This window comes from Primulina eburnea, chromosome 1 (genome assembly GCF_022965805.1).
Source record: "Primulina eburnea isolate SZY01 chromosome 1, ASM2296580v1, whole genome shotgun sequence".
Lineage (NCBI taxonomy): Eukaryota > Viridiplantae > Streptophyta > Magnoliopsida > Lamiales > Gesneriaceae > Primulina > Primulina eburnea.
The window spans coordinates 5,753,765-5,824,501 of record NC_133101.1 but is presented as its reverse complement, the minus strand read 5'-3'; the positions used below and the strand labels follow the sequence as shown (position 1 = coordinate 5,824,501).

Here is a 70,737-nt window from a genome sequence, read left to right as displayed (position 1 = left end):
TTCAAGTCCATACATGATTGCTCTAAAAGCTTTTATATTTAGTATTTTTCATTATATTTTATGTCGTTCCGCATGACATAGAATGTTCAAACCATTTATCCAACACATTCTAGGTAATTTCCTATATGGTCTTAGAATATTCCAATATTTCCCACGAGATGTCTGTTTCTCAACTACTCAAAAATGTTCCAAACGTGAGTGACTTCTTCCTTAGCCAGAATATATACTTTTAATATTTCATTTAATATTATGCATGCACTTAACTTGGAACCAAATCACAAAATTTTGGTGTGCGTGTGTTCAAGCGATAACTTGGTAGCATCACTCTTGGAGTCGGTACAGTCTTGGTCTTGGTCTTGGACTCGAGCATTGCATGGTGAAAATATAAGGGTATAAGAAGAGAAAATTAGGATTTTGGTATTTTAGGTTAGGTTGTCATGTTTTGGATTTTAATCTTGCAACTTGTTGAATTTTGGTTTTCATCCAGTAACTTGGATTTTTTCTTACTCTTATTTTTCTTTCCCAAAATCACTAAATCCAATAAATTATTTATTTGATACCGATTCTACGTAGCACATATGATTTAAATAAAGTCAATGTTATATATATTAAAATTAATTTAAACAAAAATAAAGGGAAAATAAACAAGAACAACACCAAATATTTCAAAATGAAGAGAAAAACATTTCACTGTGCTTGAATCGATCTTAATATATGCAATATAGTTTTTTTTACCGTCGAATGGGTCGCATATGACAGAGAACATTGGTGCAAAATAAGAAATATTCGTTGAATTTAGTAATTTTGGACAAAAAATGATCAAAACCAAAAAAATTTCCACCAAATTTCGTCAAGTTACAAAGATAAAATCCAAAATGTGACAACTTATAGGACCAAAATTCAAGAAAGGGGAGCTAGTCGGGTTAAAGAAATTTAGAACAACATTGAGCGAGTTTAAAGAATAAAACAGAAGATCATACAGGTTGTTAAGTATTTTTTGACTTATTTAGATGGGTAAAATAAAATTCAATTGAATCAATTTCAATAATAATTATGATGCATTAATTCAAATATACGATTTAAGTTAATATAATTTGAAATTATTCACAAATCATATAATTTCCTCGATCCAAATGCCACATTAGCTGGATTTAGATTACATTGCATCAACATATTTTATTGGAATCTAAATCAAACTATGATGGACATATTTGTCAATTTTTTTGAAAATTGTAAAAAAAACCACCCTTATTTATTTTCTATTGCAAAGGAAACAAATTAATCGAGGGGTAAAAATTTTCGGTATGCAAAATTAAGGGGTTGTATTGCAGATAGTTACTGACTTTTTTAAATAACAAATTTTTGTGTAATTGATAGATTTATACTGAATTTTGTAGAATCTTACATATTTCTAACACTATGTTTGAAAAATTAAAAAAGATTTAGAATTGGATTTGAATTTGGAATTGGAATTGGAATTGGAATTGAATTTGAAATTTGAAATCCATAGATTTATAATTATGTTGTAATATTTGACTAATTTTATTTAAGCATTAGATTTGATAGTTAAAAGTAATTTAATTTGCTTTTTAAAATAATCTGTTTTACTTATTATTTTTAAATCTCTTACTTATTAATAATTATTAATATCCACATATTGTTTATACACGATATACAAGAAATGATTTATAAATATAAGTAATATATATTTAGTTAGAAAAGAAAAAAATAAATTATTTTGTCAATAATCCCATGAAATCTTTTCATTTTTGTTGAGATTTGATTTAGTTATATAAAATCTCAACAAATATCACACTGAAAATGAGATTTCTAATTCCAAATCCCACTACTGATAGGTGGAGGGGAATAAGAGGAAGAGGTTGCAATGGTTTCGTCCTCTTGATACTGCTCCGTTGTTGAGAAGACAGAGCCAAACCCACAGCTGATGAATCAGTTGAATTCTCATTGTTGTTCGCAAAAAGCTTCATCCATCCTCCACTGCTTTTCACTCCAGACGGGGGAAGAGATGGCAGCGGTGACATCCCCTGCACGCTGCTTCGTGGCGGCAAAGAGGGTCACTCATCCCCGAGGACTAATTCTCTGTTCCAACATTCAGGAAGTGGATAAAGAGGGAAAGACGGCAACATCTTCTCGACTCTACTCTCCTTCTCATTCAACACTTGTGGTGGCAGAGGGGACGCCTCGCCCTCCAGGCACATGCAAATAATCCTATTTTCTTGGTGAGAAAGTGGAATATCTAGAGGATGAGGTTGCCGCGGCGGCGACATATTCTGGATACCTCCCAGCCGCTCCTCCTCCGGCACTGGAGGCGGTAAAGGGAATCTCTCATCCTCCACTTCCGTGACTACATCAAAGGATTCTTGATTTTGTTCTTCAGCGTCGTTTTCACTATCAAAGAAAAGTTGTGACGACCCGTTCTCGGTGGTTCTCAGCAGCTCGTCCACCCTAAGCTCATCCTCATCGGCCAAATTGGTCCAAGAAGCAGAAGATTTTCCCAAATTCAATGCCATCGATTTCGCGCTCAATACTATTTATTATTATTTATTAGTATACAGTAAAAAATATGGCGGAGACTCTCAATATGTAGAGGAAATTTTTTTAATATCCACTAGTCTAGTTTTTTTATTTGTATTAGACTTATACTTATCGATATGATATATTCTATTATATTTAAATATGGTTAGGATTTTAATTATTCAAATTTAGTCAGTTTCATAAATCTTCTACATCATTAAATTAAATAGAATCTTGATACGGATTATGCATGTGATCTATAGAAATGATTAATTGAAAAAGATTTTTAAAAAGTTATCAATTAAATATTTAATTGGATTAAATTTATAAAAAATAAAATAAAGCTATGAAATGTACTTTGTTTTCCTTACATTTTTTTTAAAACTTGATTGTTTTTTATATTATATAATTGTAAATATGATTATACCCTAAAAACAATCTAACCTATATTTTTATATATTCAAAATTATAGGTAAAAATAGATAAATATTTTAATAACTTTGAATAGAATTAGAACATGAGATATTGAGATGCAATAGATATAGATATGTTACAAAGTTAGTAAAGTAGATTATATCTATTTTTTTATTTATTTAAAGGAAGAATGTATAATTGTGCCCGTTTATAAGTGAAACACAAATTATTTGGAGAATTTGTGGACAAAAAATATCACTAAGAAAATACCTTGTTGAGAGAAGTTGTGTTGTTACAAGTAAAGTTCTGTCAGTATATATACAAGTCACTGCCTAATCTAAAAATGGAGATCCACTTCGAGAATACTCTACACTAATTAATTACAAATAGAGAGTTCTAAAACTTTCTACACTCGTACTTTAACATAAGAAATCTTTAAAATAATCTAGATCGTTCTTCAAGTCCATACATGATTGCTCTAAAAGCTTTTATATTTAGTATTTTTCATTATATTTTATGTCGTTCCGCATGACATAGAATGTTCAAACCATTTATCCAACACATTCTAGGTAATTTCCTATATGGTCTTAGAATATTCCAATATTTCCCACGAGATGTCTGTTTCTCAACTACTCAAAAATGTTCCAAACGTGAGTGACTTCTTCCTTAGCCAGAATATATACTTTTAATATTTCATTTAATATTATGCATGCACTTAACTTGGAACCAAATCACAAAATTTTGGTGTGCGTGTGTTCAAGCGATAACTTGGTAGCATCACTCTTGGAGTCGGTACAGTCTTGGTCTTGGTCTTGGACTCGAGCATTGCATGGTGAAAATATAAGGGTATAAGAAGAGAAAATTAGGATTTTGGTATTTTAGGTTAGGTTGTCATGTTTTGGATTTTAATCTTGCAACTTGTTGAATTTTGGTTTTCATCCAGTAACTTGGATTTTTTCTTACTCTTATTTTTCTTTCCCAAAATCACTAAATCCAATAAATTATTTATTTGATACCGATTCTACGTAGCACATATGATTTAAATAAAGTCAATGTTATATATATTAAAATTAATTTAAACAAAAATAAAGGGAAAATAAACAAGAACAACACCAAATATTTCAAAATGAAGAGAAAAACATTTCACTGTGCTTGAATCGATCTTAATATATGCAATATAGTTTTTTTTACCGTCGAATGGGTCGCATATGACAGAGAACATTGGTGCAAAATAAGAAATATTCGTTGAATTTAGTAATTTTGGACAAAAAATGATCAAAACCAAAAAAATTTCCACCAAATTTCGTCAAGTTACAAAGATAAAATCCAAAATGTGACAACTTATAGGACCAAAATTCAAGAAAGGGGAGCTAGTCGGGTTAAAGAAATTTAGAACAACATTGAGCGAGTTTAAAGAATAAAACAGAAGATCATACAGGTTGTTAAGTATTTTTTGACTTATTTAGATGGGTAAAATAAAATTCAATTGAATCAATTTCAATAATAATTATGATGCATTAATTCAAATATACGATTTAAGTTAATATAATTTGAAATTATTCACAAATCATATAATTTCCTCGATCCAAATGCCACATTAGCTGGATTTAGATTACATTGCATCAACATATTTTATTGGAATCTAAATCAAACTATGATGGACATATTTGTCAATTTTTTTGAAAATTGTAAAAAAAACCACCCTTATTTATTTTCTATTGCAAAGGAAACAAATTAATCGAGGGGTAAAAATTTTCGGTATGCAAAATTAAGGGGTTGTATTGCAGATAGTTACTGACTTTTTTAAATAACAAATTTTTGTGTAATTGATAGATTTATACTGAATTTTGTAGAATCTTACATATTTCTAACACTATGTTTGAAAAATTAAAAAAGATTTAGAATTGGATTTGAATTTGGAATTGGAATTGGAATTGGAATTGAATTTGAAATTTGAAATCCATAGATTTATAATTATGTTGTAATATTTGACTAATTTTATTTAAGCATTAGATTTGATAGTTAAAAGTAATTTAATTTGCTTTTTAAAATAATCTGTTTTACTTATTATTTTTAAATCTCTTACTTATTAATAATTATTAATATCCACATATTGTTTATACACGATATACAAGAAATGATTTATAAATATAAGTAATATATATTTAGTTAGAAAAGAAAAAAATAAATTATTTTGTCAATAATCCCATGAAATCTTTTCATTTTTGTTGAGATTTGATTTAGTTATATAAAATCTCAACAAATATCACACTGAAAATGAGATTTCTAATTCCAAATCCCACTACTGATAGGTGGAGGGGAATAAGAGGAAGAGGTTGCAATGGTTTCGTCCTCTTGATACTGCTCCGTTGTTGAGAAGACAGAGCCAAACCCACAGCTGATGAATCAGTTGAATTCTCATTGTTGTTCGCAAAAAGCTTCATCCATCCTCCACTGCTTTTCACTCCAGACGGGGGAAGAGATGGCAGCGGTGACATCCCCTGCACGCTGCTTCGTGGCGGCAAAGAGGGTCACTCATCCCCGAGGACTAATTCTCTGTTCCAACATTCAGGAAGTGGATAAAGAGGGAAAGACGGCAACATCTTCTCGACTCTACTCTCCTTCTCATTCAACACTTGTGGTGGCAGAGGGGACGCCTCGCCCTCCAGGCACATGCAAATAATCCTATTTTCTTGGTGAGAAAGTGGAATATCTAGAGGATGAGGTTGCCGCGGCGGCGACATATTCTGGATACCTCCCAGCCGCTCCTCCTCCGGCACTGGAGGCGGTAAAGGGAATCTCTCATCCTCCACTTCCGTGACTACATCAAAGGATTCTTGATTTTGTTCTTCAGCGTCGTTTTCACTATCAAAGAAAAGTTGTGACGACCCGTTCTCGGTGGTTCTCAGCAGCTCGTCCACCCTAAGCTCATCCTCATCGGCCAAATTGGTCCAAGAAGCAGAAGATTTTCCCAAATTCAATGCCATCGATTTCGCGCTCAATACTATTTATTATTATTTATTAGTATACAGTAAAAAAATATGGCGGAGACTCTCAATATGTAGAGGAAATTTTTTTAATATCCACTAGTCTAGTTTTTTTATTTGTATTAGACTTATACTTATCGATATGATATATTCTATTATATTTAAATATGGTTAGGATTTTAATTATTCAAATTTAGTCAGTTTCATAAATCTTCTACATCATTAAATTAAATAGAATCTTGATACGGATTATGCATGTGATCTATAGAAATGATTAATTGAAAAAGATTTTTAAAAAGTTATCAATTAAATATTTAATTGGATTAAATTTATAAAAAATAAAATAAAGCTATGAAATGTACTTTGTTTTCCTTACATTTTTTTTAAAACTTGATTGTTTTTTATATTATATAATTGTAAATATGATTATACCCTAAAAACAATCTAACCTATATTTTTATATATTCAAAATTATAGGTAAAAATAGATAAATATTTTAATAACTTTGAATAGAATTAGAACATGAGATATTGAGATGCAATAGATATAGATATGTTACAAAGTTAGTAAAGTAGATTATATCTATTTTTTTATTTATTTAAAGGAAGAATGTATAATTGTGCCCGTTTATAAGTTAAACACAAATTATTTGGAGAATTTGTGGACAAAAAATATCACTAAGAAAATACCTTGTTGAGAGAAGTTGTGTTGTTACAAGTAAAGTTCTGTCAGTATATATACAAGTCACTGCCTAATCTAAAAATGGAGATCCACTTCGAGAATACTCTACACTAATTAATTACAAATAGAGAGTTCTAAAACTTTCTACACTCGTACTTTAACATAAGAAATCTTTAAAATAATCTAGATCGTTCTTCAAGTCCATACATGATTGCTCTAAAAGCTTTTATATTTAGTATTTTTCATTATATTTTATGTCGTTCCGCATGACATAGAATGTTCAAACCATTTATCCAACACATTCTAGGTAATTTCCTATATGGTCTTAGAATATTCCAATATTTCCCACGAGATGTCTGTTTCTCAACTACTCAAAAATGTTCCAAACGTGAGTGACTTCTTCCTTAGCCAGAATATATACTTTTAATATTTCATTTAATATTATGCATGCACTTAACTTGGAACCAAATCACAAAATTTTGGTGTGCGTGTGTTCAAGCGATAACTTGGTAGCATCACTCTTGGAGTCGGTACAGTCTTGGTCTTGGTCTTGGACTCGAGCATTGCATGGTGAAAATATAAGGGTATAAGAAGAGAAAATTAGGATTTTGGTATTTTAGGTTAGGTTGTCATGTTTTGGATTTTAATCTTGCAACTTGTTGAATTTTGGTTTTCATCCAGTAACTTGGATTTTTTCTTACTCTTATTTTTCTTTCCCAAAATCACTAAATCCAATAAATTATTTATTTGATACCGATTCTACGTAGCACATATGATTTAAATAAAGTCAATGTTATATATATTAAAATTAATTTAAACAAAAATAAAGGGAAAATAAACAAGAACAACACCAAATATTTCAAAATGAAGAGAAAAACATTTCACTGTGCTTGAATCGATCTTAATATATGCAATATAGTTTTTTTTACCGTCGAATGGGTCGCATATGACAGAGAACATTGGTGCAAAATAAGAAATATTCGTTGAATTTAGTAAAATTTCCACCAAATTTCGTCAAGTTACAAAGATAAAATCCAAAATGTGACAACTTATAGGACCAAAATTCAAGAAAGGGGAGCTAGTCGGGTTAAAGAAATTTAGAACAACATTGAGCGAGTTTAAAGAATAAAACAGAAGATCATACAGGTTGTTAAGTATTTTTTGACTTATTTAGATGGGTAAAATAAAATTCAATTGAATCAATTTCAATAATAATTATGATGCATTAATTCAAATATACGATTTAAGTTAATATAATTTGAAATTATTCACAAATCATATAATTTCCTCGATCCAAATGCCACATTAGCTGGATTTAGATTACATTGCATCAACATATTTTATTGGAATCTAAATCAAACTATGATGGACATATTTGTCAATTTTTTTGAAAATTGTAAAAAAAACCACCCTTATTTATTTTCTATTGCAAAGGAAACAAATTAATCGAGGGGTAAAAATTTTCGGTATGCAAAATTAAGGGGTTGTATTGCAGATAGTTACTGACTTTTTTAAATAACAAATTTTTGTGTAATTGATAGATTTATACTGAATTTTGTAGAATCTTACATATTTCTAACACTATGTTTGAAAAATTAAAAAAGATTTAGAATTGGATTTGAATTTGGAATTGGAATTGGAATTGGAATTGAATTTGAAATTTGAAATCCATAGATTTATAATTATGTTGTAATATTTGACTAATTTTATTTAAGCATTAGATTTGATAGTTAAAAGTAATTTAATTTGCTTTTTAAAATAATCTGTTTTACTTATTATTTTTAAATCTCTTACTTATTAATAATTATTAATATCCACATATTGTTTATACACGATATACAAGAAATGATTTATAAATATAAGTAATATATATTTAGTTAGAAAAGAAAAAAATAAATTATTTTGTCAATAATCCCATGAAATCTTTTCATTTTTGTTGAGATTTGATTTAGTTATATAAAATCTCAACAAATATCACACTGAAAATGAGATTTCTAATTCCAAATCCCACTACTGATAGGTGGAGGGGAATAAGAGGAAGAGGTTGCAATGGTTTCGTCCTCTTGATACTGCTCCGTTGTTGAGAAGACAGAGCCAAACCCACAGCTGATGAATCAGTTGAATTCTCATTGTTGTTCGCAAAAAGCTTCATCCATCCTCCACTGCTTTTCATTCCAGACGGGGGAAGAGATGGCAGCGGTGACATCCCCTGCACGCTGCTTCGTGGCGGCAAAGAGGGTCACTCATCCCCGAGGACTAATTCTCTGTTCCAACATTCAGGAAGTGGATAAAGAGGGAAAGACGGCAACATCTTCTCGACTCTACTCTCCTTCTCATTCAACACTTGTGGTGGCAGAGGGGACGCCTCGCCCTCCAGGCACATGCAAATAATCCTATTTTCTTGGTGAGAAAGTGGAATATCTAGAGGATGAGGTTGCCGCGGCGGCGACATATTCTGGATACCTCCCAGCCGCTCCTCCTCCGGCACTGGAGGCGGTAAAGGGAATCTCTCATCCTCCACTTCCGTGACTACATCAAAGGATTCTTGATTTTGTTCTTCAGCGTCGTTTTCACTATCAAAGAAAAGTTGTGTCGACCCGTTCTCGGTGGTTCTCAGCAGCTCGTCCACCCTAAGCTCATCCTCATCGGCCAAATTGGTCCAAGAAGCAGAAGATTTTCCCAAATTCAATGCCATCGATTTCGCGCTCAATACTATTTATTATTATTTATTAGTATACAGTAAAAAAATATGGCGGAGACTCTCAATATGTAGAGGAAATTTTTTTAATATCCACTAGTCTAGTTTTTTTATTTGTATTAGACTTATACTTATCGATATGATATATTCTATTATATTTAAATATGGTTAGGATTTTAATTATTCAAATTTAGTCAGTTTCATAAATCTTCTACATCATTAAATTAAATAGAATCTTGATACGGATTATGCATGTGATCTATAGAAATGATTAATTGAAAAAGATTTTTAAAAAGTTATCAATTAAATATTTAATTGGATTAAATTTATAAAAAATAAAATAAAGCTATGAAATGTACTTTGTTTTCCTTACATTTTTTTTAAAACTTGATTGTTTTTTATATTATATAATTGTAAATATGATTATACCCTAAAAACAATCTAACCTATATTTTTATATATTCAAAATTATAGGTAAAAATAGATAAATATTTTAATAACTTTGAATAGAATTAGAACATGAGATATTGAGATGCAATAGATATAGATATGTTACAAAGTTAGTAATAAGTAGATTATATCTATTTTTTATTTATTTAAAGGAAGAATGTATAATTGTGCCCGTTTATAAGTTAAACACAAATTATTTGGAGAATTTGTGGACAAAAAATATCACTAAGAAATACCTTGTTGAGAGAAGTTGTGTTGTTACAAGTAAAGTTCTGTCAGTATATATACAAGTCACTGCCTAATCTAAAAATGGAGATCCACTTCGAGAATACTCTACACTAATTAATTACAAATAGAGAGTTCTAAAACTTTCTACACTCGTACTTTAACATAAGAAATCTTTAAAATAATCTAGATCGTTCTTCAAGTCCATACATGATTGCTCTAAAAGCTTTTATATTTAGTATTTTTCATTATATTTTATGTCGTTCCGCATGACATAGAATGTTCAAACCATTTATCCAACACATTCTAGGTAATTTCCTATATGGTCTTAGAATATTCCAATATTTCCCACGAGATGTCTGTTTCTCAACTACTCAAAAATGTTCCAAACGTGAGTGACTTCTTCCTTAGCCAGAATATATACTTTTAATATTTCATTTAATATTATGCATGCACTTAACTTGGAACCAAATCACAAAATTTTGGTGTGCGTGTGTTCAAGCGATAACTTGGTAGCATCACTCTTGGAGTCGGTACAGTCTTGGTCTTGGTCTTGGACTCGAGCATTGCATGGTGAAAATATAAGGGTATAAGAAGAGAAAATTAGGATTTTGGTATTTTAGGTTAGGTTTTCATGTTTTGGATTTTAATCTTGCAACTTGTTGAATTTTGGTTTTCATCCAGTAACTTGGATTTTTTCTTACTCTTATTTTTCTTTCCCAAAATCACTAAATCCAATAAATTATTTATTTGATACCGATTCTACGTAGCACATATGATTTAAATAAAGTCAATGTTATATATATTAAAATTAATTTAAACAAAAATAAAGGGAAAATAAACAAGAACAACACCAAATATTTCAAATGAAGAGAAAAACCTTTCATTTTGCTTGAATCGATCTTAATATATGTAATACAGTTGTTTTAATCGTCGAATGTGTTGGCTGCATATGAGAACATTGGTGTCAAATAAAAAATATTCGTTGAATTCAGTAATTTTGGACAAAAAATGATCAAAACCAAAAAATTTCCAACCAAATTTCGACAAGTTACAAAGCTAAAATCCAAAATATGACAACTTATAGGACCAAAATTCTAGAAAGTGGAGCTAGTCGGGTTAAAGAAATTTAGAGCAACATTGAGCAAGTTTAAAGAATTTATAAAACAGATATTATGTTATCGAGTTATACGGGAAGGGTCACCACGTTGGGCTTTCCCTTGGGTGTACGTAACCAATGTACAACTTTATATAATTAATTAATTATAGCTCTATCTATACGAGATTGCGTCAAAAGAGATATCATATGACAAATATATGCACTCAAATATGTTCAAATTCAAATCCTTTTAATTCCTACTATTTCTAAATTTCGAGATTTATTATAGTACGAAGAGGATGCTCGAAAGAAGAAGCAGAATGTGAGGCTCAGGGTCGAAGAGGGCGGGGTGATCGCCGGTGCCATGAGGTGGTACGGACAATGAGCGGCTCCTGGCAGGCTTCTAGGTGGAGAGAACATGAATGAACCGATCCCACACCGGAAAGAGAGAGATTCCTAGACTATTCAATGTAATGGACTGTACAGTTGAAGAGGGCTTAAAAGATTTGATTGGTACTACTCATATCGCGAATGTACATCTTCTTTTCGGTAGCTCATCACATAAGAACTCTAAAGTTACTCTAAAGTTAAGCGTGCTTGACTTAGGGCAATTTTGGGATGGGTGACCTCCTGGGAAGTTTCTCAAGGTGCGTGTGAGTGAGGACATAAGCACGCTGAAAGACCCGTCTTGATACAGTGAGGACAGTCATCGAATCTGGGACGTTACAAATAAGACAACTTGGTCATTAGAATAAGACAAAGTGTGATCTTTGTAAGCCCCGAAGACAATTCATAATTCTAAAAACATTGGTTCTTTTATATAGGTAATAGATAATAGATAATTAAAGTTCATTAATATATACATCATAGAAATAAATAGATTATATATTTTTGAATTAATATTAATAATTAGTTAAAATCTTTTAATTAATAAAGGACTTAAAAGACAAATCATAATTCTAAAAATATTGGCTCTTTTGTATAGTTAATAGATAGATAAATATATATTATTGAGTTAATATTAATAATTAATTAAAATCTATTAACTAATGAATAACTTAAAAGACAGTTCACAATTTTACATAGGTAATAGAAATAAATAAATTATATATTATTGAATTAATATTAATAATTAATTAAAATCTATTAATTAATGAAATAGTTAAAAGAGAATTCATAATTCTAAAAATATTGAATCTTTTATATATATATGTAATATAAATAATAGATAATTAAATTTCATTAATATATAGATAATAGAAATAAATAAATTATATATATTTGAATTAATATTAATAATTAATTAAAATCTATTAATTTATAAAGGACTTAAAAGACATCACAAGTTAAAAACATTGGCTCTTGTATATAGGTAATAGATATAATAGATAATTAAAGTTCATTAATATATAGGTAATAGAGATAAATAGATTATATATTTCTGAATTAATATTAATAATTAATTAAAATCTATAAATTAATGAAGGACTTAAAAAACAAATTACAATTATAAAAACATTGGTTCTTTTATATAAGTAATAGATATATAGGTATAATAGGTAGGTAATAGAAATAAATAGATTATATATTCTTGAAATTAAAGTCAATTAATATATAGGTAATATAAATAAATATATTATATATTCTTGAGTTAATATTATAATTAATTAAAATGAAATACTTAAAAGACAATTCTTCACCATTCTATTATATATGTATAATATAATATAGGTAATAGATAATTAAAGTTCATTAACATATAAGTAATAGAAATAAATTGATTATATATATTTGAATTAATATTAATAGTTAATTAAAATCTATTAATTAATTAATAAAGGAGTTAAAAGACAATCACAATTTTAAAAACAATGGATCTTTTACTTATATAAGTAATAATAATAATAATAATAATAGATAGATAGATAGAATAGATAATTAAAGTTCATTAATATATAGGCAATATAAATAAATAGATTATATATTTTTCAATTAATATTAATAATTACTAATAGATAGATAATACTTCACGTGCACCAAAAACACCAGAGTAAGTGGAATAACTCAATCCTATGAAACTAACCCACAGGTATATATACATCACAAAGACTTTTTATTAGAGATTTATTTTTACAGAGAAATGAATTGAAATCACGTAATTACTTGAACGATACAAATATATTTTAACTTTACATGCTAAAACGTAGGGGTGAGCAACGGTCGGTTTGGTCCTGTTTTACTCTACAATGGTTCGATTTTTCGGTTTTGAATATTCTAGTCTAAAACCGAACCATTTTATTACGGTCTGGTTCGGTTAGCTAAAATTTGTTACGAAATAAAATTATACGTCACTTTATGTCTTTAAAATCTAAATCATTGTATTTTCAAACATTTAATTTGTGAGACTTAATTTTTTATAAAAAATTAAAGAAATATATACAGAAAAGAAAAGAAAACTTCGACTGGTGAGAAAGAAAAAAAACGATCGGATTGAAAATTAAGAGTTAATGATACTAAGTTCTTAAATCTTAATAGGCTCATTATACATAAAAAGTCTTATACTTAACAATAATATGACCCATTATACATAAAAACCTTGTACTTAACAATAATATGGCCGGTTCAGTTTTTCGGGGATTAAACCGAAAAGCAAACCGAAAAACCGAAGTTCATAAATTTTAAAACCATAACCGACCGAAAAACCAAACTAATTAAACCGGTTCGATCGTTTTTTTGGTTTTTCGGGTTTTATCCCACCCCTACTAAAACTGTATGTTTCCACTATAAATGAATTAGGCTCGCTTGTAATAAAGTATTCTTGTCCAATGATTATTAAGATTTTACAATTCCTCGAGCCGGCAAAAGAGAGGTGACTCTTGTAAGAAAATCCGAACACAAACTGGTGTTTTGTTTGTCGTTTGATTGAGGAACACAAAATTCTAAGAATATACGTAAATGTCATTCCATCGAATAAATCGCCTTGATAGCACCAGCCGGGCAACAACCCTTCCAACCATTGGTGTTATCTACCAGGACAAATCAGCACAAAACAAAACTCATCCATCGAGTATATATTTGATATAAAAGTTTGGATCAAAACATAGAATAGGAGCCATCGAATATATACCCGAAACATGGGCCACGAAAGGTGGATGGGGATGGCGATCACTGAGGAAGAATCAGTGACGAATACAATAATGGTAGATAGAAGAAGCGGATACGAACCACAAACGGGGATCTACCATTCCCTTGTTAGACTCAGTGAACAACAGCAGATTCCTACACAGCCTAACCTTGACACGGCCACGTATGTTCTATCACAGTTCCCGACACCTGATCAAGCTGAAACCCGAGTGGCTCTGGTTGACTCCTCGAGTAACAGAAGGGTCACCTACGCTCAACTCCACAAATCCATTACTGTACTTGCTGCTGGATTGTATCATGGACTCGGGGTAAGGAAGGGTGACGTTGTATTCATCTTATCACCAAATTCCATCATGTATCCGACAATTTGTCTTGCAGTACTTTCCATTGGAGCGGTGATAACAACTGCTAATCCGCTCAATACTTCGACAGAGATAGCGAAGCAGGTACATGATTCGGGTGCTAAACTCGCCATTTCTTCCCCAGATGAGATTAGAAAGTTACACCCCACTGGAGTGCCTACTCTCCTGACGTCACGAAGTAAAGAAAACGACCAACTTTCAGTGGAAGAGTTGATCGAGAAATGTGAACCATTGGAAATTCCAGAAGAGAAGCCGATTCAAACAGATACAGCAGCAATACTTTATTCTTCTGGGACTACAGGAACTAGTAAAGGCGTTGTACTAAGCCATTCTAACTTTATATCCCTCATGACACTGCTCAAATGGTCTGTGGACGTATCAAAGGCACAAGATGATGTGTTCCTATGCTTCCTACCCATGTTTCATATCTACGGTCTAGCATTTTTTGGGCTAGGATTACTTTGTTCGGGTATTACCACTGTGGTAATGGAAAGATTTGATTTTCAAGGAATGCTTGAAGCTATTCAAAATCATAAGGTGAATAACATGCCTGCAGTTCCTCCAGTGATACTTGGGCTGGTGAAGTATAATGGAGGAGGATATGATTTGTCATCTTTGAGACGAGTGGGCTCAGGAGCAGCACCATTGAGCAAAGAGGTGACTGATAGATTCCGAGAGAAGTTTCCGTGGGTTGAGCTGAGGCCAGGCTATGGGTTGACTGAGAGTTGCGGTGCTGGTACTTTCTTTGAGTCTCATGGAGAAGCGAAGGCTCGTCCAGCTTCATCAGCTAGGTTGGCTCCATGCTTTAGTGCTAAGGTGGTTGATTTAGAGACTGGAATTGCTTTGCCACCAAATAGGGAGGGAGAACTGTGGCTGAAGAGTCCAACTGTGATGAAAGAATACTTGGGAAATGAGGAGGCAACTGCTGCAACGCTTAATTCAGACGGGTGGCTTAAAACTGGTGACCTTTGTTACTTTGATGAGGAGGGCTACATTTACATAGTTGACCGGATGAAAGAATTGATAAAGCACAACGGCTACCAGGTATCACACATAAAAGAATTTTGGCATCTAAAGTACATACTTTGAGGAACGGTTCTTGTAGCTGGCTTCTCCTTATCTTATGCAAAACGCAGGTGGCTCCAGCAGAGTTGGAGGCAATATTAACAGCTCATCCCCATATAACTGATGCAGCCGTCATACCGTTTGTTTCCTTTCCCTGTCTTCTTACTTCAATCCCTGCATCAACACACCAGAAACACATGCAAGCACACACACAAAGCATGTGCACAAAACACAAACATGATATTAATTCCAAACTTGTGTTTATGTTTTGATGTGGAAGAAAAACGCTGCAGACTTGAGGATGAAGAAGCGGGACAAATTCCTGTGGCATACGTAGTGAGAGCAGCCGGAGTGGAGCTCACAGAAGATCAGATCATCCAATTTGTCGCTAAACAGGTATGGCAATGATATCCCTGACCAATTGTTTGAGGTAGCACCATACAAGAAAATATTGCTAAGCAGGTAGCACTTGTTTACCAAAAAGTTAATGAGCAAACTTTCCAGGTAGCACCATACAAGAAAATCAGGAGAGTGAACTTCATCAATGCCATACCAAGGTCTGCAGCGGGTAAAATATTACGGAGGCAATTGGTATCACTAAGCAAACAGTATGCCATCTCCAAATTATGATAAATGACGCCAACTCTTACTTTACACCATATTTCTACCTATTATACGATCAATAAGGGCGGAATTTATTTATGCCTGGCTAAGCGATAAATAGAAGCGTTTGAAGCCAAGGATGGAAAAAAATCAGATGTATAGAAGCAGAATTGTGTGTTTTGTCTGCCATTACTTTCCCAACAAGTGACTAATACATGTGCTTACTTTAAGCTTTTACAAAATCCTGATTTATGCTGTCCTCTCATGCCCCAAACAAATCCACAAACCGAATGTGTTGCCTCCTCCTTACACATCATTGAATCCCCAAAGAGGCCCATATCTCGGATCACAAAATAGACCTATCGCCAACAGCACCGTGTAGATCTTGACCTTCACACTAGCAAATACAATCAGATTTTTTAGTTCAACTAAAACTTTCACACCTTCAGGCTTCAACACAAGAGCAAATGTCACCATACCACCTCCACATTCTCTTCCCAAAAGATTGCCACGAAAACACGCGAAACTTGGAAAAAATCCTGGTTGGATCCGTTGCCAGCCACTTTCAAAGCCATAGCTTTCAAAAACCAAAGCTCCAAGACAGTACAAATGCAACAAACGATTTTAAGATTAACATCACTAGTACCTAGGTGCCCTTTCAACTCGTGCGAACTTGATCATATCTTTTAACCACCAACCAAAAAGAAAATAAAAATTAAATAAACTTTTCTCCATAAAACCATGTGTGGTGAAACCAACATGACATTGTGATGTCAAATTATAAGATTCAACTACAGCACAATCCAAACAAGCACAAAAGAAATCATTTTAGCGTACGAATATGGAATAGATTAGACTCTTCATCTAAAAGTGTAAATATTTTTTGCAACTTGCTGTATAAACGAATGTCAAAGGAAGCAGAATCACTTCCTATGGAAGTCGTATTATTCTCGTTAAAATGTGAGATAGTGAAAAAGAGAGGCCACCAACATATCTTTTATTTTTACATTGTCTGATAAAGTATTCACTCATTGGCGCACGCATAGCAACTTCCTCATGGGAAGTAAGGACTTGAATTATCTATGAGTATTTTCACCGGCCAAGGGAATTAATTAAGTTTGGCTAAACAGGATTTCAGAAAACATTTTCAAACCTCAAAACATCATTTTATTTTTTGTGTATTCAAAAGGTAAATATTTCAAGAATGGGCACCTAGGGCAACCGTTCAGGAGCATCATAAAATTTCTGCTAATGTCACCGGCCTAGAACTTCAAAAATAGCACAAAAATCTCTTCCAGGTCAACCAAAAAGCTAAGAACGTGCAACAATAATTTTACCATTGAAGTACTGAATGTAGTTATAGAACCTTATTTGAACAAACATCGTGTTCTTGAAATTTGCCAACGATCTCATAATAATACAAAAGAAACATATCTGAATATTTTGAATTATTTATATTTAGGTTTACATGAAACTCGTAAAATAATTAAAAAGAACGAGAAAATGAATAAAACGATGAGGTGAAGAAAAATAGAAAAGAACTTTCTTTATGTATCTGGAAACACTCGGACGATGATACAACAGCATAACTGACTTCAAAATTCACTCTAGGCAGTATATCAACCCAAGTACATGTATGACAGCCGACTCTGCCAAACTGACGCGATATATCCAGTCTCTTGGAGAGAAAGCTGGCTCCTAACCTTGGCAACCTCGGTGATTCCAGGAAATATGTTTATCCAGAAACCCACCTCCAAACACCACCAGATCTATGCCTCTGGACAGATGCAGCAAGTTCCATATCACGTTCAAATACAGACTTCTCTGTCCTCAGTGTCTGGACCTCTTCTTCTAATGATGGCAATGAATGAAGCATCTTCTGTAGTTCTCCTATTTGTGCCTGATAAAAGAAAAAATAGAGTGATAGATATCAAACAACGGGTAAAAATTTAGCAGGGGCATTGTATGCATTTGCAACTTCTCAATGACTCCAGCCCAACATGAGACTCAAAAGAAGAATTAAATGAAAGAAATCTAAAAGGAAGAAGTAGAGAAAGTGGTAAAGGGCAAGACCTCGAGTTTGGCACATCTTGATCTCTCAGCTACAAGTTGTCCTTTCAATGACTGCAACTCCTGCAACCAGTCCATGAGGATGATAAAATTTGTTACTACTCATGCCTGATAGTATCACAAAGATACCAACAATATACTCTGTCAAGTGTCAACCAACCTTGGACAGCTCAGCATAATATCCACTTGTTTCTTCAATCCTTGCTTTCAGAGCAGAGTTCTCTGTGGTAACCTCCATCATGGATGACTCTAACTTCTTTTTTTCTTCTCTAATTATATTAATTTCGACTGATAGATCCTTCTGAGAGTTGTCAACTGGGATGACCCTGTCATTTGAATCTTTTCTTTCAGTCAAATCTAATAACTCGGATTTTGCCAAGGCATATGCAGCAGTAACAGAAGCTGCTGCCGCTGCAGCAGCTGGCGATTGCAATATCTTGGCCTGTAAAGCATCCCTTGGTTTGGGCCTCATGACAAATACCTAAATATGCAGAACCATATTGATGGGTTTAAGGTTTACCTAAATCTAAAAGAAAGGGGATGCGAGAGAAAGAAAGATGATACACAGTGAATGCAAAACTTATTTAAAAAAGAAATAACATTAAAAATTAGATGAAGGTAATCAGAAATTATACGCCAAAATAAAGACAACATCAGTAGGAGCTAAAAATTGCAGCTGGAGCACTATCAAAACAGTACAGAAGGAATTGTGCTTATATCAAAGAAATATTTGACTGCACGAATTCATATATACTGATATATTTCTAAATTATGCTTTGATCAACTTCACTGACAAACATCGTCTCAATGATTCTGGCAAGTTCAAACAAAAAACACTTCTTCACTTCCATAAAACATTACATGTATTATTTGCAGGCATGTCAACATGATTCTATCAACGTCACATTGCCCCCCACCCAAAGAAAATGTAACATCAAACTTCCATTTACTGTCGGCAAATTCTGATTTCATCAAAATTCGGAGAACCAAATAATAATTGATCCTTCACCTTCAAATTTGAAGAAAATTGCCAGCCCTTTATAAGTTGGGAAAAAAAGGAAAGTCAAATGGCTGAACTCAAATACACTCTTCTCTTTGAATAAAATTGTAAGCCCTTTATTGAGAGATCATAATTGATGCACATAAAATCAGTAAGATATTATATATTTGATGTCGATATTTGAAATGACTTACGAAAAATTAGCCAAATTTCAGCCTAAAGCAAAAAAAAAAAAAAGGAACTCATGTTAGGAAGAAAAGACAAAGAATTAAGAATCCAAAACTTTTATCCCCAGATTATAGTTGGCACACCATCAAGTAAAAGTGCATTATTTTCATGCTGGAGGTATTCCCTTCCGTATGCACAAGAATTTCCAGTCATGAGTCATAATTGGCATGCAACCTATAACATTATTAAGATGCATCCTTCTAGAGTCATCCATAGTAACATCAACATGCCCCATAAGAAGCAATTAATTTAAGGGAGCAATTGCATGTTTGCGTTTGGTGAATTTAGAGTTCAAATCCTTCGAGTCAATCCACTGAATTTCTTTTGGTAGTTTTAACTGCATGCCATTTCAAATATTCGATTATTGGAGTCATTCCAAATCCATAACTCAAATAAAATGGTTCAATCCGAACAAAACTAAAATATCTTCTAGTTTTTTATAAGAAAATCTCACATATTAATCATCGGCTATTCGCTGCCATCCTTTTCTTATAAGAATTATGACAACCATAAAAAATGACGTTAATGGTAGATACCTCATTGTGGTACTTCCCATTGTAGCCACCAAATGTAACTAAAAAATTCTCGCCACCTAATGATGCCGAGGAAATGCTGATTCCCTGTTAAACAGCATAATATCACACTTTTGAGCAAAACAAAATATGTGTAACACAATTAATAGCATCGTGATGACTGGCAATCAAGAAAAAAATGCATGCACGTGACAACTAAAACCTATGAGACTATCACTTTCTCTAAATTGCCGTACAGAGGAAAATGCTTGCACGTGATATATTAATAACAAATATGTTAAAGTCACTCATTTGTAAACAATTTATGAAGTTGTTTATAAATTCTCACCTGCTATACTTTTCATAATCACCATCATGCATGTGATTTGCTGGTATATTCAGATGCTTAAAATAATCAGAGTTCAAAGAGGAAGCTCAACATGGACCGATTGATATCAGTTGTATAGCAATATCTAATGTCTTTGAGCTACATTATTGAAAAGAAGCATTATGTACGCAACTTTTATAACAAATCTTCAATTAGAGCTACATCATGCTTTCTGTTATTTTCACTGACATAACACAGGATTTGGTTACATAGAGATTAACCAACCAAAGAAAAAAAAAACTCAAGGGCATACTTTAATCTAAAGAAATAGCTACCACAAGGTCCTAAACCAACAACCAAAATATGCATTAAAATTCAATTTCTAAACAGGACAAATTTCATTGGGAATAAAAATGATGACATTTAATATACTTAAATTATCAAATGATAATTCATCAATACTTCCAATTATGAGTCCTCGAAAACTGCACTTTGTCCGACATTCACCATTCAGTGATTCATTAAATGCAATGGTAAATCAGCAAATATACATGCCTCAAAGCAAAGCAAGTTCACTACCAATAGAAGAGTCGAAAAACCCTCCTCACTAGAGCCACCCAAAAAATGTAGTTCTATAAGACAAAACATCTAGGTCTTAAACTCAAGTTTCTTCAGGATGAAAGAGGTGATGAAATAAAATAAACATTTAAATAGCATATAAGCCCTGACCTATTGTTAGCACATATCTATACCCATCACAAAAATCAGTTTCTAGCTCAACACAAAATGATATAGTATGAGAAAATGAGGAAGCATAGTAACCTCACTAGCTAGGGGATCTCTTCCTTTTACACTAGTCAGCACTGATACAACAAGCTTAGACATATTTATCACAAGAGTTTCCGAGGCCCCTGCCAGCCAAAAAGAATTTAATCTCATATTACAAGAAGTTGAGAAAATCTTAAAACCAAATAACATTGTTAATTACCAGTATTTCTCACTCACCACTTCTATTATCTCCACCACCAACAATATACCAGTTTCCATTTACTGCGACACTAGCATGACCTGCCCTAGCAGACACAGCATCACCCTGCATTTGTGGTTGGGACCATTCCATCTGCACAAGAAAATCGTATGAATGATCGAGCCACTAAGAGATTAATCTATGCTTTCAACTAATCAGATTATCAAAGCAGATAGATAATCAATGAAAAGAGTATTCTGCTTAAAATACATTTCAAGAGCAAACTTCATTTTCAGTAACAAATGTCCTCATTTTCATTTTTGATCGCCCACAATAGGGTCCTCATCCATCTTAGAAAATCAGGAGTCAAAATATTTTGTGATGACAATGAATATTAATCTAATAAAACTGTTACATAAAGAGAAATAGTAAAACTGGACAGACAAGACTTAAAAACTAAAATACATCACAGAGCTTGTTGGTGATTAAATAAGATACAATAACAATTTCTAATTTTTTTACTATAGCTAGAGGAGGACTATTCATTAATGAACTAACTACAAATCCAAGCCAAATAAAGAAAATGCATAAGAAGATCCTGCAGTAATTCACATCCTTTAATTTGAGAACACGAGAATATTCACCATCATGGGAAAATGTTATGATGATGATAAACGTACATGGTTTATAAAACAAAGCCTAGAAAAACAGATGCTGAAAGCACATCGCTCAAATATTTATTTTTGACATAATGTTGACCAAATATACATCAGAGTCATTGGTTAATATGGTTTAATTTTGAAGGAAAAGAATAACAAAAAATACCCAATTTCCAGCCGTCTTGGCTTGGAGTCAATTTAAATATGCAATTCATTTTATTCAACTCAATATTCTGCAGTGAAGCATGAGAAACACCAGATTTAAAGCTTCGACAGACTTAACTGCCGTTATGAGCATAAGAGAGAAAGCTTACTGTTTCCAAATCCAGGACATGGAGGTCATTGAAAAAGATGGAATGGGAGCATCCGCCATAAATAAAAAGGTATCGTTCAGCATGCAATGCAGCTGTGTGATCAAATCTGGGGGTTGGAGGTGTCTGCCTATCAATGTAAAAAAATTGGTAAGAAATCATACTTGAAAATGCACTAAAAGACCATAAACTTTGGGAGAAACATACGTAGTCTCAACAGAACTCCACGTCATTGTCTCCAAATCAAGAACGTGGACATCATTCAGAAGCCGCCTATTCCTGTCTTCTCCACCAAACATGATAACTTTAGAACCGAACACAGTGATAGATTGCCCACTGCGAGCTACCTAAAGAAATACCACAAGAACGGCCGATATACATCATAAAAGAAATTTTTATCCAAGATCTGGAAAATTCACAAGGAAGAAACTGAATAAATGAAGATAGAATTGTCGAAAGCGAAGGTTAAGTCAAAACAGTTGATTACCGGAACATTTCCAGAGGTTTCAACAATGCCGCAATTATACAATTCAAGGTCAATAAATCGTACTGCATGAGAAACAAGATCAGAGACAGTAAGAATCAAGGTTTAGAGCCGAAATCAATATGCATCTATCAGACAGATAATGATCGATCAAATTGAATCAATTGCTGCCAAACTAAGTTGGTCCCAGCGTGAACGAACCTGTCACCGTGTCGGTAACATTCTTTGAGAGACCAGCCAAAAGAAAAAGTTTTTTCTCCCAATTTATCTGTAAGAATAATTGCGTATACACCAGTCAAAATAAAAATTATTATGAATAATAATAATAATTGGGTATACATCAATAAAATAATATATATATGCATATGCTAATGGAAACTCTTGAATAGACCGGGCCCAGTAATATTTCCCAGCCAAAAAAGAAAACACCACTGACAAATGATACCAAGGAAGAAAATAACAATGAAGAAACTCAAGGAATTCTGTAGTTGTAACTTACCAAACTGTGACCAGAAATTGCTGGAAAAGCTTCCAACAGGGCATCATCTTTTTTTTTCACACCACTGGCTTCCATTTTTAGTTTTACGGGTGACCACATCAAATTTTTCAGATCCAAAACCTAAAAATTCCAAAAGAAAGAGTGAAAACCTAAGGATAAAAAAATCGTGAGTCACATTAAAATGGAATCAACAGTACCTGGAAATCAGATAGGTATCTACCATTGCGGCTTCCACCCACAATGTATAACTTTTCTTCTACAACTATTGCAGCATGCTGGAACACAAAAAAAAGTGTCATGTGAAGTATACAGACCATACATATTGCGTAAAAATAGTAGGAGTTTATTAGTTTTATTTATTCAATTTATTTAAATCAATTGTTTAATAAATCAGTTCTTATCCTAATCAGGCAGCTAAAGATTTTTGGGATCCTTTTGGTAGCCTTTAGGATTCTTTTTTTTTCTCCTAGTATCATGCTGAGTTGTTAGGCAAATACATAGCGGCATAGTCTACAAACTCTACGGCGAATCTTTAGATTACTACAAGAAATAATAATGATCTCTTCTCACTTATCATTTCTATTGTACTAGAGAATAACTGTCTTCAGGAAGTTGTGATGTGGAAAACCAAAACCAGAAGTACAGATTCTTCAAGGCTGTTAGTTTTGGCAATTCTTTGGGTGCTACCCTTACTGTAAATATATTCGAAAAATAAATCCCTCCAACTGACTATTAAGAAATTGGATGGGCAAAGCGTTTTTGAAAGGGCACAACCTATCAAGCTCATGATTGCTAGCAGAGGGAACTTGGTTATTCGACAGGCGGGAAAAGAACCTGTAAATAACGATCCAAGTTTCCAACATTGACGATGTAAAAGTCGAAAAATCACCGGTAATTGCATGGCTGTTAATTTCATGGAGTCACCAATTGGAAAAGTCCACATGTTTATTCCTACTATGAAAGAGGTTTGGGAAGCTATTCCAGGTACATATTCAGATCTGAAAAATTCTACATAGATTGTAGGATTGAATATAAAGATATGGCAACTAAAGCAAGGAGGTTGAGAGGTGATGGAGTACTACAATAAAATAGAAGTACTTAGCCAGAATGAGAAATGTGCTTTGAGGAAGATTGGGAAAATGTAAATGAAAACGTGAAGTATATGAACATAAAAGAGAATGAGAGTATGTTTCCTGGCCAGAATAAACATGAGAGAGGGCGAATTAAGAGGAAGAATTCAAGGGGGGGAAATCTCTGCCATCTCTTTTTCAAAAGTGAGAGAAGAGGGGAACAAGGAAAGTGATCGTGGTAGAAAACTCTCAATTTACATTTGAAGCCTCTACTCTTGAACAAGGAATACGCTTTTATTTAAATGAACTATACCTTGTACCGAGCAGCTGCTCTCCCAGCAGATACAGGGAGCGCAACCCACTGGTCATAGCTTATATCCAAATGCCGACATTGACTATCAGTTCCCATCTCAATTGTCCTGCAGTTAACTAATTTCATCAGTTTCATAACTAACGAACAAAATTTTCCCAAAAAATACAAACCATGAAGTTTGCTCTGAGTAATTCGGGAGAATGGAGAATGTAACTCAGAACCAAATAATACAACCCGCAAAGTTGGTGCATAAAAATAGAAATCTTTTTTATTGATTTTCTTTACAGTAGATTTAGTCCTCGTGATTAGAAGCAACTACAACCTAGCTCACGTGTAAAAGGGAAAGTTAGAAACTTTATATATATACACCAAATGCCGAAGTGTTGATGAAATCGGATTAAAAAATGGATTATTGAGCATATTTATGTCTTACTTTTAGGATTCTTGACTGTATCAAAACAAAGATCAATTTTTGCCATTACTTTTTCCAGCACAGCCTAAAATTTTCATCATGTTGCGATCAATTCCCTTTATTGTCTTTGTCCCAACCAGTCAACCAAAACCCCCAATCAATCGAATTGAGGACCTATAAGTACAACTCCACATTCTCAAGATTGATCTAAAATTCTCTCAGTAGATCATCAATACCATAAAACATAACTACACACAAAATTCATCGATTGAACAATGGATGATTAAAATCAATAATTAAACGTGGAAATCGCAATAAAATACCGGGAAGTTGGGGATGCTGGATCCACGAGAAAATGGCGCGAGATCGGGTGGTGAGTCAAGCCCGATCTGCTGCGGAGAAATGGGGAGGAAATGCACCGACTAAACAGATGCTACGAGCCCGTTCAACCGTTTGGAATAATTTATTTCAAGTCCTTGCTTCTTATAATAATTTCACAACGGCCCCCGATATTTTCTATTTTTTAATTCCATCCTTTTAAACACTTTTTTAGAGTGAAATTGCATTTCTGACCTCGTAAAATATCGAAATAAATTATGCAACTCTCTATGTTTTAAATTAAAGATCTATTTTAAATTAAAGATCTTTTACCACTCGATATAGTTTCAAAATCAATTCTCATTTGTAACGGGTTTTTCTTATTTTTAAAAATATAATAAGATATTAAAATATGTTGATTTTAAGAAAAAAAGTTATGTGTGTCTTTTTCGTTTTGACAACAACTTGTGTGAGACGGTCTCACGGGTCGTATTTGTGAGACAGATCTCTTATTTGAGTTATCCATGAAAAATTATTGTTTTTATGCTAAGAGTATTAATTTTTTATTATGAATATGAGTAGGATTGACCCGTCTCACAGATTAAGATCCGTGAGACGATCTCACACGAGACCCACTCTTTCGTTTTCGTAAGAGTTTTAAATGTCATTAGCTATTTTTTAAGCACAAAAACTCCTATAAGAACATATCAAGAATCAATTTTATGAAATGAATCTGATCGAATCATTTCGTTTTTCATAGTTTTTTTTATTAATTTTCAATTCCCAAGTCATATTTGACAAGTAGATTTATTGCTAATTTCAATCTCTCTCATTAATTTTATTCCACCTTATCTCAACTAATATACACAGGGTAAGTCAACTTTTAACATATTTATCCAATATTTTATAATCGGAAACCATGTTGAGAAATAATTAAACTAATTATTTAAAAACATCAATTTATATATTATATATAAGAAACACGTATATTCATAATATGTGTTGTATATACAAATATGAGTAATTTGTTTTAAATCAAAACTTCCATATTGAACAGAAACATTATTCTCAAGATGAGAAGGTACGGATGATAATACTCCATAAGAAGTTTATATGATACAAAGTTTTGCCAACCAAATACTCCATAATACGTTTATTCCACACACAACTCAAATTAAATATTTAGAGTTAGGATACATTCTCCTTTTCTTTTCTTTTTTTGACGAGGAAATTTTACGATACATTCATTGAAAAGCAAACAAGTACATCAAGCAACAACAACAGGCTCTGTAGGCTTTGATTCTGGTTCCGGGGCTGCTGCCTCGGCTTCCCAGAAGGAAGTTGCCTTACCAGTCTTTGAAACGGTCTGAAAAACAGCGTCTGGCTGGACATTGCCTTTAACAGTTACCTTTTGCTTCTCGATATCAATGTCGAATGATTCAACACCTGAGAAAACGAATGACTCAAAACTCAAAACGCCTTTGGATTGATGACCGATGATTATCTACAGTAACTACAGAGGAAACAAGGTCACATGATGCTTTTCATTCACTATCTTCATGTGCGTGCCTTAGTTTCTAAAAGACCCAAAACTGAGGGAAACTAATATACTTAACCGTATAGCAGCTCGAATTCATGTTAAGTGTTAACTTTAGGTTAGTTGTGGAACTCGGAGCCACAAGGGCGGTTGAGGCTTCACCAACACTAGGGGAGAATGATGCAGAGCATGAATCCGAAGTCCTATGACTTATCTGAGTAAATACAAAAGTTGATTTAAACTGATTTTCTCTGACTGGGGATAATCTTAGATTCATTACCTTCGTTTATTAAGTTTCCAATTTATCTTAATAGAAAAACCTATAAATTGACTACATATTGTTATTGTTTCTCTCTCCTCTCTCTTTCTCCTTCCCTTATTCTCTTCCCCATTCTCTAAGCCCCCAATTCTACATGAAAAGCCTTGACCATCAAAAGTCTATTCACGAGTGTGCTATATCTTTCGTATCAACACTAGTACAGAATATTTTTGTAATCAAAGTCTTACTTAGTGTCTTAAGTGGGTTCAAACACAAGGTTGTAAAGATCACCAACACGGAGAGTTGGCATTTTTCAACATCGTTGAAGTTGCAGTACCGAGAAAGGTAACATTAGAGCAATCAGAGTCAAGATAACAGTGACATGTCCAGCCTAAAAAAGTGCTAGACTAATAAATGGCTTACATTCAAACCTTCATATAAAATCTTTTCTCCCTTCTCCATTTTTAGTTATCATTATTTACCTGTATAAGTATTTATAATTTATTTAGACTTACACTGTAGACCACATTTACCTTTTGAAAATCAGTTTAAACATGTTAAAGTAGTAGCAACATTTGAATCCAATTCAACCCCATTTTATGGAGAACAACTACCACCAAACATCCACCTTTAAGTTAGACCTACCCCACCTTATGGTAGGAGAACGACGATTAAACATCAACCATTATGGTTAGACTGTATAAAACTAAAATTTCATAAAACAAGAGCACGTGTTACAGAAAATTACTCGAGTATCCAAATGAATAATTAGATGCTAAAGAAAAGCCAAATGCAAAATTTAACCAGCATCTTGTAGCACGACGTAGTTCTACCATACAGAAAATAATGTTCAATTCTACTATAGCAGTAATGGTGAATCCAATAAGCATGTGTATGTTTGAGTTAAAGACGTGTTTGGCTTCAAACAAATAAATTATACTCCAGAGGAACCAGATAAGCAATATATCTATTTCCAATCTAAAACCTTCAGTTGATTCATATCAAGCTACGCTATCACAATTGGTGCATGGAAAGCTCGACAAACCTTCCATTTTTCCAAGAACCCTTTTAACAGCTCCGACACAGCCTTGGCATGACATGCCAACCCTGAGCTCAACTGTCTGCAATTAGTGGCAAAGTTAACAGATAATGAAGATTGAATCAGGATAGACAATCAGAAAGATAAATCATCCAGATTTTATCACAGTCCTCATCCAGATCTGATATAAAAGTATGAGCAATTAATGAATATATTATTAAGTTCTATAATGACATCAATTGAACTCTAAATTTTTCCACTATGTTTAAGAACCCGAAACCAACAGGTAAAAAAGGGAAAAAAAAAATTAAGTTCGGTGTAAAAATATTGGGGTGGTCCTCCCTAAAAAAAATTAAAACCATAAACTTGCTTGGTGGAGTTTGAACAATTTGAAAGCTGTGATTGCATTCTAAAAATGGATCAATATTCAAAACTCGTCACTGATCCTAAACAAAGATATAAAACAACCAAACAAAGACAAAACCTCGAAGATCGATCGATGCATGCTTTGGTCAAAATTTCTTTCATTTCCAGCCAAGAAAATCAAAACCCATTTCATTAATTTCCCCAATTTAAAATCTTTACTCCTACTTCCGGCAAAAAAAAAATCCAAAAAACACCCATTCTTTAACGAAAGAATACAAGAAAAATATATCGAGCCGCGCCAAATTCACATGAAATTCAAGCTCGCAGCATAAAAATCGAAGTCGCAAGCAAAATCGTAGAGGGATAAACTAACCTGAGACATGATGATAGATTGAATAATCAATCACAGGAGGAGAACTGCGACCGAAAAATCAGAGAAGATGACAAATGACAAGCACTTTCCTCGAAAAGAAATATATCGAAATAAGATTAAATTTCTGAAGCAAAAGAAAATGAAAATAGATTAAATTAAAATAATATAATTTTTTTGTCAACTTTTCCAAAATAAAAAATCAACTCACGCTGTTCATGACTGCTGAAGACGTCGGCTATATTAAATTTTAGCATAAAATATAATTTCAATTATATTTAAATATTTTTTTCTCAACTCAAAACTTGTGTTTTTATTGTAATTTTGTACTATTATTATTATTATTTAATTAAATAGTAAGATAATAATATGAATGTGATACTTGTTTTAGATCCAAGTATAATATACAAGTCAACAATTGTTTAACTCATTAAAAATACTTTGAAAACAAGATGACTATATAATTGTGAAAAAAAATTAAAAAAAAAGATCATATAATAACTTGAATGAGATTGTTTTATTAGTTAAACAAATCTTTTATCCGACCCGACTCGACTCATGAAAAATATTATATTATATGTTAAAAGTATTATTTTCTCTTTATATATGGGTCGAATCAGTCTCACAGTAGACTTACTCAGAATACTAATGATATAGTTTATTTTTCTTGACTTGAAAATAATTTTCAAAAGATTCCTATGTAAAAGAGAGTGTTGACTTGCCTAAAAGAATCGAATAAAATATGATTTTAACCGATAATTCAGATTTTCAATTAAAACAGTGATAATCGATATTAAAGGCTAAAAATATTGTTATATACCTAAATATCAGGCCCAAATTAAATTCCAATGACAACTAAATTTATTAGGCCCAAAGCAATGGACTTTAAGCCCAATAATTATATATCCATTTCATTTTGAAGGATTTTTCCTTGTTATTTTCTATTATTTCAATATTCCCTTCCTTTTAGTCCATTTTGGCGTTGATGAAAGTGTTGTAAATAGGGACTTAGCCAGAAAATAGAGATCGAGAGAAAAATAAATTATTTTTAGTCACCTAGTCAATGAAATTAAAATAGAAATTAAAATATTGAGGAGACGATTGCACCCACTCTTCCTCCTTGATTCCGTCACTGATTTTAGGTAAGGACTAAATTGAGATTTGTTTTGTTTGATTAAAAGTCATATTTATTTTTGCCCGCAAATTTTCAACCAACAAATATCGATACTTTAAAATATTGAGAACGAATGAGTCATCGTTAAGCTCTTGAGATATAGAATACATTTACGTCGGGAAGACCTATTTGTGACTGTCTATATTAAAGACTCCTCCCTTGATAAAAGCCTTAGCCCCGTAAGCGCCTCCTGCGTGTGTGTATGCGCATACCATCAAGCTACGAAAAACGCATGTTTCGGGGGTTTATTTCATCTTACCCATGTGGGCATTGTCCCAATGATATGATGGATGACCAAGATTTGTCTATGCATATATATGACCCACTTTTTTTTAAAATTATATGTGTGGCAAGATCTTACCCGTTGAAATGAAGTCAGGGTAGTGTCCACATATATAGGTAAGATCTCATCTACCTGTTTCGTGATCTTCATCATTTACTGCCTTTTATTTTGGTAACTTGTAGCTAGGATCTCATTTTTCTTCTCTTAATGATCGATTATCCTTGTAAGGTTCTTAAAATAAGGTATGAAAATATCAATGCTATGTAATCCATCGAAATATGGATTTGTGGAAACATCCATATAATACTTTCTTTTGATTTAGATTAAACTGATATGATGTGGTGTAATAATTGTCTAAATAGAATAGTGATCGAATTATGATATTTGAGTTATACATTTATTATTAGCTATAACTTTTGATAAAATAGCAGAAGTTCGGTCTTACAATTGATATCAGAACAAAATTTGATGGATACATTGGAATTGATTTTGACATGAAAACATAAATAATAAGTGATATCCTAAGAGGTGGTGAACTTTCAAACAACTACTTCACGTTCTTCTTGATGTCTTTTCCTTTTCCGCGTCAAACACTTGGAAAAACAAAAGACAACTGAAAAATGTTTCGCGCATAAATGAATTTTGTTGCACAATATATGACAAATTACCGATTCAGGCATCGGCCCTAGACAGGAACGATGTCTGGTCAGGGTCAGACTTGTTAGTTTGGGTTGGAGATAGTTATGCATGTATTCTTTATATGAATTTTTTTGTTATTAAATTTTTATATATTCGGAGAGATTATATTAAAATTTAGTCTTTATATAATTTTTTTTTGTTATTAGAAATTTTATATATTCGGAGAAAATTTTGATAATATTTTTAGAGTAGGTCTTTAGTGAGACGGTATCACGAATCTCTATATGTGAGACGGGTCAATCAAACCGATATTGACAATAAAGTAATACTTTTAGCATAAAAATAATATTTTTTCATGAATAACTCAAATAAGATATCCGTCTAACAAAATACGACACGTCTCACATAAATTTTCGCCATATTTTTATGCTATTTAAACTATAGATAACTATGTCATTTGAGCAAAAATGATATTTTTGGTTTATCAAATAACAGATCATAATACAAATATTAGTTTATTTAGATGTTTTAAACTTAATAATATAGAATATATTATTTGTAATATTATTTGTAAATTGAACAAATTTTATCCTTAGCATGACATTGAAAATTTTGATTGTCATTTATAGCTTATGACACGTGGAAAAAGTCATTAAAAATCATTACCCACTAGAATTCGGAAAGTGGGATTAGGGTTGGTAAGAGGGTAGTCAATTTGAAGAGAGTTTGAAAACCGGAATTTATCTTAGAGCATGCCAAGTCTTCCACTAGCACTATAAAAATCGAGGTCAAGAGGATCATTGTGATTAAGTTTTGAAGTTGACATCAACAAGTACATTTCTTGGTTTTGTTTAATTTATTGTTGAGCTATTAAAAATTGATAAATGCATGACTCGTGCCAATATGATCGTATTGGGATATCAGGAAAATAAACGAGGTAACATCGAAGCGGATCATAAATAATATCATCAATGAATAAGATGAATATCAATATTTATAGTGATTCACTCCAAGATTGGGCTACATACACACTAAACATGTCAATGAGACCACTTCTTTATTAATAACAAAGAAGACAAGAGAATTGAGAATACAAAGTATTTTAATCAGAGCACTCTGATTTTAATACTCAATTTCTCTCTATTAATCACATTTCTTCAAGGATAAACACTCTTTAAGAAATCTCATACTAAATCTTTTGTCTCCCTTCTACACTTATGATTGTGTAGATGAGAGGATATTGTGTTTTGGTGTGATTTTGAAATGAAGAATGGATCAGTATTTTTAAGTAAAGTTTAGCAAAAAAACAAAAAACAAAACATCATTGCTTACATAATCAAACTAACTATTTTTTGACCAACCATATGTTAATTATTCAAAAATTGTGTTCTTTGAATTCAAATGTAGGTTGCCTGATTTGTTTAACAGATCGCGCACCAACCTTATATCTAAAATTTTATATGTAGTTTTCGTGAAAATTATTTTTTTCAATAATGATTTAATCCAGTTTCATATTTCTCTATAGATATTGATCGAGTTAAGCCGAGATATTGTATACCCGCTTGAATGCTATTAAAATTAATGTAGATGCGGCTGTGAACGGTTATTTGTCTTACTTGGGGGTGGGTCGGGATGTGGAGTGGGTGCAGTCTTTTTTCAGGTCGATATACTCCATATGTAGCTGAAAGCGGCTATCAGATTCGAGGATGGTGGGTGGATAGTTGGAACAGATGCCAAAAATGTGGTGAATGACGTCTTGGCTACGGCACCTAGAGCAACGGAAGCATCAATATTTTCTGAAATTCGTCGGTTATGTCTGCAAGCAGAGTCATACCTGTGATTCACAGGGCCTGAGGCGATACGTAAAAAAAATCTTCTTGTGATAAATAATCGTAAAGCTCAATTTGTAAATTAAAAATAACCAAACAAAAGATATAAAGAAAATATAATTTACGAGTTATATACTTATCTCTTTACGATTTTTTTCTTCGTGCGCCACAACATCAACATGGCTCTAACGTAATGCAATGTCATATGAACAATTATATTGGAAAAATATTGAAATTGACAAAAATTGTAAGGTATGTTGCTAAAATTGAAATTTATAAATATAAACTATCAAAATAACAAAATGATAAATATAAATGAATCAATATTGTAAAAATATATGATTTGTTTTAACTAATAAATATAATATTTTATTCAAGAAAATAGAGAATAAAAATATGTAAAATAGGTAAGTATCACAATTTTTTGTGTTTTATTTTTTGAAATAGACTCAACTACATAAATTCAAGAAAAGAAGCCAAATAATCGACAAGTAAAGTATAAAAGTTTAACACATGAATTGACACAAGATAAAATAATAAATATATTGGACAAACATTACTATTTTATGCATACAAAATTTTTAAAAAATTAATTAATGAGCCGTGAAGCTTTATTGTTTGGACTCTACATAATTTGATTAAATCCTAATGAACACAATCATCATATTTAATCATATTTTCAATAGGTCAATGTCTAATTTTTTTTTAAATGTCCAATGTACATATTATTTAGGTGCATGTCTCAACAACATGAGATCAATGATCTTTTTTGGGCCCCTGTGAGGGCTGGGCCTGAGGCGATGGCCTCTCTCGCCTCACAGTAGGTACGACCATGTCTGCAAGTTCCACAATCTGCTGTCCATTTCTCCTCGAGATTAACTAATGGAGTGGCACCCTCTGTTGCTAAGTTAGTTTTAGATATGGTTCGTTAACTATCTATACAACAGTTTTATATACACAAGTTACTCGACACATACGCAATATGCGTGTGTACAATCCTTTTATCATTATCGATGGACTATTGAAATAAAAAAAATAAAAATAAAATTGTGTGTCGAATTTAAAAAACAAAAAACACAAATGTAATATTAGTATCATATAAGGATAATATATATGATTTTTAAATATAAATTAATATATTTTAACTTGTGATAATATTTATTTAGGATTTCTTTCCTAAATATTATTAACATAAAATTGAAAAGTAATTATGATTATATATCAATTTTATTTTTATTATGTCATGCCTAAAATTTAAAAAATAAATAATTTTTAGTGGATTGGTTATTTTTTTTTCCTAAATATTATTAAGAAAAATAATTTTGATGATATATTAATTCTTAAATATATTTTTTTATTGGATTCGTCGGGTTTTGAAACAAATCCCGAGTTTGGCCAAACACCTCCCGTTATCATCCCTACTTTTTTACAACTTTCACTTGATAGTTCAATAGTATATCTATCTATGTTTACTATATATAAAGTCTACCTTAGCGACCAGACTTTGTGACACAAATTGAAAATTCTCAAACGAAATTAAAAAATATCATACGAATCTATATTGGCTAATGCAGACTTAAATCTAATCACCATGCATTTACGATGCTAAATGCATGATTTCATGTCTATTTCACTTCTAGCCACCATAGAAAACGCAAAAAAAGTAGCATGATTCGAAATTTTCCCAAGTGCAAAGTGGAAGATGCAGACGTAGATTCATCTGATTGGTCCGTATACTAAACACTTCAGAGCCTCAAATCAAAGAAATGGGAGATGGCTTGATCACATTAATTTAATATCCCGTCTCATGAATTTCGATTATAATTTTAATGTTAACAATAAAATAATTAACGAAATCTTAAATTCATATATCACTAATTTACACAAAATTAAATGAATATCAAATACATCCGTTATTGAGTGAACATGAAATATGGTCTAATTAACATAAAATACTATAAAAATACAAAAATGGATTTGAAGTTTATAATATTGTTTCTTTGAAATTAAAAATATATTTGAAATTCATTGATTTGAAATCGTCAATCCAAATGCACAAGAAGAATTTCAATTATAATTTGTAAGAGGGTCGAGTCCACCACCATCCTACAATTGATCATAAAGCACTTCCGGCCCACATCGCACCTTCGCCACTATCTAATTCTTACATTCACATTTCTGAGACAAGATTATCGAAGAAGCTACTTTCGGTGTATCCTAGTACTATAAATAGGGACCTTATTTTGGGTTTGAGACATAAATAATCACTTGTGTCGTTATGCATCGTATGGTTAACATCTTTTTAACAAAATAAAAGAGAATAGAGAACAAGAAAATGGCACAATACACCATGATTGGCGCTGCATTATCAGTCATGCTACTTGTAGACCTTGTGTTTGCCGCTAGAGTGGGAAATACGTTTAATGAAGGAGGAGGTGGGGGTGGTGGGGGAGGTAGGGGCGGTGGAGGGGGAAGTGGGTATGACCTTGGCTCAGGTTCAGGTTCAGGTTATGGGTCTGGGAGTGGTGAAGGATATGGTTCTTCCGGAAAATATTATAATGGTGGAGGTGGAGGTGGAGGTGGAGGCGGCGGCGGTGGAGGATCAGCCAATGGTTATGGTTCGGGATATGGGTCTGGTGAGGGTGAAGGATATGGTTCGGGTGGTGGGTCAGGAAAGGGAGAAGGATACGGAGGTGGTGGTGGTGGAGGCAGAGGTGGAGGCGGCGGCGGAGGCATAGGAAATGGTTCAGGAAGAGGCTCAGGGTATGGGAGCGGCAGTGGCTCGGGATATGGAAGTGGAGGTGGAACAGGTGGTAGCGGTGGTGGTGGAGGTGGAAGAGGAGGAGGAGGAGGAGGAGGAGGAGGCGGAGGCGGCGCCTCAGGCAATGCCTCTGGTTATGGTAGCGGCTCTGGCAGTGGGTCTGGCTATGGTTCGGGTAATGGTGGGGATGGTAAATATGATCAACCGTGAGCTAATAATAGATCGCACGCCTAGTAATAATGGAAATAAAATTGCACGGTTTCACCAACTTCAGAAGGTCCTGTTATCAAGTGGCGAACCTTGCACATTCGTTTGTTTCATTCTCACATGAGTCATTATAGATATCGTTACCAAACATGTATGTAATATCAGTGTGAAATAATATCATAATACACTCATGTTACCTCTTGTCTCGTGCTAAATATACACACAGTACTCACCAACCAATCCTTCCTATTCCCCCATACAAAAAAAGACTCCATATAAGAACTCCTACAAACTATCTCGATCACTCTCGAAAAATGTTTTTACTCAAAATAGATAGCTAGAACCTAACAAGATATACATAAGAATATCTTTGTCTAAGAAATGGAGTCCGATTCATCTCCCTTCGTCGGGTGGTTAGTACAATCGGTGTGCTTCCAAAACGATATTGGATAAAATCAAAGGTTTGGTTTCATTTCAATCGCCCGGATCCACCATAAAATTTTCAACACAGATAATTCGGTATTTACCAGATTTAGATTTGGCATATATCCATTTGTAGCAAAAATAGCTAAGCTGAGTCCTTGGGACACAGAAAACCTTGATCACTCCAAAAACCCAAAAAAATTCATAAGTTGCCTAAAGTTTGACTATGCCCCAAGTCATGACAGGTGCTTAATGACATACCCGAATACAAATTGCATCAGTATGACCTAATTCGAGTTAGTGATACTGATCTTCTACTAGGTTAGAATCATACGAAATGTCAACTAGCAATAAGATTTTAGGTATCACAGCAACCTACACACAAGTTGGTGTAGGCAGTCATTTACCAAAATATTCCCAAAGAAACTACTTGTAAAATTATCGAACATCATAATTCAATCAATCTAAAAGGTGGAGCATGAGAGACTCTCAATACACCTATGAGAACAAAAACAAATTTAGAAGGCACTAACAAAGGAACGATAGAATTGAACAAGTCTACTCCATTTACTAAACTTCGAAATAAACTAATATCAGTTAGTTTATCATGTAGTTCAGGCATAAAAAATTACAACACCGTACAGACATCTGAATAAATGTATGAATTTTATCGATGTTTGGTATAATGTTGCTGAACCAAAAAATTCTTCAAAATACACTTGCTACCAGAAATATAGTCAATTGAAAATCTCTCAAGGAAACTTAGATTTAGCCCCATCTTGTATCAAAATTTCAGCAAAAGAAAAGGTATCAAGAAATTTGCCAGCAGTTGCAAACGAGGAATGAAACTCAGGGTCATTCAATAACAAATTTTGACGACTAGAAGAGAAATAAAGGAGTATCCCATCACCTCTCCGAAACTGACGCAACTTTTTGCAATATCATGGATTCAGCTGTACGAACAGCTCTTTCAGGCCCAGTAATGGTAACTTTTCTGCAAGAAGTTATAAGACATGAGGATATACTTGGTATGCACTCTCAACAATCAGGATGCATGTTTCATATTTTCATACCTATCTGAAGTCCCAGACACAAAATCACCCCTGTCAGATATCTTTACCCTAGCCCCACTAAGCTGTGAAGCAAAGAATCTCAGTATCAAAAAAGTCACATACCAAAGTAGAATCCAAGCTTATAAACAAACCTGACTGATCTCCATGATATTACGTCCTCCGCGGCCAACTACAATCCCTATATGTTCGTCCGCAACACCAAGAGTCACAGAACTGCTATCTTCCTGCATTATAACACTACACTAGTTAGTAAAACAAACCAAATACTGAGACTTCAAAGGAAGTAGAAGTATCAGCGCTCTACCATAATCACTTAATGACAGACACCTGACATTCAAAAGAGACTACAAAGAGCTATTTAACAGAAACCGGTTTAACAAATGATCCCAAATTACAGTTGTCTATGCAAATATAAACCCCTGTAAACGTCTATTTTAAAGTATTTACCATTCAAGAGTAAAGAAGAATAACTTATTATAAATATTAAAGGACCAATAGGTGGCCTACGGAAACCCAATTCTGTTACAGTAGAACATAATTTCCCCTTTAAAGAACTACACAAAGTCCATTTTTTATCAGAGAGTCCAGATACGTCAATTATAATACTTAAGTAAATAAACATGCTCGGTACGAACTACTAGACTAGCTTCGGGTAAAAATATTTCTTTGAGGCTTTAAAGCTGATAGATCTAGAAAAGCAACCAAAAGATAAAAGAATGCAAAATTACAACAGATCTCTTAGGGGGCAATTATTGTTTTTCTCATTAACTAATAAAATAATTATTAATGAAATTAACTAATATCATAAAATATCAATATCTGCAAAATATTATACATAAATAGACAAACAATATGCATAAATAACAAATAAAATAATGATAAGAAAATATAATATGTTAACTACAATATTAAATGTTATATAAAATATTTAAAAATACATAAGACAAAAATAATAAAATACGCATATAATGATTATTTTATCCACGTCTTCATGAGTTCTTATTATAACTTCTTAAATAAGTTTTTAAATTTGTGCTAAATTCTTGTTCCTTAAATTAATTACAGATCTTCCGGTTGTGTTCTGGATTTTTCAGTTCATTATTAATCGTAAAACATGTGCTCCAAACATGACTAAATTCAGGTTTTCAGTTTTTGGAAAATATAAAGGGTATGTTTCTAGTACTCCAAAAAAGTGTGAATGTGAACATTTCAGCAAAACGAAGGTTGACAACAGACCTTGCTAAGAGACCTGTTATTCTGATACTTTACTCCAGCTCCGTTAGGTCTGTAGTTCATTGCACTGTATGCAACTGCTGAATAAGGGTAATTACATCAAATGCTAAATTTTGTGACTCTGAAATGAAGTAGACATATGAAAGAAACAAAACCAAGTAAAAAAAATCAGAAAGCCTTATTTTCGAGTACTTTATCAAGTGAAGTAACACTAGATCCTATATTTAATACTCTAGTAGCAGCAATGCACAACTCACGTCATATTGTTCCAACATAATGCAGTCTAGAAAACAAAATGAAGTATCAAAAAGCAGTGTCATCACTTTCTCTTTTTGAAAGGTAAATATTAAAATGCTTCATTTAATGGGACCAAAGAAGTGCCTCCCACGTACACTAAAAGGTGTTATGTATCATCTATACATGTGTGCACATCATCTAGCAATTAATCACATGATATGAAACTATCAATGGAGTATTCATTATCTCAAAATAATTGCACTAGCAACAGGCATAGAGCCATAGCTACCCATAAAGTACTCAATATTCCAAAAGAATTAAGAGCTCATAACAATAATTTTGCATAACTAATGCAGCACTGCATTTGCGTATTTTACCTCAAATTTTGGAGTACAGTATAGAAGCCATCAACTAACCGACACGACGGAATGATAGACACTAGAAGGATGCATGCATCTTATAAAATTGAATTAGTTTGATATTTGATTCTTGATATATCCGAGCAAGACTTTACATAACGGCATTGCAGAAGCACATTCCTATGTTTAGTACATGTTTATCTATTATACTTAATATCTCCGCACTGGGTGTCTAATGTCATGTCACCTTTCATGGGAATGCTTTAATCCGAGGAGCGGTGTCTTTTAGAACGAATAACATGAAGATAAAATGAGCGAGAAGATGAAAAGAAATTTGGAACAGGATGCTTACATTTTATAGAGGCAAGGGCCTTAATGGTATACCATTTGTTTCTACTCTGGCATGCAATAATTAGATCGTTTATATTTATTTCACTGAACGTGTTTTATGTTCAAAACTTCATATGTGGATAATCTGGTTCACATATTTAATCATAAAGATTAATAATATTTATTCTATTAAGTTAGGATGCCTACTATTGCAACTAAAATTAAAAAAAAAATTAATTAATTAACCACATATTAGCAATATTGATCAATGAGGACAAAGGGTTAATAAGTAGATTCAGTACCAATACAAGAAATAAGAATTTGTGAATTATATGGGAGATCAAGATGCTAGTATAACAAAGATTTTTTCTAATACATAAATTTAAAAGGTTAAAATATAACATGCAAAAGCAGATGGTAACCCTTCGTAGGTGAGCATTTGATTGTGAACTTCATAAAGCCTGCTAGCCTATCCATTTATCACTCCAGCACATCAGTGGGCTTCTATTATAGAGAATATCATCAACTTACACAAGATGGGCTTTTTATGATTTGGGAAATACATATGCTCGCAAGAAACAGGATAAGTAACTATATACTAGGAAAGTTAGAGCATCACAAAAACAGTGAGGTGACATAAAGTAATTGTTTGTAGTACCTAAGGTTGCTAATTATATCAAACAAAAATAACACAAAACTTCCACCAATGAGGAAGAGAAAATGGAAAAGGTTACGCTAAGAAAAACTAGTACCTGCGTAAGAAAATGGAGCATTCACAGATTGGTTATAGTATGAATCGGCTACCAGCTTCAGGAGGATCAGCTCAATTGCTCGCATTTGTCCTCTTAAAGTACCAGTCACTGTCACTAACCTATCATGCAGACCAGGGAAATAGTTGTCCTGGGGAGATATCTTGATTCCAGCTCGAGAGTCTTCAATCAATGACCTGTTCCAAAAAGTTACAACATTGAAGCAATAGTCCAAGAGTAAATGTGAACTATAAACACATATATGGTTACCCACAAAAGCACATCTGCAGATATAAAAAAAATTCTGTGCACATGCCCACCACGAAGTCCTTCAAAATAAATTCATATCAAAGCATGTTTTAGCAAGCCTGTAGAGCTTCAATGTACAACACAAACAATTCCTAATCCATTTAATGTTAAATTTATAAAACAATAACTATTACGTTAATGCTACATGATGGAGAGAGTAATCACAACTTGATAAATTTGATCCAACCTAGGCAAATTTCTGCTTATGGTAAGAAGGTGAATAACAGTCCCCTCACCGGCATTTGCAGCTCTCAATCCCCTCGAACCCTAAAACAATTATCGCCCTCATGGGCAGTGCAAAATTCAATATTCTTCCATGAAGAGGCATAGCATTTAGAAGCATGAAAAAAACCATGCACAGCACGGTGCAAGCTTGTTGCTTTCCTTAAGAGCAACATTCATGGCTCATCGTTTCAACAACTCGAGCACATGGTCCCTTCAATACAAATGCAAGGTGATTTTTTAGTCATGCCTTTATCAACAAAGCCCTGATTCCTCTGGTTTTGCCTGTCATTTTCTTCTCCTTCATCATCTACCCGTCCGTCTTTGCTCTCTTCTTTCTCTCTTTTCTCTCCGATCTGTTACTAGCACTCCCTTATATCTTACTAAAACAGAATATGCATTGGCCTTGTTTTTTATTTTTCTGCATATTACTTTTTTCGGCCTACTAAAATTTGTAATTTGAGTGTTGAGAGTAATGAAATATATGTATTTTAAGGTCTGAGACTAAACAACTATCACATCTTTTCTTTTCTAACAGTTTAAAATATCTTCCTCGTTCAAATATATAGAAGTCACCTGCTCTATTGTTAACTGTAACATCACTTACATGACAAAAAACTTAGTATTTGTGTGTCTCGTTATAATTGAGCTATAAATTTAAGATCATGGAACCAAACATTTCATCATCTGCCTCGTAGCCTTTGTAGTTAATGGTGGTTTTAGACCATATAAACAAAACGGATGTACAAAATCCAACCGTGTCTACAAATTTTGGAAAAAAATATGCGTCTTCAATAAATATGGAAGAATTAAATACTTTTTTTTTCCATTTTAGAAAGATATTGTAAGCTGTTTTGATGACAGGAAATAACTTAAGAAACACATACATTTTCCAGGTTAAGAGTTCTCTATATTGGCCAAGCATTAGGTTTAGTCAATTTCAAAAGTCCCCCATTCTATCCATTCAATACATGTCAGCATTAGTAAGCAATCTGATGATCCAGAAAACCCCCACCAACCTTTTTCTGATTGACAGGATGCTAAACAATATACTCCATATTGATTCTATTGATAAGCTGGGGCAACAGAGATTGTTTCCTCCTTCAGAATTTCAATTCTTCAATCAACTAAATGAATTTCCCAGTCAAGCTATTTAACATGCAAGAAACTTTTTGACATAGAAAAGAAGATAAGAAATACAGCTCTTGTCTGATATTTTAAGTATTTTAAAGTCAACATAAAAATAAGAATATTTTAAAGTCTTAGCATTTAAGATAATGAAATTCTGAATCTGCTGAGAGCAGATAGTCAACTATTCACTGGATATAGAGTTAAGATTGTCAAATATTTTGGCAACCTAATAACGGAGCAGCAACACACACTTATAATTAACAATCGTTGAAATAATACGGGATCAACTTTCAGTTGACATCGAGAAGTAGACACATTGATATGTTTTAAACATTATAAACATAATTTTTGGCCAAATCAATTGAATTGACATTATATATATATATATATATATATATATATATTCACCATGAGATCATTAATTAAAAGGTAATTCCAGTAACACTAGATAAATGTTTTAAAAGATTTGAAAAGAAGTCATACCTTATGATGGCACCACCCTTCCCAATTATTCCACCACAAGAGCTATTGGGTACAACTAGTCTAATTTTCGATTCTGGATCAACTTCATCACCCTCCGCAGCATAAAACTAAATGCACACAGCAATAGAATTCTTAATGTAAACTCAAATGCTCCTCTTGAAAACTGTTTAAAGTGATTTGTTACCTCATCCAGCAATTTAGAAAAAATGAGCTCCACAGCCTTTAACACTTCATCAACCATTCCGGAGACCATGATAATCCTATCGGATGTACCAGGAAAATATTCAAAGTTCCGTGACAACTGGATACGTGCTCCAGACTGGGACTGGATATCATTTATGGTTGAACCACCTTTTCCTATTACAGAACCAGCTTCAGCATTTGATAAAAGGAACCTGAGATGAGTGGTTTTCTCTGCATCGTCTGCAAATTAACAAATAAACTTTTCAAAAATGTGGAAAAGGAAAGATGCCAGTAAATTAGAAAATAAGGGCATACGTGTCCTGAAGTATAAAAAAGAGTATAATCAAGTTCCACTGCCATTTGTGAGTAAGTATCAGCCGAATATATTTCTGTTATGGAGATCATCAGCAGATGAATCACTAAGTTTCTCATTCAGCACCACATCATACTTCAATATCTAAGCACAAATTGCCTTATGGATACTGCAGACTTCATGGGCAACTCACTTATGACATACTATTATTAAACATGCGCTTCCATCCCAAATTCTACATAAATACTGACCAAAAGGATAGGATAGTCTGACACACCACCATATTAACCCAACTTGGATAATAACTCGTGTGTGACATACCTGATGCACAAGATTACATTTCATGGTATGTATATTGTTGACAAAGTTCTATGTCCTTATCAATATACAATTCTACAAGTCCCCTTGGGAGATTTATTCTAACCAGAATGTTAACTTTGTTTAGAAATAGTGTCCTTATAAGCAAAAATTTAACGTTGAAATGCCAGTCAAATAGGATTAAAAATGTTATCAATATTAAATTGAAGTCATGCACACTAAGTCAAAGCATACAAAGAACTTCCAGGTGTAAACTACCTCTAAGAAGGTCTTATAAGAACCTCATACTAGATAAGGGTTTGAGTCTTTGTACAGGAAGATATTGGATAATACAATTCAGGGGTTTGAGTCTTTGTACAGGAGGATATAATAATACAAACCCCTGAACAAATCAAAGTAATTTGAATAGCCAATGATCAATATTTTCATGTGTTGCAGCTTCAACATATCCGCTACACAAACGTCAACAAATGAAGATGACATTAGCATGTTGAAACTGGTTATTTCACACTCCCTTAGACTTCTCCATTTTAGTTCTCCAGTTTCAACAATACTACCTGTTCCACTCCAACTTCCCAAACTTGTGAAACATAGTGCAAACTTGGGAATAATATTACTCTAGAGCCCTATTCAATCTTATGACAGCTATGATATCTCCATAAGAAAATCGCATCAGGCAAAATGGCAGGATAATGTGCCTCTAACATTTATGATAGAAGGAAAAAGGTGTTATCAAAGAAACTTTCTACTCAAGTAAGTCTACTATGCGAACAACTTAAAATTTATATTCAAATAGATTAAAAAAAATCATAATATCAGAAAACAAGAGAAAATAACTTGTCACAGAACAGAGATAAAGATTTCTAAAGATTAGAATTAAACAACTATAATCAACATTACCAGTATTCTACACCTTCTTTTACTTGAAATACTTGCACCACCAAAATTTCAGATTAAATTATCGTCTCATCAAATATATGCTCACACAAAAACTGAAGTCCTGAATTTTTTCAAGATTTAATCACAGATGAATAGGTTCAACTAAATTTAAATGAGAAAATAAAGAAATCCAAGTATCCCATGGAGGAGCTCGAATTCAAGCATAAAAAGCAGAAATTTGATTGATTTAAACTATACCGTACTTTTACAGTTGAAACAATTAAAATTTAGCAAAATAACTGAAAAAATTTCATCACAATGCATAGATATATTTTCAAAGTAAATTTATTTTGTTGAATTAAAAATGCATTTCCAACTTCTATTTGATTACACAACCACAGTTAATTTGTAAGTCTTCCAAAAACAGTGCACGAAACTGCAGTAACTATACTTCAGTTTCAGCGCACCTTGGTTCCGGCAACCAAAGTCAAACACCTGTCTCTAATTACCCAAATTTACACAAAATCTCCAATACTAGGATTCTATAAGGCTCTGAACGACAATAACATGTAGCGTAAAAAACACACACATTACATTAACCTCGGGTCACATTTCCAAGTCACGCAGCAATTCAAAAACGAAAGTAAGTAAAGTGCAGATTTACAGCTCAACACTTCCCAAACTAAACAGATCCAGGACCACAGATCTTCAGCAAATCGTAGAAAAAAATTAACAAAATAACAAAAAAATCGATCCGGCACCACATGGCACGCGCATTTACAATTTACACGTGAATTAGCGTCCAGACCTGGAGAAGGCGACGATTTGCGAGGCGGCGACCGATTCTGCTGAGATTCGGACGACGACGAATTGTAGAGAGATTCCTTCCCTTCCGCAGCCAAGGATTCCATTCTCTCCGTATGTACAGCTATATGAATCTACTTTCTGGTATATATATATATTGATACAGAGTTGAAAATGGCGATTTGGAGAAATCCGTATAGGTGGTAGATATAGAGATTTTTGGGTATAGATAGAGTGAGAGAGAAGTTCAGGTGTTGAAAGAGGCGCTGTAAGAAATGAGAATGAGGATACAAGCAAATGGGGAACTATGGGACTTGGCCACTTGGGATGGGCAAATCTTCTACAATAGGTAATCTTACGCAAAGGTTGGAACGGCACTCGGACTTGGACCCGACCCGTACGGAGTTGTCGAACCCACCCATTTTTTATATGGGTCGGGACGAGTTTCCGTTTATATTTAAAGTAGGTCTCACGAATCTTTATCGGCGAGATTGGTCAATCCTATCGATATTCACAATAAAAAATAATATTCTTAACAACTTTTTCATGGATAAACCAAATAAAAGATCTGTCTCACAAAATACAACTCGTGAGACCGTCTCACACAAATTTTTACTTTATGATAATGGTAAATTTAAATTAAGTACATAAATAATTTTGGATTGTTATGGTATAAAAACAGAAGTTAAACTATGGGTTTCCGCATATATTTGGACCTACAAAATGGGTCGATTTAAATTACAGTAAGCCTAAAATATTTAAAGCAATATCCGATATCGATTGATCATATATCATATAACGTCGGTTTGATTTGAATTTTTTAATCTAAACTTTTGAATCGAACTAATTTTTTTCGATTTGTTTGATTTTAAATCAATATAATTTTGATCGAATAAAAATCAATGAATAATGTTAAACATACAACAAATACATTATACATCGATATTTACAGCAATTATATCTTGGAATTTCGTTAGGAGTGTCAAAATCAGACACGACCCACCAACTCGATACGGTTCAACCGAAAAAAATCAGGTTTGGGTTTGGAGTTTTCGGGTTCGGGTTAGCTCGGGTTGGACTCGATAACTGACCCGAAAAAATGATCGGGTTGGGTTATGTTCGGGTCAACAGGGTCAACTCTGAAAATTTACTTTTTTAAAAAAATATATAATTAATAAATATTAGCAACATTTTGATATATTGCATGTCTGAAAAAATATAATTTTCATAATTTAATATTTATTTTGAACATTTTTTTATTTTTTAAACAATTGTTTATTTGATTTAGTAAATTTATTTTATTTTTCTACAATTATACTTTTAAATTTAAATCATATATATGTAGGGAGATTTTGTTACAATGTGTTTAAATTAAAATAATATTTTTTTTGAATTTTATTTACTTTTCTTTAAAAAATGTAAAAAAAAATATCAAAATCGGGTTAATCGGGTTGATTCGGGTTCAAGTTCGGATTGAGAGATTTCGGGTTAGCTCGAGTTCCGGTCGGGTCGAGTTGAACAATTTTTTAATAGTACTATTGCTCAACCCGACATAACCCACTCGAATTGACACCCTTAAATTTCGCTATTAGATAATGAGATTTTATGTTAAATTTATATGAGATTTTGATAAATTTAATTTTTTTATTAGATTTTTTATGTTGTAATAATTTTTGCACAACTATCGTTATATCTGGAGTATAACTCGAAATTGATACATACTAGCTATTTGGTTTGATTTGTTTTATCCAATCATCCAAGAAGTTCGATAGTCCAAAATATTGTTTGGATCGCTTCGAATCATATATTATATAAAAAGTAAAAATATGCTGAAAATGATGATGCAATATAATAGTGTTATGATGATAATATGAAATAGCTGAGAGCCAATGAATTTTCAATTTTTTATCTTGATTTTCCATTCATAATATTTTGTATTCTATTTTTATTGGTAAATCTTGATTTAAAACATTCGAATAAGTCATTAAAAATATGTAAAGCATTTCTAGAAAGTTATTTAAATAAGTCAATTTTTTTTTGAATGAAAAATGACAATTTAAATTATTATTATTATTATTATTATTATTATTATTATTATTATTATTATTATTATTATTATTATTATTAAATTTTTTTAAATGTTTTCTTTTTTTTAAATTGATAAAATAAACATCGTATTTTATCGAAGATATATTTATAACAATTGTTTAATCATTATTAATATTAAATAAATGTGGAAGACGCGATACGTATGTCCATTAAAAACAAAAGAATGAAGTAGTTTTTCTATTTAATTTAAAGAAAAATATTAATTTTTAAAATTGAAATGATAAGAGATAAAATAAAATATAAATAAATTATTTATTATAATATAGTAAAGCCATGCAGCTAGTTCGATAAGATAAATAGTGATTCAGGTAAATTTAAATTTTTTTTTATAACTGAATTCTTATAATTTATTAAGAAGAAGATAGGTCTGCAATTATAAGTTTAATCAACCACAAAAGAAAAGATCCATGCTCCCAGACAAAATAAGAGGAGGATGAAAAGGCAAAGCAACAACCGAGTGAGCCACTCGATTAGCCTATTTCCTGACATGAAAAAGATAAGGGCTCTCGAGTGCCTCCATGAGTATGCTAATATCCGCAGCAATAGAATCCACATAACTGAAATCATCTTCTGACCTTGTGACTGCTTGCACTACAAGAAGAAAGTCCGATATAATTTGATGAATCTGAATGTTGTGTTGCCTAGTGACTTTCAAGCCAACATGGATGGCAAGAAGCTCGGCCATTGTAACAGATTGGGCCTTGTCAATCAATTATCCGAAAGCCAAAATCAGTTGTCCCTCGTGATCACGAATCACACCACCGAATCCCTCTTTATAAGCTGCATCCACATCCAACTGGAATTGGTGAACTAACGGGGCGAAGTACTCGGAGATCTGATTCAGGTAAATTTAAAATTACATCACCACTATATATATTTTGTATAGAGTGTTCTATTAATTATGATGATAAATATAATAATAATGTTAATAATTAATATGAGTTTTTGTAATTAATTTGCATGATATCTTATAAGGTAAAAAATATATAGAACAAAAACACGTAGAGCTTGATAATAATTGAATACTCGTCTTAATTGATCATATTATATTAACAAGAATATAGATAGTATAGGTATATGTGCTTATAAATAAATATAAAGTATGACTTTATAAAAGTAATAATATAATTTATTTAGTTATTTGATTTTGTTTAAAAAAGTAAACTATAATTGATATTTTGATGATATGTATATATTTACATAGGTTTTAAGTTTTGGAAAATACATTTTTCGTATATTTATAAACATTTTATATGTTTGTTTAAATTTTAAATTTGTATATATATATTTACTCATATAAATCTTGTTACTTATATAAATATTTAAAATCCTTATAATTTAAAATATGGGTAATCTGGAAAAAAATACATCTGCACATGATTTATTTAAGATTCAGTACCTATCAGTTTTTTCTTCTATTTTAGTACCTGACAAAAGACAAACTTAGTTTTTAGTACATGTTTCATGCATTTTTACCTTTTTACCCTTATAATTAATAAAAAAAATTATATAAATACATATTTTTGTTTGTTATCTTCTCTTTCCAATCATGACCGATGCATTTGGATGATATGTATATTTAATTTAAATATTTTTTTATTTAAAAAAAATACATTCACAACTAAGAATTGAACTTTTTGAAATACTTAGTTTTACTTACGAAATACTTAATTTAAATTTTAAAATACTTAATTTAGTAAATTAAATACTCAGAATGTGTATTAAAATACTAGATATTTGAATATACAACGCAAGTTAACCAAATGCTCTCATTTCCATCCAAGATGCATTTGGATGACACGTTCATTTCATTTAATTATTTTTTTACTATTAAAAAATAAATTGCAACTAAGCATTGAAGTTTTTCAAGTACTTAGTTTTACTAGTGAAATACCTAATTTCAGTTTTAAAATACTTGATTTGGTAAATGAGATACTCAAAATGTGTATTAAAATACTAGATATTCAAATATGCAATATAAGTTCACCAAATGCTCGCATTTCCATCCAATATGCATTTGGATGACATGCTCATTTCATTTAATTATTTTCTTTATTTAAAAAACAAAAACAAATTCGCAACTAAGCACTGAACATTTAGAAGTATTTACTTTTATTCGCGAAATACATAATTTCAATTTTAAAATACTTGATTTGATAATTGAGATACCCATAAAAGTTAATAAAATACTGGATATTTTAGTAGGCAATGTAAAAGTTCTCGCATGTTCATTCAAGATGCATTTGGATGACATGTACATTTCATTTAAATATTTTTTTATTTAAAAAACAAATTTGCAACTAAGCATTGAACTTTTTCAAGTACTTAGTTTTACTTGCGAAATACTTAATTTCAATGTTAAAATACTTGATTTGGTAAATGAAATACTCAGAATGAGTATTAAAATACTGGATATTAAAATATGCAATGTAAGTTCACCAAATGCTCGTATTTTCATCCAAGATGCATTTGGATGATATGTTCATTTCATTTAATTATTTTTTTATTGTTAAAAAACAAATTTGTAACTAAGCATTAAACTTTTTCAAGTACTTAGTTTTACTTGCGAAATACCTAATTTCAATTTTAAAATACTTGATTTGGCAAATGAGATACTCAGAATATGTATTAAAATACTGGGTCTTTTATCAAATTACCGTAATTTTGAATCTCGTTATCAATCTAACGTACTTTTGTAAGATTTATAAAAATATTGTAAAAAATAAAAAAATAAAAAAAATAAAAAAGAAAAGTTGTACTCCCCCGCCCTTCCAAATGGGGGGGGGGGAGTAAATTCAATTCACCTCCCCCGCCTGTAGGGGAGGCGGGGGAGAAGAAATGATTTTAAATTATTTCACCTCCCCCGCCTGTAGGGGAGGGAAATGATTTTAAATTCTCTCCCGCCTGTACGACAGGCGGGAGAGAGTTTCTTTTGCTTGCCCGCCACTGCAATAGGCGGGCAAATTTAAATATTTTTAAAGACCTATATACACGATTACACGATATAAGTTAGTTTGTATTTTTTATCCGAAGTTGTTCACGCAAATTCACTTCATTTCACGCAAATTCCACGATAAGTTAGTTTGTGTTGTTCACGCAAATTCACTTCATGTCAAGGACAACATGAACTTCTACTGAACGCGACTTGTCCATATACGAATATTTGGTTGAAAGGTTCAACCTATATTTTCTGGGATCGATATCTAACTTCCGATGAACTATTTCAATCAAATCGCATAATGACATAGATCTAGATATACGAATTAACTTCACCCCTTTATTACTATAATTGACTGTTCCATGTCTTACGATAACATCACCGCCAATATATAAAATGGCTGAAATTGTATCCATGCCTGCATTTAAATTTATGTAAAAAAAAATTTCAATTTAAAGAAAAATATTTCTAGTATTAACATTTCAAATAAAATTCATATGTCTAAAAAATTATATTATACACAAACTAAAGACATCAAACAATGTCATAATATTGTTTTACATAAATATCACGTACATATATAATTGTAAATAAAAAATACAATAAAGATGTATATAAAAATATCACTTTAATATTTTTATATTTGTAGGATAAATATTGAAGCACATAATCCACAACAACTTTCTACTTATCGTGGTCTATATCATAACTTTCCAATCTACCACAAAAATAATTATGAACGATTTGTACGAAAAATATTAAAAAGTTCGTAACATTGAAATTCATAAATTTTATGAGATATAAACCAGGAAAATACGATAAATTATAAATATTAACAATATAATATATATATATATATATATATATATATATATGTGTGTGTGTGTGTGTGTGTGTATATATATAATATATATAATAAATTGTTTATACATCATGATTTAATATACATAAATATTACGCACACATATATTTTATAAACAAGATATAAAAAAAAATTATGTTTATCAATGATCATAAATATTTTTGAAATATATAATTAGGTTCGTTCAATAAAAAATAATAGAAGTATTTATCTAATAAGATTTAATTTATGAAATTATGATATATACCTAGAAAAAGATGTCCTTTATCGTGAACAAATCTTTCGTTCGTCGTTCAATCTACAACAAAAAATAATTATGAATATAAATTATTTATATGAAAATTATTTTTTTGATCGATGTAATTTTCAAAACAAAAATTGATATATCATATTTGAAAAATTAGCGATATACCTCAATCAGTCTGGATGCCAAATATTTCTTCACTCCTTAAATTCACCGACGGAACCACAACTCGGGAAAGAATATTTATTATCAGATGCAAAACAAGAAAGATGCAAAACAAGAAAAATAACTTCAGATATATATAGAGAAACAATACATGAATTCTTTATTGCCTATATTTAAAAAAAAAATTAAAGAAAACTCGTGATTCAAATAAATACAAAAACATTAATAATTGACGATATTCATGTCGATATTTATGTCGACATTGAAAGACATGATAAGATAAGACCACATATCCATTCATATATAACGACAATAGATCAAATCGATACAGTTTCGTCGGTTTCTATTAGCAACCAATAATTACACAAAAAACAAATTTATTTTATTATTTAAATTCGCCCGCAACTGTAATAGGCGGGGCAAACAAAATTAATTAAAACTCTCCCCCGCCACCCCCACAGGCGGGGGAGAATAGAATTAATTAAAAAACAATTACTCCCTCCCCCCCCCCCCCCCCATTTTGAAGGGCGGGGGAGTACAAGTTTTCTTTTTTTTTTTATTTTTTTATTTTTTACAATATTTTTATAAATCTTACAAAAGTACGTTAGATTGATAAACGAGATTCAAAAGTACGGTAATTTGATAAAAGACCCTTAAAATACTGGATATTCGAATATGCAACGTAAGTTCACCAAGTGCTCGCATTTCCATCCAAGATGCATTTGGATGACATGTTCATTTCATTTAATTATTTTCTTTATTTAAAAAAATCGAAACTAAGTATAGAACATTTTAAAGTACTTACTTTTATTTACGAAATAACTATTTTCAATTTTAAAATACTTGATTTGGTAGATACTCAGAATGCGTATTAAAATACTGGATATTCGAATATGCAATGTAAATTTACCAAGTGCTCGAATTTCTATCCAAGCTATATTTGGATGACATATTCATTTAATTTAATTGTTTTTTTATTGTAAAAAAATAAATTTGCAACTAAGCATTGAACTTTTTCAAGTACTTAGTTTTACTTGTGAAATATCTAATTTCAGTTTTAAAATACTTGATTTGGTAAATGAGATACTCATAATGAGTTTTAAAACACTGGATATTCGAATATGCAACGTAAGTTCACCAAGTGCTCGAATTTCCTTCTAAGATGCATTTGGATGACATGTTCAAGGACTTTTCAGCAGCTACAAAGCTTTGAAAGAGAAAAATAGGCTTGAAGTGAATATTTGAAGATTCCAGGCAATGTTCTTCGAGAGAATAGCCTCTGATAGGAACGAGTAGCATAATCCGTGGATTTACAATTTACATAGAAATATGAAGTCGGATACCCGTCGATAGTCATAGTCCAGTAGGTCGAAATAAAACGACATGCAATTCACCCTTGATAAATAATTAAAGAGATTTAGTTACTTCATTGAGTTGAATTAGTTTGACATAGCTTGAGAGGGCATGTTCAATTGGATAGGAAATCTCTTCGAAAGAATAGATCATTGTCGAACAAATTAAGTAGATTAGTGAGGGGTAGGTGAACCGAGATTCTCAACAAATTCATTTCTCATTGAACTTTAATCAATCATTCTAGTTTATTTATTTCATCATTTAATCCTTGAACCATTTCATTGAGTTTTTATTTAACAATTGTAGTAGTAAACAATCATCTGAAGTATCGCTGCTAAAAATTGAATAAATGAGAATAATAATTGAGAAATACAGTCCTTAAAGGAACGATAATCATACTCTTGTACACTATATTATTACTTGATATCGTGCACTTGCGATTATTTCGAGCTTGAATATTATTAATTTTTACTAAGAATTTTACAATGAAAGATTTGCTCGATCACTAAGCATTGAACATTTTGAAGTACTTACATTTACTTGCGAAATACCTAATTTTAATTTTAAAATACTTGATTTGGTAAATGAGATACTCATAATATGTGATATAATACTGGATATTTGAATATGCAACTTAAATTCAGTCATGGTTGGTTTTTTCAACTAAGATTTATTAAAATACTTATTCATGTCATTTAAAGAAATGAACACAGTTCATTGCTAATCATGGAGTAAGAGTAAGTTGTTTGTAGATCAAAATAAGCTTGTTTGTAGATCAAAATAAGCACTCACTTTTAACAAAAATATAGTAGCATACTTGTCCCGGATTAAAAGTAAGTTCTTTCTTTGTATACCGAAATAAATTGTTATTTTTATTTCATGAGGAGTGATGAACAATGTATTTGTTAAAATTTCAACTGCATTGAAATTTCATCATGATGAATATTAGAAATATCCAGTATTTTATTACCTATTCTGAGTATTTCATTTATGAAATCAAGTAATTTAAAGTTGAAATTAGGTACTTATCAAGTAAACTAAGTACTTTAAAAGTTTCATGCTTAGTTGGAAATTTGATATTTTTTTTACAAAATAGACATCACATGAGAATGATATGTCGTCCAAATGCATCTTTCGAGGAAAGACCAATAATTGGTGAATTTACGTTGCATATTCGAATATCCAGTATTTTAATATCCATTATGAGTATCTCATTTATCAAATTAAGTATTTTAAAATTGAAATTAGGTATTTCGCAAATAAAAGTAAATATTTGAAAAAATTCAATGCTTAGTTACGAATTTGTTTTTTTTTTTTTTACAAAATAGATATCACATGAGAAGGATATGTCGTCCAAATGCATCTTTCGAGGAAAGACCAACACTTAGTGAACTTACGTTGCATATTCGAATATCCATTTTTTTAATACCCATTATGAGTATCTCATTTTTCAAATCAAGTATTTTAAAATTGAAATTACGTATTTCGCAAGTAAAAGTAAGTATTTGAAAAAAAATTCAATGCTTAGTTACGAATTTGTTTTTTTTTTTTTACAATAAAAAAATAATTAAATGAAATGAACATGTCATCCAAATACATCTTGAATGGAAATGCGAGCATTTGGTGAACTAACATTGCATATTCGAATATTCAGTATTTTAATATTCATTATGAGTATTTCATTTACTAAATCAAGTATTTTAAAATTGAAATTAAGTATTTCGCAAGTAAAAATAAGTACTTCAAAAAGTTCAATGCTTAGTTGTGGATTTTTTTTTCTTTTAAAAATAAAAAAATATTTAAATGAAATTTACATGTCATCCAAATGCATCTTGGATGGAAATGAGAGCATTTGGTGAACTTACATTGCCTACTAGAATATCTAGTATTTTATTAACTTTTATGAGTATCTCAATTACCAAATCAAGTATTTTAAAACTGAAATTAGATATTTCGCAAATAAAACTAAGTACTTGAAAAAGTTCAATGCGTAATTGCGAAATTGTTTTTTTAAAAATAAAAAATAATTAAATGAAATGAACATGTCATCCAAATGGATCTTGGATGGAAATACGAGCACTTGGTGAACTTGAATTGCATATTCGAATATCTAGTATTTTAATACCTATTCGGAGTATCTCATTTACCAAATCAAGTATTTTAAAACTGAAATTATGTATTTCGCAAGTAAAACTAAGTACTTGAAAATGTTCAATGCTTAGTTGCAAATTTATGTTTTTAAAAATAAAAAAAATAATTAAATGAAATGAACATGTCATCCAAATAGATCTTGGATGGAAATACGAGCACTTGGTGAACTTGCGTTACATTTTCGAATATTCAGTATTTTAATATCAATTCTGAGTATGTCATTTACTAAATCAAGTATTTTAAAATTGAAATTTAGCATTTCCAAGTAAAACAAAGTATTTCAAAAAGTTCAATGCTTAGTTGTGAATTTTTTTAAATAAAAAAATATTTTAATTCAATGTAAATGTCATCCAAATGTATTTGTGAATTATGAGTGGAAAGAGAAGGACCAACAAAAATAAGAATTTAAATAGTTTTTTATTAGTTAAAAAGGGTAAAAAGGTAAAAATACTTGAAACAAGTAGTAAAAACTAAGTTTATCTTGTGTCAGGTACTAAAATCCAAAAAGAACTTGTGGGTACTGATTCTTAAATAAATCATTAGCAGATGCATTTTTCTCTAAATTACCGTTAAAATATTTTGTTATTATAAAAAATTTAATAATATCACAAAATTCATAGATTGCCGAACCCCGGGAAATCATAGGATTCAATTTAAAATCCGATAGGTTTAATTCTGCTGATCCTGACCGTCAAAAGTTTTGTGAAATCAACAGTTACAATCCATGATCCGGGTTTCCTAGAATGCACCAATCATAGCGACCTTCTGTACACTATATATAATTTGTTACCCCCGAAAACACTCATTGCACACTCGGACAGAGCAATTTCAGTTTCAGCTTTTAACAATTTTCATTTCCTCTCTGTGCGATTACGATGACGGCGAAAGGGGAGAAGAAGCCAGCGGAGAAGAAGCCAGCCGCCGAGAAGGCCCCCGTCGCGGAGAAGAAGCTGAAGGCTGGGAAGAAACTACCCAAGGACGGCGGCGCCATCGCCGGGGACCATAAGAAGAAGCGCGCGAAGAAGAGCACCGAGACCTACAAGATGTACATCTTCAAGGTGCTGAAGCAAGTCCACCCCGACATCGGGATATCGAGCAAGGCTATGGGGATAATGAACAGCTTCATCAACGACATCTTCGAGAAGCTGGCCCAGGAGGCGTCGCGCCTCGCGAGGTACAACAAGAAGCCGACCGTCACCTCCCGTGAGATCCAGACGTCCGTGAGGCTCGTGCTACCCGGTGAACTGGCAAAGCACGCAGTCTCCGAGGGTACCAAGGCCGTCACCAAATTCACCAGCTCATGAAGAAATTTTACTGGGTTTTTTTCCCCGATTTCTTGCGACTGAATCTTAGGGTTTTGGGGTGGTATTGAATCATTTAGGGTTGTTCGGTTTTAGTGACTGACTACATAATTTCTTTGTCATATTGTCTGATTAACTAATGAAATTGGTGGGTTTATGCAAATTTTCTCTTAATACTATTGATTGGGACTCAATCTACAAAGTCTGCATTGAATGTAATTTTTATTTTGTTAAGATTTTAATATATATTTTTTGTAGCAAGAATTCCTGACTTGAATTTAGTAGCATTTTGGTGCAAGAATCGTGACATTTTTCAGTCTAAAAATCAGTAATCGGTATAAACTGAGGACTCGAAGTTGAAGGGCAAGAACAAGAAACGACATGCTGGTAGTAATCTTCAAATTACTTTTAACTAACTGAAATCCCTCGTTTAAAAAAGTTATAACTTGTAAATTAGGATGAAAATTCAATAAATCTATTGTTTTCTGATTCGTTCATCCACGTCCCGCATTTTTATTCCTACTTTCTCGATCTATTCGATCTGTTTGACTTCAAGTTTTCCCAACAAATTCCAAGTTCTTGCAAATAGTAAATAAACCCAATTCATCCTCTTTCCTATGTTCTAAGAAGTTGTATGAGAGCCATTTGATTTTTTATTTTATTTTATGACTAATCTTGCAAGTGGGTTTACTCAGATCTTGAACGACCAATGGTTTGTCAAAAATTTTGATTTAACTTGTGGATTTTTTTACAAGAAATTCACATGTTTAGATCGATGATTTTGCTAAGCATTTCAGTCAAATAGAGTGTAGACTCGACCACGATTGTGAGGAATCGTAGAAACCGAAACCAAATTGTAGACTTACGGTTCGGTTCCGATAAAAACCGGAACCTGGACAAATCAAACCAAACCGTAAATTAATATTAAATTTGAAGAAATTATAGCGTACACCTTAGATAATGTAATATAACAATCTTATACATATAAATTTAATTTAACCAATTAATTTTTTAATAAAAATAAATACTAAAAATATTTTGTCATAGTTGAACAATTAATATAAATGTTTATATTGTACCACTATTTTTCTTTGTAAAATTAAATTTAAAATATAATTTAGTTCCGATAAATTTAAAGCAGAACCGAAAGCATATGAAATTGAACCGAAACCGTAATTGTTTGATTCAGGTTCCAACTTTAATTGGAATCGTAATGTCGATTCTATAACTGGAACTATCGGTTTTAGGACCATAAAATTTGTCATATATAAAAGAAATTTATACGCAATTCCAAAGTTTTTTGTAATTTGAACATTCAATTTTAAAGTCTTTATTGATTTTATTTTTTTTGGTTGAGATAATCTTAAATAATTATAGTATTGTCATTATTATCTATCAAAATGATTAATAAAATAAATAATTTGGAATTGGGTGTCCGAATTATAGAATAAATGAGTGGTTGACTAATAATCTAAAATTTTATTTTCTTTAACAATATTTTTTTGGATGAGTCGATTTATTATATTTATCCAATATAATTTATATGATTAAGGAGGTTGTTAGCACAGATTTAGGGAAGGGTCGAATGAGAATTGTGTGTTTAAAAGCTAAAACCATGAAGTTTTGTTTATTTCATCGGACGCATGCATCCCACTCCCAGTACTACTGGACTCGTCCCACGCCACACCTTGCTATCCGTTCCCTCTGCGAAGCATCACCTCATCTCGAAAAACTGGTTCCTCGATTCACCTGTTAGCTGATTTTTTTACAGATTAATTGTTGAAAATGGCATCCTTTTGCTGCGCGCATTCAAATCCAATTTCGTTCATCTTGAAGAACCCTAGAAATTCAAATTCCCAATATGTATCCGTATTGTCAAGGTTAGACGATTCTTCCGGATCCAGGCTCCGAGTTATGGCGGATTCTGCTCCCAGAGCGAAGTTTGTGGCTCGCCGAACCCAATCCGTTTCCGTAAGGCAGCTACAACGCCCGCTGAGTAACGAATACATACTCTCATACTGTTCTACTTTTTTTTTTTGGTTTTGAATGATGTGCGATGCGGTGATGAGAGGAATTATTATTCAGGTCATTGTAGAGCTTGCCCGGTGTTATCTAATGGTGTCTAATGTGTGATATTTATGTGCATTCTACGTTTTCGCAGCATGCTTAGACTGTTTTTTTTTTCACTAAATCTTCATCGCAATTTTTCGATAACATTATTAGGTTGGTTGTTAAGTGAGATAATGTTTTCTTAAATAATGTAAATTTTATAAGAACGTGTGATTTTCTGTAAACGGATCTGTAGTGTTGTAATTGTATTTTTCAAGACTGATGTAGATAATTATTTGGCATTTTTGGATGGTGAATTGCTCAATTTAAATGTTTGAGTTGTGTTGGTTGTTTCTCAGTTGAGTATATGCGCCTGCCGGCAAGTCAGTACTCGGTACTGGATGCTGAGAGAATAGAGCGGGTGGATGAGAGCACGTTCAGGTGTTACGTATATAGATTTAAGTTTTTTGCATTTGAAGTGTGCCCTGTTTTGTTGGTGAAAGTGGAGGAGCAGCCTAATGGTTGCTGCATTAAGCTCTTGTCCTGTAAGGTATCACCTTCTTTTCTGCCGATTCTGTTGTGTTTCAGGAACCCTGGCTGTATTTATTCTTCTATATAAATTGTTGTTGATGCCATAAATAAAACTGCATGGACATTGATCCAAGAGTTGTGCTGGGGAAATTCTTGTTTCCTTGCATTTATGCGCTATCCCACTGTTTGACAGAAATTATGCATATTTATGTGGTGATTAACTGTGGTGGTGTTTATGTCAGCTCGAGGGCTCACCAATTGTTGTTGCACAGAATGACAAATTTGACGGTAAGCATGTTTTTGTATTTGCATTTCATTATTAAAGTTTGCTAATTCACTCTTTGAAAAGAAGTGTATGGTGTTCGTTACCTTTTCCATTCACATTGACATTCTGTTTGGAACAATTTTTGCAGTTCTAGTCAGTCACTCAAAAAATAATTTATGTTGAAAGTTCAGATTAAGAAACTTGCTTACTATATATTATTTTTTACAGAAGGAGTTTAAGGATCAAATTTGGAATGAGATCTAACCACTGGTTGTTAAAGCTAACACTGAGTATACCTAATATTCCTGATGAGCAAGCAAATTACATTTGACTCCTAAGAATATTAAGAGTTGTGATTCTCTACGATAATGGTAAGTTTGAGGGATCATATCCGAACGAGTCTTGAATCATGTATTTAAAGAAAATCAAATTTCAGATTGGATAATTTATAAATAACTCAAGATGGTGGTGGGCCTTCTACACAGTTTGAGAATCATAGTTCTTGGAAATCGAAGAGTGTGATTAATTCATATGACAATAAATTGTGAATATAATTCTTGAAGTTGTAATTATTATTGGAAATTAGACTTTAGGGTTTACTATTGAGTAGCTAACTATAAGGAATATACTAAGAGGAAATCACATTCTGTAATTAATCTCCTATGTAACTAAAAATGGCCCAACACTTGTATGTAAAGAAAATTTTATCTGCCTAGTGCCTATCCTACCTAATGTAGCCTCTTTGCTTTTACATTTTATCTTAATATTGATTTATTTGTGTATTTACCCCAAAATTAAGAAGTATGACAATGATTCATTGCTTTAGGAATTGTGCTTCCATGCCATGAGACGGTGTCGGTGTTATCCACCTCTTATATTTGAAATACAATACAATTATGCTGTTTAGTGTCTTTTTTAAATTTTGAATTAAATTATATAATTTTTTCAGGAGTTCTTTGACACTAATTTGGTATGGGCATGCAGCTTCAATGGAGAACAAGATATCATGTGATAGCACAAGAAGAGACATATCGGTTCAGAATCTTACATCAAATGCGGTCATAGAGGTAATTATTAGCAAGGGTTTTGTTTATGTTATATAAGTAGTTGAATAGAATCTAATCGATTTCCTCAAATTATTTTGTGACGTTGGTATGTACCTTAAAGGTCAACGTAGAAGTTCCTTTTGCATTTCGAGCAATCCCGACACAGGCCATTGAATCTACGGGCTCTCAAGTGCTAGAACAGATATTGAAGGCGATGCTTCCCCGGTTTATGTCGCAGGTTTATTGAAATAATTCTAGTTATTTTGTCCTGAATCTGTTCTTTTCACCCTTCTGCATTTGCATGCATATCCATTGAGTTTTTTTGTTGCGTTTTATTACAAGCTAGTGTTGTTGCTCTCCTGCCTTATCTTAGTCATTCTCATCATTCTCTCCACTCATGAAATGGAGATAAAAGAGTTGAGGTAAAGAAAGAGTACTATTTAATTCGGGGAGTCACTTTCAGGGTCTCATTTTCTGAATCATTGTTTTTGGTTTGTTCAGTGTACTGTGTTTTTTTTTTTTTGGGCACAAATAACGTGGTTTCTTGCCCTTCTGAATTTGTTTCCAGTTAGAGAAGGATTATAATGCTTGGGCTTCCGGAGACACATCTAGGCAGCCTCTTGGGACAGGCCAGATTTAAATTCTAGTGCTTCACTTGTGTAATATGTAGCGTAGACTATTTGATTAATTTGGGTACATCAACATGATTTTGTTTCTATTGTTATTTTCGTATCATGTTCATCCGAATGCATATTTAGTCGAGTTCAATTATGATATTGCTTGTGTGAGCATAAATGTGAGACTAGCTAAATGTTGGCTTTGTAAAAACCTTTTAAGCATAATCTTTTGAGGTAAAATGGATATTTGATAAATGACAGCATTCATCTTCGTATCCTTGCATTTGTAATCTTGTATTGATGAGCTTCGTAGTGCTAGAATGGTCAAAGACCGTGACACATTTTTCCGACACCTGTATCTGAGTTGTCAAGGTGATACTGAATGTAGCATATTGTTCTATAGTTGTAACTAATATTCATGCTGGTCACTTATAACTAAGTTTTCATGGTGCCTTTCATGGTAGATACTAATATGGTATGAGTAACTCTTTGCAAGTAAGTAAATTCAACTTGAATTTAACTACATGCGAGATATTATGAGAAACTATGGTTCAAGGAAAATCTCGTGTTAATAATTCAGTTTTAGTGCATTATCTTTGTTTCTTTTGCATTTTTGGTCATTTGCTGATGTGATGTTGACATTCACTCTCGAATTCAAAGTGCTAAATCAGTTTTAAGAGTCAAATATATAGATAATTAAAATTACTATAATTTTGCTGAAAAGTATATTTATTGAGCTTCTAGTTCTGCTATTCTTTTGAACACTTTATAAGTTCTTTACCCCCATCATTTTATAGAACACCAAAATGGTTCTCTTTTATTTTATGAAATTCTCAGAAATCTGTTTAATAAAAAATCTTTCTAAGCGAGTGTTTCGGAGTTCAAGCTAGTCCAATAATTTTGAGAGAGGAAGGTACGAGCCATCGTCTCGGTCTCTGTTATCATGTAAATGATGAAAGAAAAAATATGACTTTCTAATTTAATTCATAACAAAATTATTTTTATACATGTCATTGAAATAAAAATAAGATACAAATGTTCCTTTCGAAATAATTTCCTATTCGGATGGAAGGTGAAAGAACAAAAATATTAACTTTTCATAGTGTCTAAAAAATATATTAAGGACTTGTATGATCCAATGATACTGAAAGTTTTCTGTATAATTCCCAAAGCCAAAAAGGAGGCGGAAAATGATCAGTTTAAAAACAAAAAGGAAGAAGAGAATACTAAAGTAAATCGATATACTTTGTGAGTTGTACTTGCGTGGTTGCTGGATTTCGCGTGTCATGAGGCCGGGGAACATATAATATATATTTGGGAAAGGGAAGGGAGACAACTTTGCATTGGCTACTTTTTGAACCTAACGTGGAAGCTCAGTTCTTCTGGACCCATGCCTTTGCCCTTATGCTAGTGGACATGCATGCACAAATTATTGACCTTTTTGGGTCATGAAACATCAGAATATCCGGCCAAGAAACTTCAAATTGACATCATTGTGCAACTTTTGATTAGATTATTTAAAACAACATAGGACGCACCCACTCAATTATGTGGCAGTCAATCTTTAAATAATATAGATTTTTTTAATGTGGTGGAAATTTATAGTTGATATCATTCGGTGTGCACTAAGTAAACGTTTTGGACTAACGCAATATCTTGCGAATCACGTTATTCAGATAAATCACATTGGACAATCTCTGTGTGCAAGCTCATCTGAAAAAGTGCTAGGTACGTGGAATCAAACTCCTAACTATTGATTAAACATTTATTTACTCTACCAACTCGGATATCCGTTGAGAGTCTCGAGACACATAATTTAGATTATTACATGCCCCATATGTATTTATGGTGCGGGAAATATAACACAAAATGGGAGTAGAAGATTTCATTATTTCTACAATGGAACATGAAATATAACACAAAATGTGAAAAAAGTAAATTAGGAAATATATATGTACATCACTACATATCATATCATATTATTGAGTAGGTCTCTTGTGAGACGGTATCACGAATGTTTTATTTGTGGGACGGATCAACCCTACCGATATTCACGATAAAAAGTAATACAATTTCAAGAGTATATGTTGATTGAAATCATTTTTCTTTTTTCTTTTTCTTTCCTTTTTTTTTAAAATTCAATATTATTGAGAGATAATGTGCACATGACTTGTTTCTTTCTTTGTTCATTATTATAAATGAACTTCCTTCTCTGAAAATCTTGTGATTGTTGATTGAAATCATAATGCCACGCTGTTTATTTGTATTCCACTTTTCCTTCTCATTTTATCTGTTGACTTTTATTGATGCTTAAAGCAGGAAAGACACAAACATAGGGAGAAGGATACAAGTCTGAAAATGTGGTGGTGCAATTTCATTTTTTAAACTGATTTTTCACTTTTCAATTGTTAACCAGGAGTGGGAGATGATGAATGATCTCAGAGCCGACATGGAAAAGCTTCAGGCAAGGTATGAATCACATGCAAATGTTGTTAGAAGCTTGTATGGACATGCAACAGAAGCTCCAGCGCTCAGTTCGACAGGAATTGTCTGCGGCTCTTAATCGGTCAACTGGTGAACAAGGTCCATTTGCAGTCTTTCTACCATCTTCTTCGTGGGAAAGTAACATACTGTTTCCGCCCTTCATAAATTTTTCTCGTCTGCCATTTACTAATTTCATCACGCAATCTTATTTTCTGTGCACATACTTTAGATGACGGGTCTAAACGGGGAACCTGCTGCATTTGTTGTGATAACCAAATATATTGCCTACTGTACAGGTACGGGTTCAAATTTTTTGTGAGCATGGATTACGTTGATAAAAATAAACAGAAATGAGTACAATTTTTCTTCATGTGTATATATATTGGGAGAATTTCCCTTTCTGCAGATGTGGGCACATGTGTACATGCTATAAAAGTGCGTTTGACTTGATTCTTGAAGGAGGAAAGTGTCCGTTGTGTTGGGTGCCTCTTGTTGAGGTGATCAGAGCATATTCCATACTGTAAGAAATATATAGAGGACAGAAAAGTAGCACACACACAACTCCAAATAACCATTTGTAAGATACTTTGCAACTATTGTTGGTCTCTAATCTCTGAATCTCACGAGTCTTATCATTGGAATTTTGTGATTGCCTCTGTTTCTGATTTTTTTGGATGCTCCAACCTGTATATCAATTGGATACAATATTCATTCACAATAATAATATCAATTCTTTTGTGGCGAAAAAATTCAAACATTGCCCTTTCTAGTGATGGTGATTGATCAACGTTTGTGCTGCTTTCTGGATATGCTGGAATTTTTATAAAGTCAGTTTATAAAACTTTTGGGGAAAGGGTTTTCTTTTACCAAGCTTTTTTGATGTTTCTGTCATTGGAAACTGGATTCAGATAGCTACTTCATCGCAAACTTATGCTTTAATAGACCCCGTCTTGTTTCGTGTCATTTTTGTTTTGTTCATCGTTGGGTTGATTTCAGGAGCAAGCATATATCCCAGAATGTTACCAATTCTCTTGTTTGTCGTCATGTTTGTAAATCACGTTTTCATTGGGTTTCTGATTAAGAGATGTTGCAATTTCCAGGGTCTTGACATTCCTGTAACATGCGCAAAGATGGTAGCGCGCGAATGAACCAGTTCAGTGTTCACCAAGATAATTGACCACATTACACGACCGACAAATTTTCACAATTTCACAATCTTTACGTTATAAAAATGTTCAACTTTCAACAGCGTCGCCCACAGCATCAGTCGTTGCCTAAAAGTGTAACTGATTGAGATAGTTGCAACACAGGGCTAATACACATAATTGTTCACTAATGAATCTAATGTACATGTTGTGTATGTATAAATCCATTTATCATTCAAATGGCTTTTATTTAACACATTAAAGTTTATGTATATATTTCTGTCGGGCAAAAAAAAAAAAAAACTTCGTCATGCTAAATGCATGGCAACAAAGTTTGATATTCAACTCCACAGCCTCGACCAACACCATCTTCGTTTTCTTGTCGTCCACTTGCACTTTACACCAATGCATGCTCCAGTGTTATATGATTTTGTTGCTGATGTTCGAAACATTCTTGCCGTTATTTTGGGAAGCTGTTCCAAGTGTTGAGAGCTTTCACTTTCATCACAAGTTGCTCTTTTTGCGCCTCTACCTCCGCGTATTTCAGGCTTATTTGAAGGTAACGTTCGCGAATATCATGTAACTCAGCCTCAAGCAATGTAATCTTATGTTCATTATTGGCTGCACAAATGGGTTCTCTTGATTCTCTTTTATTAGAAACATTTGTTTCTGCTTCAACACTGTCAGACATTTGACCATATTAATAAATTTTTTGATAGTGTAACTTTCTTGCAAAAAATTGAATGTGTCGTCGCATACCTCCTAAGCTGCGAATCATATATGTCACTATCAGGGCATTGCGATTCTTGATCTACGGACATAAAATCATCCTTGTTTTCCTGTGATCATAGAACAGATGAACATTTTTTATATGGTGTGCAAATATTGTGCTGAGTAAAAGTAGAAACCTTTGGAAGGGATCCCCTTTGACATTCTTCGGCATGTTTTGTCTGCTTTAGTTCCTCTTCCAAGCATTGCACTTTTTTCTGCAATTCTTCTCTTACATCTTGAAGATTTTTCACCTCTAAATTCAATACCCTATTTTCTCGTGTTACACGATCACTTTCATTTTTCATATCAGCATCCACTGCAAGTAATGCCTCCTTTGCCATTAAATCGCCCTCCAGCCTGAGAATGTTATCCTCCAACACAATTTTGTCATGCCTACAATTCTCAGCTTCCAACGTTACATTCTGCATGCTAGAAATCTTTTGAGCCATCAAGTCGTTTTCACGTTTTAGTTCTTCGTAATCTCCAGAAACAGACTTTAGTTCAGCTTCCAGAAACTGATTTTTGGACCTCATTTTTTTAAGCGACGCCCTTAGAGCCAAAACTTTATTCTGAAGCTCTGGCACTTTCACCAATTGCATATGTAGAAACGTGTTTTCTTCTTCGAATCGAATCCTTTCGGCATCAGAATATTTTATTTGAGATTCTAGCTCATTAATAACAGCTTTGTGTTTTGCTTCATCAAGTTCTGAATCCTGGAATTTTCCTTCTACGAGTGAAGTTCCAATATTTTCTGAACGGACAAAATCTTCGAAATTTCTAACTTCTGCTTCTAAGACAAAACATTGATCTTGAAATGTCAATAATATTTGTTGCCTCAACTCCACATTGAACTTTTGCAGTGAATCACATTCTTCCATGAGATTTTCAGCTGTCACTTGTAGCCTAGTATTCATTTTCTTTAAACTGCTGCACTCTTCTTGAGCTTCCGTCCACCGTTTTTCCGTTTCCAACAATTTATTCTCCATACAGAGCTTTTGCAGCTCCATTTTTTCTTCCAAATCTAATATCTCATTTTGAAGAATAACAACTTGAGATTTCGAATGCTCCAGTTCCAAACGACTGGATTCCTTTGTGTCTGTCAAATATCTTAACTGAGCTTCTAAGCCAGATATTTGTCGTGACAGAAAATCATATCCTTTTTCAACCTCAGATAAATCATTATTCTCCGACGAATCAACCGTTTCTTGGAGACATCTCTCTGGTTCAATGTCAAGTTCACGAGCCTGGAATTCGAAGCTTTGCCATCGATTCTCCCAATTTATACTCTCATCTTGAAGATCAGACGGTCTTTCTTGATGGGCTTCTTTTTTTTCAATCTCCTCCACGGACATAGAAGAACATTGAAAATCGTTCACAGAACCCTCTCGAGACAAGCAACTTAAGCAGGCATTGGTTTCTTTAATGCCATTCTCTCTTAGTTCCTTCAGTTCAAGCAGAAGGTGGAGATTTTCTTCCGTAAGTTTGTTGCAATCTGTTTCAAGTTCTTGGACTTCTTCCTTTAAATGCTCGATTTCTTTTCTTGCCTCTAAATGTCGCGACTCTTTTTGATTTTGAGCAGATAGAGTTCTTGACAATGCAGCTTCCAAATTCAAGATTCTTTGCTCTTTTGCAGCCAATGTAGAGCTACATTCCACTTCAAATTCCTTTAGAATCAGATTCTTAACTTCTTGCTCAATTTCATTTTCTACCATTTTCTCCTGAAATGTAGGTTCTAGATACAAAATTTCCCTCCAACTGCTCTTTTCCAACTCCTCCAATTTCTGGGATTTGAGATTCAGTTTCCCTTTGTTTTCTTGTAGAACTTGTTCATTGATACGTATCACCAAGATCTCAGGTAAACCAGTATTTAAATTCATTTTATCAACAGAAACTTGACCGTGCACATCTATTTCTCTACACTCATCATTTATACAATTATTCTTACTGTTAGAGTCAACTGATTTCAGAGAAAAAAAGCTGTCAATCTCTAACTTTTGCTTCTCCATGGTCTCTTCCATTTCTTGAAGAATCCCTACTAACTCATGGTTTGCTCCTTGGGTTTTCTTAAGCTGAGATGATAAACTTTCATTCAACTCCTTTAGATACCTCATCTCATCTTCCATTTGTTTCTGCATATCATCGCTTGTGCTCCCGAGAACCTCAAATTTTTCGCTCACATTCTGTTTCCCTGTCGATTCCTCCAAGAGCAATTTCAAGCGATCAATTTCTTGACTCAGTGTACGACACTCGGAATGAGATGTAGCCAGTTCCGTATTTAGGTTTGTCATAATCAAGAACTGATCAGCTAATTCGTTCCTTAGATTTTCGATATCGACAGCTAATTTTCTTGCATTTTGTTCCCACATTTTTGCTTCTGCTTTAAGAACTTCAACCTCAGCACAATCATCAGGTTCCTTAAACTTAATAAAGAAACCAGCATGTTGCTGTGATGCTTGTTCTCTAGCATTTTGTTCTCTAGCATGCGGTATCTTTCTGAGTTCCCTTCGATTTCTATCCAATTCTGGGGGATCAAAAGTAGAATAAGAACAAGACGGTTCATTCTCGAGGAATTCATCTGAATCCTGCCTCCGGATACCGCAGTTTGGACTATTTAGATTTTTACTCTGAGAAGAAGAAGTGTCTCTTCCTACTGAATCATCCATAGAATCAACACTATAAGGTGAAATGGATGATGAGAAGCTCGTTTCCTGTCAACAACACAATCACATAAGAAAAATCGAGCAGATCAATAAAAAAATAAAATTGTCAGAGATAAAGTTCTAAGATTTTTTGTGGCGGTCATCATACCGCGCTGCCATGTTCTCTAGGACGAGAGGCTTTGTCAAACTTGTTGCTGTAGTAAGATATGGTATTCTTTGTAGTAATAGAATCAGATAGTTGAAAATTATTTTCGGCATCATAAAGATCTTTATTTGCCTGCATTTCTTTCCATTTTGCATCCCTGGATCAAAGTTCCATTTTCAGAAATGTAACATAACAAGATATTGGAAGCAAGACTAGAAAAAAACGAAGTAAATCTTTAACCTGGGATTGGTTTTTGGTGTAAGACATCTAATCTCAACCTGCAAGAAACACAGATTAAGTACTTTATTTCTTATATCAAAATCGCTGACAGAAATTTCAGCATAAAAAGAAACAAAGTATGAACATGTGATTTCAATCACAAACAAGCACACATTATCATGAATGCATCTGGAATTTGAAACAGAAGAAGCAATGGACTTTGTTATGCATAATATGTGAGTATACTAATATGAAGAGACAACTCACTTGTAAAATTGTCCCATAATCGCATTCCTTCAGAGGAAAGGAAACCAATATTGGTAATTCTAAACTCAAGAATGCAGCTAGATCAAGAGTAGCCTCTCCCAGAATATTGGACTTTGAAAACCCCTGCCACATACCGAAATGTAAGTGGGTATATTAGCATTAAAAAAGATCTTTTTGATGCTTTACTTACATTTTACAGAAACGAGATCCCAAAAATGTTGTTGGAAATAACAAGACTCACCGTCGCAACAAGAAATTTGAAAATATGTTTTTCTGACTCCGTTGGAGTATCAAGATTTGAAATGCATATAGACATTATAAAAGTTTCCATCCATCGACAAGTTCCATTCTTAACCGATTCTTTACCAGTTCTTTTTACTGGCTTTCCTGTTTCCAAAGAGATCAAAGACAGGTAGAGTTTGTCCCACCCTTTTGGTACCTGAAATCCCTCATATTAAGTAGTGTCGGCGAAAAGAAAATAACACATGCTTTGTAGAATCACGTTGTCCACAAGTTATATCCATAGAAGACCATGGCAATGTTTTTACAGATACCTTAAAATAATCAGCAGTCAATAATATGTCGCATTTTAACTCTTTACCTCATCACACATTCATTGGGGGCATCTTACTCAAAGGGGGCCATCAAAGTTTTCATCTGTTGAAGTAGTTGGGAGGCAAACTTCGCATGTTCATATGCACATGTAAATCATAATTTGAAATTCATCTCCCCTCTATATGAACCACATATGGTATTACGATTTTTAATCGCCCCTAGTACATAGACCAAAACATAATGCTTAGGCTGCTTTACGGTTTAAGAAAATGATCTGCACTATCATAATAAGCTGTAACTATTGATACAAGGGTATATGCTCGATCCTATGCATCAACATAAGAAGTACATATATGTAAGTTGCTTAGCTTCTTTTTTTAAAAAGACAACATCGATCAAGGTCCCAACATTTAGATAGATCACGAGGCTTTCAGTATCAACTTTTCGCCAAATTTCATTCATAAAATAGCATAAATGATGTCCGCGTGTTTTTTAGTTGATTTTGATAGGAATGATTAGGTACTTAGTGCAAGACAAGTTCTTGTTGTCTTGAGGAATTTGTGAGACAATGCTCTAGCATTCTAAGTAGAGAGCTTTCAACAATTTGCAGAGGCTCTCTTGGATGTCATCATGATCACAACTTCTTCCCTTTACGGATTGAAACAGATTCTATTCGCATTCGATCAGGTTGAGAGTTTTCCAAGAAAAACATAAGAACATGGGGGGTTCTTGCAACATATTCAGAATCAAAGGTTCTATTTTTTTTTTTTTTTTTTTGCTAGAATTAATTTTATGGTTTTAACCGAGTCTTCTTCTTGAGCAAACATTCAGTTTTCAACTTACTAAACTCCCAAGAATCTTTCAACCCCCAAAAAAAAAGTCCATACTTGAACTCGTCCTGATGAAATCTACCAGATTCTTCCAATCATTACAGCTTTCAATTTATGTTACTTCTCAAAAACATCTGCCAGCTTGTCTTAAAGCAAGATTTAAATACGGCACATAAATACATATCACAACTTGGCTGTCGTATTACTACAATGGACAAATATTACACGAGAATTTGCTGGGGAAAATTAAAAAAAAAAACACCGCAAGTAAATGAAAATCAACTTCAAAACCCACCAAGAAATCAAAATAACCAACGCATATAATCACATGAATTAAAGTTTTCTTAATATGCCATACAGGAAGAATATGCGAACCTGGAGCACTTGAATTTTGGAGAAAGTGAAATCAATTTTTTCTCCGACTACATCAGTTGGCTGAGTTGGCTTGTTCCTATGCAACCTGAACATCTTAATTCTCTGTGATCATAAATTTGTTGGATACAAAGAAATATATTCAGAGGAATGCGTCAGATATTGAGAGGAATTAAGAATGAAGGAGAAGCCGTCTGATGCAAGTAACGGAATGTTGATTCACACACCAAGTCAAAAATAGCACGGTTTGCAGGTGAGGTGGGGACTTGCAGTTATTACGGTTGGTTCCAGTTCTTCCATTCTTGTTTAATTACGTTTATTTGTTGATCTTCGGATCTCTCTCTTTTAAATTGCGTTTTTTGAGAAGACGAAACTGAAATACATGGATAATGTTTTTGACATGAAAAATAATATTTTTTTCATGGATCGAGTTGGGTCGGATCGAAAACTACGTTCCCATGAGAGTTAATGTGTTTGTTACTATTCTCGAATTTTAGTTAACGATTAATGAAAATTTCCCTATTTTTAATATTTTCTAAACAAGTTAAATTCCGTTTAACAACACAAAGAAAAATAAGGTTTGCAAATGATTTATCTAACAATGTAAAGATTTAGAGCAAAACTTTGTGTGAGACGGTCTTACGGGTCGTATTTTGTGAGACAGATCTCTTATTTGGGTATCCATGAAAAAGTATTATTTTTTATGCTAAGAGT

At 32.6% G+C, this 70,737-nt stretch overlaps 8 protein-coding genes and 1 long non-coding RNA gene across 12 annotated transcripts; 5 read left to right on the top strand and 4 right to left on the bottom strand.

Annotated features, from left to right (window-relative positions):
- Positions 1-13,951: 13,951 nt before the first annotated feature.
- LOC140810655 (probable CoA ligase CCL5) lies at positions 13,952-17,077 on the top strand. Its single transcript, XM_073168521.1, has 4 exons — positions 13,952-15,639; positions 15,732-15,799; positions 15,954-16,056; positions 16,165-17,077. Exons 1-4 carry the CDS (start codon positions 14,224-14,226, stop codon positions 16,288-16,290), a joined length of 1,713 nt encoding a protein of 570 aa, XP_073024622.1. The 5' UTR covers positions 13,952-14,223; the 3' UTR covers positions 16,291-17,077.
- Positions 17,078-17,575: 498 nt separating this feature from the next.
- Positions 17,576-25,589, bottom strand: LOC140824099 (acyl-CoA-binding domain-containing protein 6). Its single transcript, XM_073185700.1, has 14 exons — positions 25,440-25,589; positions 24,705-24,810; positions 23,519-23,596; positions 23,322-23,441; positions 23,024-23,090; positions 22,826-22,887; positions 22,546-22,685; positions 22,342-22,468; positions 21,407-21,521; positions 21,224-21,312; positions 20,098-20,181; positions 18,494-18,814; positions 18,337-18,396; positions 17,576-18,163 (listed from the first exon to the last, which is right to left on the bottom strand). Exons 2-14 carry the CDS (start codon positions 24,798-24,800, stop codon positions 17,999-18,001), a joined length of 1,524 nt encoding a protein of 507 aa, XP_073041801.1. The 5' UTR covers positions 24,801-24,810; positions 25,440-25,589; the 3' UTR covers positions 17,576-17,998.
- Positions 25,590-26,483: 894 nt separating this feature from the next.
- LOC140824089 (copper transport protein ATX1-like) lies at positions 26,484-29,221 on the bottom strand. Of its 2 annotated transcripts, none has more exons than XM_073185694.1 (3): positions 29,009-29,221; positions 28,276-28,351; positions 26,484-26,880 (listed from the first exon to the last, which is right to left on the bottom strand). In XM_073185694.1, exons 1-3 carry the CDS (start codon positions 29,015-29,017, stop codon positions 26,702-26,704), a joined length of 264 nt encoding a protein of 87 aa, XP_073041795.1. In that variant the 5' UTR covers positions 29,018-29,221; the 3' UTR covers positions 26,484-26,701. The 2 variants fall into 2 exon arrangements, with proteins under 2 accessions (XP_073041795.1, XP_073041792.1); XM_073185691.1 differs by lacking the exon at positions 29,009-29,221 and adding an exon at positions 28,754-28,883.
- A 5,937-nt stretch (positions 29,222-35,158) lies between these two features.
- On the top strand, positions 35,159-36,089 carry LOC140810645 (uncharacterized). Its single transcript, XM_073168509.1, has 2 exons — positions 35,159-35,566; positions 35,603-36,089. Exons 1-2 carry the CDS (start codon positions 35,266-35,268, stop codon positions 35,899-35,901), a joined length of 600 nt encoding a protein of 199 aa, XP_073024610.1. The 5' UTR covers positions 35,159-35,265; the 3' UTR covers positions 35,902-36,089.
- Positions 36,090-36,864: 775 nt separating this feature from the next.
- Positions 36,865-45,262, bottom strand: LOC140824082 (protein BTR1). 2 transcript variants are annotated; one of them, XM_073185679.1, is made up of 8 exons: positions 44,949-45,262; positions 42,632-42,870; positions 42,448-42,554; positions 40,306-40,499; positions 38,631-38,707; positions 37,526-37,618; positions 37,395-37,456; positions 36,865-37,315 (listed from the first exon to the last, which is right to left on the bottom strand). In XM_073185679.1, the coding sequence occupies exons 1-8, from the start codon at positions 45,049-45,051 to the stop codon at positions 37,228-37,230; spliced, it is 963 nt and encodes a 320-aa protein (XP_073041780.1). In that variant the 5' UTR covers positions 45,052-45,262; the 3' UTR covers positions 36,865-37,227. The 2 variants fall into 2 exon arrangements, with proteins under 2 accessions (XP_073041780.1, XP_073041785.1); XM_073185684.1 differs by having other exon boundaries at positions 38,631-38,704; positions 44,949-45,261.
- A 10,318-nt stretch (positions 45,263-55,580) lies between these two features.
- Positions 55,581-56,272, top strand: LOC140810639 (probable histone H2B.1). Its single transcript, XM_073168497.1, has one exon. It carries the CDS (start codon positions 55,642-55,644, stop codon positions 56,068-56,070), a length of 429 nt encoding a protein of 142 aa, XP_073024598.1. The 5' UTR covers positions 55,581-55,641; the 3' UTR covers positions 56,071-56,272.
- Positions 56,273-57,687: 1,415 nt separating this feature from the next.
- LOC140824072 (uncharacterized) lies at positions 57,688-60,852 on the top strand. The gene is made up of 6 exons (XM_073185675.1): positions 57,688-58,063; positions 58,476-58,666; positions 58,890-58,935; positions 59,897-59,979; positions 60,080-60,196; positions 60,527-60,852. Exons 1-6 carry the CDS (start codon positions 57,853-57,855, stop codon positions 60,596-60,598), a joined length of 720 nt encoding a protein of 239 aa, XP_073041776.1. The 5' UTR covers positions 57,688-57,852; the 3' UTR covers positions 60,599-60,852.
- A 1,825-nt stretch (positions 60,853-62,677) lies between these two features.
- LOC140824069 (uncharacterized) lies at positions 62,678-64,047 on the top strand. The gene is made up of 3 exons (XR_012116343.1): positions 62,678-63,158; positions 63,289-63,355; positions 63,466-64,047. It is a non-coding gene; the product is annotated as an uncharacterized lncRNA (long non-coding RNA).
- Positions 64,048-64,339: 292 nt separating this feature from the next.
- On the bottom strand, positions 64,340-70,344 carry LOC140824056 (uncharacterized). Of its 2 annotated transcripts, XM_073185666.1 has the most exons (9): positions 70,251-70,344; positions 70,027-70,126; positions 68,508-68,705; positions 68,267-68,389; positions 68,021-68,058; positions 67,784-67,937; positions 65,113-67,683; positions 64,964-65,043; positions 64,340-64,884 (listed from the first exon to the last, which is right to left on the bottom strand). In XM_073185666.1, exons 2-9 carry the CDS (start codon positions 70,117-70,119, stop codon positions 64,665-64,667), a joined length of 3,477 nt encoding a protein of 1,158 aa, XP_073041767.1. In that variant the 5' UTR covers positions 70,120-70,126; positions 70,251-70,344; the 3' UTR covers positions 64,340-64,664. The 2 variants fall into 2 exon arrangements, with proteins under 2 accessions (XP_073041767.1, XP_073041761.1); XM_073185660.1 differs by lacking the exon at positions 70,251-70,344 and having other exon boundaries at positions 64,341-64,884; positions 70,027-70,240.
- Positions 70,345-70,737: the final 393 nt, after the last annotated feature.

What these genes read in the sequence shown, in the direction of transcription:
- LOC140810655 (XM_073168521.1), top strand. Translation starts at nt 14,224, where the DNA reads ATGGGCCACGAAAGGTGGATGGGGATGGCGATCACTGAGGAAGAATCA. An exon ending in TAAAGCACAACGGCTACCAG is followed by an intron (nt 15,640 to 15,731) that starts GTATCACACATA and finishes TGCAAAACGCAG; the next exon opens with GTGGCTCCAGCAGAGTTGGA. An exon ending in ACTGATGCAGCCGTCATACC is followed by an intron (nt 15,800 to 15,953) that starts GTTTGTTTCCTT and finishes AAAACGCTGCAG; the next exon opens with ACTTGAGGATGAAGAAGCGG.
- LOC140824072 (XM_073185675.1), top strand. Translation starts at nt 57,853, where the DNA reads ATGGCATCCTTTTGCTGCGCGCATTCAAATCCAATTTCGTTCATCTTG. An exon ending in GCAGCTACAACGCCCGCTGA is followed by an intron (nt 58,064 to 58,475) that starts GTAACGAATACA and finishes GTTGTTTCTCAG; the next exon opens with TTGAGTATATGCGCCTGCCG. An exon ending in ACAGAATGACAAATTTGACG is followed by an intron (nt 58,936 to 59,896) that starts GTAAGCATGTTT and finishes ATGGGCATGCAG; the next exon opens with CTTCAATGGAGAACAAGATA.
- LOC140824082 (XM_073185679.1), bottom strand. Translation starts at nt 45,051, where the DNA reads ATGGAATCCTTGGCTGCGGAAGGGAAGGAATCTCTCTACAATTCGTCG. An exon ending in AAGGGTGGTGCCATCATAAG is followed by an intron (nt 40,500 to 42,447) that starts GTATGACTTCTT and finishes TTTTTGGAACAG; the next exon opens with GTCATTGATTGAAGACTCTC. An exon ending in ATATCATGGAGATCAGTCAG is followed by an intron (nt 37,457 to 37,525) that starts GTTTGTTTATAA and finishes TTTGCTTCACAG; the next exon opens with CTTAGTGGGGCTAGGGTAAA.
- LOC140810645 (XM_073168509.1), top strand. Translation starts at nt 35,266, where the DNA reads ATGGCACAATACACCATGATTGGCGCTGCATTATCAGTCATGCTACTT. An exon ending in TGGTTCGGGATATGGGTCTG is followed by an intron (nt 35,567 to 35,602) that starts GTGAGGGTGAAG and finishes GTGGTGGGTCAG; the next exon opens with GAAAGGGAGAAGGATACGGA.
- LOC140824056 (XM_073185666.1), bottom strand. Translation starts at nt 70,119, where the DNA reads ATGTTCAGGTTGCATAGGAACAAGCCAACTCAGCCAACTGATGTAGTC. An exon ending in TCAAATTTCTTGTTGCGACG is followed by an intron (nt 68,390 to 68,507) that starts GTGAGTCTTGTT and finishes GGTATGTGGCAG; the next exon opens with GGGTTTTCAAAGTCCAATAT. An exon ending in AAAGGGGATCCCTTCCAAAG is followed by an intron (nt 65,044 to 65,112) that starts GTTTCTACTTTT and finishes CTATGATCACAG; the next exon opens with GAAAACAAGGATGATTTTAT.
- LOC140824099 (XM_073185700.1), bottom strand. Translation starts at nt 24,800, where the DNA reads ATGGGAACTGATAGTCAATGTCGGCATTTGGATATAAGCTATGACCAG. An exon ending in AAACCTCTGGAAATGTTCCG is followed by an intron (nt 22,686 to 22,825) that starts GTAATCAACTGT and finishes GTATTTCTTTAG; the next exon opens with GTAGCTCGCAGTGGGCAATC. An exon ending in ATGTCCTGGATTTGGAAACA is followed by an intron (nt 21,522 to 22,341) that starts GTAAGCTTTCTC and finishes TTTCTTGTGCAG; the next exon opens with ATGGAATGGTCCCAACCACA.
- LOC140824089 (XM_073185691.1), bottom strand. Translation starts at nt 28,828, where the DNA reads ATGAAATGGGTTTTGATTTTCTTGGCTGGAAATGAAAGAAATTTTGAC. An exon ending in TGCATCGATCGATCTTCGAG is followed by an intron (nt 28,352 to 28,753) that starts GTTTTGTCTTTG and finishes CACTAATTGCAG; the next exon opens with ACAGTTGAGCTCAGGGTTGG. An exon ending in GGTTCTTGGAAAAATGGAAG is followed by an intron (nt 26,881 to 28,275) that starts GTTTGTCGAGCT and finishes TCGTTTTCTCAG; the next exon opens with GTGTTGAATCATTCGACATT.
- LOC140810639 (XM_073168497.1), top strand. Translation starts at nt 55,642, where the DNA reads ATGACGGCGAAAGGGGAGAAGAAGCCAGCGGAGAAGAAGCCAGCCGCC.